We start from the raw sequence: 72,089 nt of genomic DNA, 5'->3' as shown, positions 1-72,089 counted from the left end.
CCACCACTATTATGCTCACTCCGCCATTGTATCACTTGGCCTGACCAATCTGACCCTGTCTTACATGACTAGGAGGTGTTGTAATATGAGATATTAAACAGAGGGTTAAGCCCTTCCCTGTACCGGCACAGGTCTCACACATTTTGGTTATAGTGGCAGGGGTCTCATAATGTCCCAGTTAATGTGAGGGGGCATTTGGATACTTCCACTAAGGGAAATGTGGCTTATCCCAGGGTCTTTATGCGCAAATATCATCCCTGGTGAGCAAGGGGTTCAGTTGTGTGCAAGTTGCAGAGTGCAGAGTGCATCTGCTTTGCTTAGCGAGCGAGGCATGCTCCATGACAGTGTGGGCTCTGTGGCTCTCCCTCTGCATCCTCTCTCTTCGTTTGCCCCCCCACCCAAGAGGTCTGGTATTGCTGTTCTATTGGCTTGAATTGCGGACGAGTTGTTTCCTTTTTGAAGGGTTTTGTACCCTTTCAACTGCCACTGTCAACCTGTGATGTAGGACTAGCTCTGTATTTCCTGCTGGTAGGCTTCACACCCCAGTCGAGTTCCCTTTCCCTCTTGACAGTGCAGTGAATATGATTGGGTCTTTGCAAACTGGGGAAGTAGTTAAAGATGCATTCTGTGTCTTCTTTTATCGGACCCTCACTTTTTTAACAAACACAGGTTCATACACTTGTGGTGGAGTGTCTAAAAAATACACCACTTGACTATGCCGGCCCTCCTGCATGTTCATCTTCAAAGGGTTCAAAAGGAGTCTTTGTGTCTGACCCTTGGTTTGTCTGAACGTGATTCTGTCCATTTGTCAAGACAATGGATTGGCACCTAGGGATCTTAAAAAAATATTGTTTTCTCACAGATCATTGCAATCACTTCAATCTGAACATCTTTGCTTGCTGGACAATCCAATACCACCTTCAAAGCAGAGGCAGCCAAAGATTTGCTATTATAAAGGCAACGTATGTAGAACTAGTTACTCCTCTCTTTTCATAAGACATACTCTTACTTTTTATTGCCTTGTATCTTGCTGTTCTTTTAATTAGGTTCCGTGCCTAGTTGTAGTCTAATCTGTCGATTCTGCACGTGTAAAATTGAAATGGCATGAGCAATGTATTATTTATGTAGATGGGTCATTTTGTAGAAAGGGATCATGTCCAACAACATTCGTCCTGTACTGTTGGGACTTCAAGCCATTTTAATAATTGCATCTCTTATTTTGTACACTCCGTTTTGCAAAAAAAGTGTAAATGCTGCCTGACATTTATGCTATGCACAGAACATTTACAACGAAATTGCTAATGAATCTGCCTTCATTTAGCGTGTGCTAAAACCAGACTTAAGCCACGGGAATCCAATGTTTTTACACGAGCACACAGATCTCACGGAGGCATAAAACCTGGAGGCATGTATGCACAGCAGAAAAGTCGATTCCATGTAGCGCTCCTACTCGCCCACTAAAGGAAAGGCACATCTCCTGCAGAGTGTGAGTAAAGTGTGAGGAGCCGATTCATGGAAATGTGCGCAGAAAACCCGCAAGGGCCGTGCTGATAAGGACACTGCGCAAGCCTGCGCGCAGAATAAAAATGCGCGTCCCGCGTATTTATGGAATTCACTGTGCAAAGTAGCCATATTCGCGAGTCGCGGCAGGAACGCCCCAGAGACACCCACACACAAAGCATAAAGAGTCAAACAGCTACCTTTGTGCTCAGCCCCGAGCGCAAATATACGCACCCTTCAAACAGTGCGTGGGGTATCCCACAAGCAGGCCTGCATCTTGCCGACTCTGCGTAGGGTCCCCCTTAATTGTTGCCAGCACCCCAACAACATGCGTATGAAAAATCGTAACTCGGTGTAAACTTGCCAAATATGCATTCAAACCCCCATAAACCATTCAGGCACCCTTCTACACTGCATACGAGTATCCCTAAATAAGATTGTAACCCCAGACGCATACAAGCACCCCTAAACCCACCTGTACAGTGCAATTCCTATGCACATGTCTACCTATGCTTGCCTTTGGATGGCAGATAGTATGAAGGACTTGAGTGGACAATTCCCTGCCGAGAGGTTGCACGCTAGATTCCATGTATACATCTCATGCCGTGCAATTGTGGGTGTGCGAGGGACATGTTCTTACCCGTTTTTCCGTGTTCCGCACCCCTATTCTGCCCTCTGTGCAGGCCTCGCCTGCCTTCTGCATGGTGTCTCGTGCTAGGCGCTCGACGGCTCACAGAGACCTGCCAAGCCTGTTCAAACTCCACACAAGTCCTGGAAAAGTACCGCGCATACGATTCCATGAATCCACGATCATGGATTTGGGTGCAGTTTGGTGTGTAAGTACCCTATTTTCCATGCAAATCATTCCATGAATCGGGCCCTAAATGGTGAACGTCTTTTTTTTATAACTCACTTTCACACTCACTGTTTAGGACATGGGAAATGACCACCTATGGTTTGTATGCAAGTGATAAATATAGTGATAAATAGAGTGCTGTACAACTACAGCAAAGGACATTTAGTGCAAGAGAGGATTTGGGTAGGGGAAAGGGCATCGTTTCCAGTATCCTGTTATCATTCGTTGGCACATTGTTCTTTGAAGAGCAGGATCTTCAATGTTTCCTGATGTGGAGCTGGTATATAGTCAACCACATGATTTTAGTTATTTTATTCCAGTGTGGGAAAGTTGCCCATCGCATCATAACCTTCAAACATTGCTTCACACACTGCCCACGCTATCCGCAAATAAGACTGTCAAATCTAACATTGTGGGAATTCTAGTGCAGCATTACAATTCTTGCTCTGCCATATTGATTCAGAGTGTCTAGGCACATGCCCAATATGGCCTTGACATTATGAAAAATGACAAAAGTGGTTTTAATATTTTTTTTAAAGCTCATATATGGTGTTGACTATGGAGGTGGCTGGCTCAAACCTAATTAATTCTTTGAAACAAAATTCTATTTAATAAGTGGTCTATTATGAGTAACTATGGCAACTATTTCTATGTCACAGGCATGCATTTAACGGGCAAAGAAATTAATTTGAGATTAAAAAGGAGAATACAATTTAGTCTTGCTAAAGAGGATATCTAATTATTTTCTGTAAAAAAACAAAATATCTTTAACACAAGATGTATGCATATTTTATAATACTGAAAGCACTTGCTGTTATTTTTGTTATAATATGACTAATAAAGCAGGCATAATAAAGCTGGAGAATGTAAGCAATGGCTAGAAATCATAGCTGGGTCGACATTCTGTGGAACGATGCTCAGCACAGATATTTGAGGGACAGCAGTGAGAAGGCATTATGGTGCCAGTGAGAAGGATGCTGGGCCTCGCACTGCCTGTCCTTTCCATTGTCCTTCATCCCTTCTGCCTCTGCCATGAGCTTTTAGTATAATCCATGGCTAAATAATGTCTTTATTTCCCTCTGTTCCCTCTGCCCTTTATGTTGGAACTAACGTGTTTTAAGGAGGTTTTACTGTTGGATGCCACTTAGTGTCTCCCTATCTTCTAAATGTCTTCCACACAGACATTACAATTTCCGAAATTATCTTTTTTTGCCATGCTCCCCTCCAGTTGTGATTTATTTTATTGTTTAACGCTCCTATTTTTGCTCTTACTTTCTCTGACACTTTTAGAATGGCACATTCGTTATCCTTCTTTATTGGTTTTATTTTCCCGAGGAGCATAAAACATTCATACATAGCTTTGCTTTATTTATTTATTTCACATTCTTCTTCTAAATCTAAGCCTCATACAGTGTATTTTGGCACACTAGCATATAATCTCCTGATTTGTGAGATTGTGTTTGTATTGCCATGTACTGTCTTAGTTCCATAGCATGCACACCCTACTCTAGCAACCACTTGTGTAGCTGGTACGTTGTGTTCAACCTTGTGTTTCATTCACTGCGTGAAACCATACAAAAGTCGATACAAATACGTTTCAAAATGAACTTTACAATTAAAAGCAAACAGGCATTGATAAGGTCGATCATTTTAAATGATGTGCAGTTAGTTTATATCCACTGGCATAATATCGCCAGATATTCATACTATTTGCAAGTTATTTGCAAAATATTCCAGGAAGTACAATCTTTTGCAAGGTCGTGACAAGAAATACTCACAAACTCACATCCTATTACAATTACTGCTATCATGCACAATAAATTGCAATCCAAAGATCAGATGGTCACATCATTTTAATTTGAACTTAATTCCATTCAGCAAAGCTATGACTATTACCAAAAAACTAAAACTGGTTGAGTTAGTAATGCCCAGTTACGACAGCAGTCCCCGATTCCAATAGGCTCAAAAAGGAAGCCAAGTTGCTTTATGCTCACCTATGACAGTAAGTTTAGACTCGATGATGCCCACCTAATACAGCAGTGTAAAATTCTCATTTTGTGCAGTAAAACAAATTTAGTCATGCATTGTTAGCACAGCAAAGTGAAAAAAACTTTATGGCCAGAAAACAGGTAAGCTAGAATCCACTATACCGAGGATGCACCACAAGACCAGCTTTCTAGGGGGTAATATGTGTTGTGTTCTATGTGTATGAGTGCAGTGTTGGGGAAGTATCTGTGGGTAATGTGTGTGGGAAGTGCTTGTGCACTGCTGGCAACTGTGTATGTGCAATAGTGTGGGGAGTGTTTGCATATAAAGTGGAGTGTTGTGATGGTACATAGGCATTATTGATCATGGAGGGTGGATGACTGTGCAGCACAGTGAGGTGTGTGTGTGTGCATGTGTGTTTGTATGTGTGCCCAACAAAGTGATTTACTACCCACAGATCTGTCATGCAGCAGCGGCAGATTTAAGGCAGGGTCATGGAGGCAGAGCTTGGAGTGGGCAGAGTTGCCCAATGATGAACTTTAGGGACAAATCCTTCATTTTGTTTTTTAAAGTTGAGATTGTTTACAGTTCTCTGTGTTTGGGGGTCTGACTCTAGATAGATGCAGCTGGGCCTCCTCACCAAGCTTTGCTGTCAATGGTGGTAATAGTGAATGATCAAGCCTGAAGCTAATGTTGGAAATGCTACGGTTCAAGGGAAAGTGCATAACATGGGCAATGGGAAGTGACAGTGCAGGAGTTGATTTCATTGGGTAATTCCTACTGAATGCAGAACCATTTTGTGCATGTCCCTGGTGTTCTCACCCCACATATGTTTAATGTTATTGAACACCAGAAACTTAAAGGAGTTAAACTTTTAATCTCAAAACATAGCAGGTGTTACCTTTTTTGCAGGTGCTGCTTGTGGAACTTGAACGACCCCTTAACGGTAACTCTGCCAACTCCATATCTCTTCTACCTCCACAGAGCCATGCTGCAGGGCAGTGAATGGAAACAGAGAGGAATATGGCAGGATAGCAAGGGTGAAAGGTAGAGAAGAAGCAGGTAACATGAACCCTGAATGGACAGAAGAGTGGAGAATGAAGGAGGGCAGAAGCATGAGGGAGAGATTTAGAGTGAGGGGAGGAAGGAGATGGGGTGATTGAAGGGTGCCAGGTGAGTGCAAAAGGGTGAATGGGTGCAGAGAATGAACGAGGGGAGGAGAATGGGGTAATGAGGCACAAGAGTGGGGGAGATGCAGGGTAAAGAGGATGAAAGGGAGGGGAAATAGGGAGCAGGGGGCTCAGGAATGCAAGGAGAATGGGTAACAATGGAGTACTAAAGAGTCTGGGAGACATGAAGAGTGAGGGGCAGAAGAAAGGGAGGCAAGTGAGTGAGGGATGTAGAGTGTAGGGCTAGCAATGTAAAGGAAAATAATGTGTAATGTGGGTAAACAAGGGAGGGAAACATTGTGTGACGTATGGCAGGTGAGTGATGATTGTGGTGAGACATTGGTGTCAGGGTTATATGCTGAAATAGTGGACAATATGGCAGGGTGGGCAGGCAACTACCGTGAAAAGTGGGAGAAGTCCCTAGGCATTCCTACCCCGGATGATGTGTGGCGTTGATGCTGTGCTCAGATGAAAAGGGTTGCCCTCAACAGCAGATTCAAGGTGATTCACTTTAAATTATTGCATCAATTTTATTTTACCCTGGCTGACTTCCACACATCCTTCCCTGGGAAAGGCAATAGATGCCTGAGATGCGGCTTCTTTCCAGCCACATTTATGCACGTATGATGGCACTGTCCCCAGGCGTATGATTTTTGGTTACAAGTTTTTGAAATAATAAGTGAGATGGTGGGAGAACGTGTTGCACCTTCCCCTATGGTTGCTTTGCTGGGGTGCACGAAGGAGATGACAAGACATTTCACGTGTCTCATTGGTCTATTGGTGCTGGCGAGATGGAGAATTGCTATGGTATGGAGTAGGAGTCATTCTCCACTGAAAGCGGATATTTTGTACCATTGTTAATTGGAGACTGAATACTGTGCATCCTTCTGTGAGGCAGAGGAATATTTTGGGGCCCTATGTAGCATACTTGATGTCTGGAACTGGTCACCCCCCTACTGTCCCAGAGACTTTGCTTGTTGATTAATGTCATTGATACTGCCTACCATACTACTGATGTTATGATTTTATTCCTAAATGCCTGAAGAAGAGCTGCTGTCCTTTTTGTTTTCCTTATGGTTTTATTTGCCTTGTGTTAGCTGTGTGCCATCCTAAAATACATTAGTTAATGCTCATGTCAGTCTGTGATGCACTGATCTGCAAAGCAACTGTAATAGTATTAGATGTTACCTGCCTAGAATAGCTGTGTCATTCTTCTGTTCTTTGGGTGTAGCTGACCTTTGTCTGCCTGATGCATCCAAAAGAGTTCTTGCTAATCTTAGACAGTGTTCCACTGAGCTGAAAAGCAACTGTAATTATATCTTATGCCAAAAGCTATTACTTGCCTAATATAACTGTGTTGTATCATAAATGTAGTTATAGTTACGAGTTTGCCCAAGATGGCATGAGTTTGGTATTAGCTTTTCTGCCTCAACAAAACTCAAAGGGAGAAACTCCTGTTGTGCAGGGGGAGGGGTAAACCTGTTGCAACGAGCACATCCCTCCCTGCTCTCTCCCAGCCCATAACCTCAGACCAAGCCCATTGAATGGCCTTCTTTAGAACTTTATTAAAACGTTCTACAATGCCATTTGTTGGGGATGGTAAATGGCACTTTTCCTGTGCTCAATGGAGTTTCTCCAACAGTAGTCTTCCATTTATTTTGATATAGACTGTGACAATTACCCTGTTGAAACCCTCCCGGTCACTGATCTCTTCTAAAAATGCAGTCATAGGGCCTCATTATGACCCCGGCGTTAAACCATGGTGCTGTTAGCACCATGGTCCATGCCGGGGTCCGCCATGGTGAATGGCAAAATTACCACCCCATTCCAAGGTTGGCGGGGCGGTAATTCCCCATTCACCATGGCCCCTTCTCCATTCCCATTTTTGGCCCATAGGGCTCAATGGGAATGGGGAAGGCGCTAATTACGGCACCGTAAATTACGGTGCCGTAATTAGCTCCTAGGTCCCTTTGCGGGTTGGTTTTTTAACGCCTGCTAAAAGCAGGCGTTAAAGTGCAACCCGTAAAGGGACCTCGTAATCAGGCGTTAAGGGTTTAACGGCGCCGACACATTTTACGGCGCCGTTAACCCCTTAACGCCTGGGTTGTAATGAGGTCCATAGACTTTGTAGTGATACAAGTTCTAATCAACCCCTCCACCCTTCTGGTTAACAAATCTCTGATTACTAAAAAAAAGATTGCCATCCATTGCTCCACACAGGGCCCAACACATCCATTCGTAATTTGTCACATGGCTATTCTGGAAAATAGTCATAACCTTGGGATATTTGGAACCCCAACATACTTTGGGGGTAATTCATAGAATTCAGCGCAGAAGTAGCACACACGGGCAGTGCAGAGAGGGAGCATGCGGCAGGCATGTACACCAAAAAGCATTCTGGTGCGCTGCATATTCATGGATTTCCCAAGCCAGATGCAGCCGTGGCGCAGTGAACATCCCACAGTGCCAGTTACGCCCCCAAGACACCCCTTGCGCAAGGAAAAGCCATAGAAATCACAAATATGGCACGAAGGGCCGCACTAACACTGGACCAGCTTACATATCCCCTACACTGTAATCGTGTGAAACACTACGTGTACCCGCTCGCGGCAGCCAAAATGCGTGAAAACCTCCCCGTGCACCTCCTTCATTACACGTACCCCACTCGCGGCAGCCAAAACGCATGAAAATCAACTTGTGCACCCCCTACAATACGCGTACCCCACCTGCGCTAGGCAAATTGCGTGGAAAACATCCCGACTCATGTCCCCCACCCCACCCCCAATGACGGCAACCTGCCAGTAGGCCCCCACTCATGCCCCCCACCCCAGTCCCATTGATGGCAACCTGGCAGCAGGCCCTGACTCACGTCCCCGCACCCAACATGCTGTCATAATAGAGGCCCATGTCAGAAATGCAAGCCCTAATCCCACCCACCCGACAGCACCCCAGTCGAAACACACAACCATATAGTGTACACACTCCCCAAAATGAGTACCACGCCTTGACATTCAAAAAAGCACACGGATGCCAACAACATGTCCAACAGAGCCACACAGTGGTGACACATGACAGAGGCAATGGACAGTGACACTTGCACAAAACTAATGAGAATAGACCACACCAATAATGAAGATTTGTGAAATGTATTAAAAAGAAAACAAAGCGACAAAATCAAAACCACACATGCTATTGAAGAAATTATGAATGCAATACCAAAAAGAAAGTAAAATCCAAAGAAAAATAAAAATCCAAGACATGAAAACTGAGAAGTGGTCCATCGCCAAAGTCCATAGAAATAAATCCAAAATTGAAAAAGCATAAAAAAACATTACTCCATGAGATGACGTAAAAAAGAAAGTATGTACATGTTCAGAACTATTTACAATGAAAGTCTGAAGGGTTAATGATCCAAAAACAAAATTAAACCTAAAAGAATCCCTATTTAAAACACAACTATATACAAAAAGTGGAGCAAAGTCTGTGTACTCCAAATCATTAAAAAAACAAAATGAAACCTAAACCTAAATAACTATATACAAATGCGGTGGGCTAGTCCGACAGCTAACTTTTTGATGTCCCGGGCCAGGGCATCATCGAACTCCATGTTGATGTTCCGGAGGCGGGCCTGTTCCCTGGCCTTGAGGACTCGCAGGGATGCAGCCATGGCATCCTCCAACTCTGTGCGAGTTGCCTCAGCCCGCCTCAAAGCCCAGTGCATGCAGTTCTCCACCCTGACCATTGTGAACCGTGCCCTCTCTGCCCGCCACCGCTCTGCATCTATTTGCTTGCCCAACCGCTGCCACATGGAATACACTCCCAATACTGGGTCCTCCTGCCCGCCAGCCAATGCCTGCCCCGGGGATGTTGATGATCCAAGCCATGATGCCTCCCACGCTGATACTATGTACAAGAGGGAAGTCCTGCCCTCAGATATTTTTAAGATGCAATAATTTCTCGCAGTAATAATTAAAACCTCCAGAAACATCCAGTAAGATTTCGAACAGATGTGTATTACTGGAAAAGGAATGATCCAACCACTGGAATGTAACTACTCTTGCCTTTTTTAATTTGGCTACACATGTAGATTTTCAAAAGGAAAGTAAACAGGACACTTTAAATAAAGTAAGTAACAGAGTTCTAAAGTGTTCTGTGAAAACACCGAAAAGATGTACAGAAAATACAATAAATGCAGTGAGTATTACAAATGCAACTGATTTAAACCAAACAGTGCACAACGGATCTCTGATATTTAAGGTGTACAAGTTTTTTTTGAAAAAGAGGAGTTTGTTCATCTGGAGGCAGAGTTCTATCTGGGGATCTGGTGGGCTGGTCCACTTATGGATGGAATTTAGACCTTAAAAATAGGGTCTGCTATAGCCTGGCTTTGGAGGGATGACCAAGAAGACATCTTTTTGGACTAATATGAAGTTGATGCCCTGCTTGTTTATGCCCTGCTTGTTGATGCCTGCACGTCCTCCATTTGCTGGGGTCCAGTTAGTGGGCTGGCTGTGATGCTGGAAATACATTGGAGGTACAGGGCCTCCATATCCTTGTCCTTTACTGCTTTTTATCGTGTGTTCTGTCGTGTTTTCCGTGCCGGAGTTCATGTGGGACTCCTGGCGGTGCAGCTCTCCTTCTTTTGGTTTGGTGAACGGACCCGTGGGATACCCTTATGGCACCCATGGGTGGGGGTACAACCCTATGCCCCTAGTGTATGTTTTTGGGCACCTGTGGGTGGCCCACAGAGCAGGGTATGGGCTGGTGGTAGCTCCATGCTGAATTTGACAGGTGCGTGGAGTAGCCTCCATTTTGGGATACCCTGGCCCTGCCATTGGGATCAGTCGATTCCTGATGGAAAACAAGATGGTCCCGGTGGCCTCTTGCTTTCTATTACCCATTACCTTGTTTTCCCAAAGTCCTGGGAAGCCCTGACTCTGGCCCTTCCCCCTGATTGGCTGTTGGATGGAAGTGCCATATATGGTGTTGTTGTGAAGGCCCAGTCAGACTAGCTGGAGCCTTCCCGGTGATGTATGCTGTGGGTACCTCCTGTGGGTGGGGCCTGGGTGAATAGAGTGTGTGACGAATATGCATTCTGTGTTGTGGGTGTCTAGTATCTGGTGGTTAACACAATGACCGAGACAACCCTGCCAGAAACCGGTATGAATGCAGCTTCGAGTGTTGAATGGCTCGGTACTTGTCCCAATACACATTACTTGTTGTGAGTGTCTGGAGAGAAGTGAATGGCCTGAATACCTTGTGTGCCTGATTGGATGCCTGCCTGCATGAATGCCCATAGTCTTGATTGGATGCTTGAGTGTGACCCAGCGGAATGAATGGGAGATCAACAGTATATTTGGGGACCTCTCACTGCTAGGAATCGTGTTCAGAAGCTGGAGTCCACTATGACGAGTAACTGGATTAACTGACGCTTGACCTTGAAGCCCTGCTGGACGAGAAGAATTGCTGTTGCTCTCCTTCACAATCTGAAAGCTGTTGTGCCTCCAAGGACTGACCCAGAGAGGACCTGGTAAGGTGCCCTCTTCCTGAGCTACAAGGGACCATCGTGCACAGCTAATCTTTGCCAACGCTCCCTGGTAGACAGACCTTTGACAAGCTGACGACCCGATACGGGGACTGCTGCAGAACTCCAAGGCGAAGCACTCGGACTGTTGTCCGCCACTGTCGACGACCGCCGTCGCCGACCGGAGCCGCCGTGTTCCCGTTTGCCTAAGAACTTCCATTGATCATCGGACGCTCTCGTCTGCATCGTCATCCGCTTGTCTCCTGCTGAAGAAGGCCCGACCGCCAACGCGCCGAGGAGTATCCACCAGTGGGTTTCCCGCCACCTACAGACCGCAGAGACGCCGACGACTCGACGCCCTTGCTGGGCCACAGTTCTTCATCATCTCTTTGCGGTCCAGAACTATTGTCATCGAGGTGCCCCGCACGCCTCTTCCTTGCAGGACGCCAACGCTCTGTCATCGAAAAGCACCGCTAGGAACGAAGCAGCCACTTCCCTGCCATAGTTCACCCTGTTCACCGTCGGACGTTCCACGACCCGTGACTCCTGCTTTAAAGGGAGGGCACCCAAGAAGGGCCGTCGATTCCCCGACACTGAACGCCAAGTTCCCCGACACCTCTCGACGATCCGTGGCTCCCGCCTGAAAGGGAGGCACTCAAGAAGGATCGGTCGGTGCATCGTCGGAGAACTCTACTCCACCAGGTACATTGGGGGGATAAAACCTTAATAGGAAGAAGTAAGACTATTGAACATTTGGACTGGGCTTGTGCTATATATCTTTATTTACAGGTTGCCCAGGTGGGGGGATCCCCACACAGAACTGTGTCTGGGGTACGGGCCAGTATTCTGCCTACTGTTTCAAACATCTTGCGTTCCTTCCTATCTCTATTGCTGGTTTACTCGTTATTGATCTGTGTGACATTTTAACCGTACAGTTGATGCACTTTAATGAGATTTGATAACATTAGTGGTACCACTCTAGACGTGTATATATTTATCATTATTGACTTCCAAGTACAAAGTGCGTTATTGTGATCGTGTACATACCTTTGAATATTAATTATATAAAGACTGTGTTTTTAGTAATACAGTGTGTGGACATTCCTTTGTAGGGGTTCGGGGACTACACTGTACTTAAGAACCAGCCTGCATCACCTCCTGAGAAGCTAGGCCTTGATTGCTCGACTACGTTACCAATAATAGAGAATCGTGGCTGGGGTCCTCTGTGCCTCTCCTCTACCATATAGAGAGCGGAAGTACAGACACCCCCTACCGGTCTTTACACTGGTGGCAGCAGTGGGATGCTTATGGTTTTAAGACTCAGTGTATAACCGTGCCATTTACAAAATATCTGCACTTTATTCGATTAAGGTTTGGGTGTATACAAAATAACAGCATTAAAAGCAATGGAGTCTATTGCAAATGGTAAATTGACTCGGATGAGCCTAGAGGCTCTCCAGAGTGCTTGTGAAGCCAGGGAATTAGACTTTGTAGATAAGTCTGGGGCTGAGCTGATAGCTGCCATGGTGGACTACCAGACCGATGGCGAAACTCTTGATGAGGGGGGGAATGCGACCAATGAGGACTCTGCCCCTGGGGTTTCTACTGAATCTGTTTCTAGGAATGCCACCATTCCTGCTGCCTCTGTTCCGAACCCCAGCAATACATTGAATATCGCAAGTTGGAAATAGATGCTGAGCTTAAGAAGGAGGAGTTGGTGCAACAAGTGGAGCTCAAGAATAGGGATCTTGAACTCAAGAATAGGGATCTTGAACTCAAAAACAAGGGCCCTCATTACGACCCTGGCGGAAATCGTGGCGCAATATGCACCATGGAGCACGGCGGAAAGCTGCCGATAGCGCCATGGGGGTTGGCGGATTTACCGCCCCATTCCGACCTTGGCGGGGCGGTAAATCCCCATTCCCCATTTTACCCTTCCCCATTCCCATTTTTGCCCCATAGGGTATAATGGGAGTGGGGAAGGTGTTAATTGCGCCACCGTAAAATAGGGTGGCGTAATTAACAACAAGGTCCCGTAGCGCCATGGATTTCTCCGCCCGGAAAAACCAGGCGGAAAACGCTCCATGGCGCTACGGGAACTCGTAGTAGGGCGGACGGGTCCGCCGCGAATAACGCTGGCGTAAACCCACTCCGCCAGGGTCGTAATGAGGCCCAAGGACACTGAATGTCAGAGAATCCAGCTAGAGAAAGCTCGAGTGGAGACTTCAGCGAAACCCAGTGAGAGTGTCAGGTCCCCAGCCACTACATTTATGAAGGATTTGGTTGATGTGTTTTCGGAGGGTTCTGATATCCTCCATTGGATTGAAGCGTTTGAAATGGCTTGTGCAATTCATGATGTTGATAAAAGAGATTGGGCTAAGTGTTTGCTAAGCAGAGTGCCTCAAACTAGATATGACTGTATTCTGAAGCTGCGTGTGGAAGAACGGGGTCAGTATGAGTGTATGAAATCTGCTTTGATTGCCAAGTTTGGCAAGACACCTACAAAAATACCTTAAAAGGTTCAGAGATTTTAAGAAAAGAGAGACTGTGTCTTGGGTTGACTGGGTGAGCGATGTGCACATGAATATGATGGGGTGGATTGACGGTTACAAGGTGAAAACTTTTGTTGAATTGTCCCACCTATTGTTTTTTGAGCATTTTTCTGAAGCCTGTTCACCAGAGCTGCATCAGTATGTTGCTGACCAGAACATGCTGGATCCCTTTAAGCTGGCTAGGTTGGCTGACAAGTGGGTCTCCCTCCGGGTGTCCCCTAAGGACTCCAGTGGGAAGGACAAGGACAAAGAAAAGGGGGCCTCTCAGAAAGCTGAGGAGTCCCAAAAGCAGTCACAGTCGAATAAACCTAAACCCTCCTCTCCTAAGACCCAAAAGCTAGTGGGGATAAGTCATCTGTGGGTGGGAATAAGAGTAGTGGTCCACCTGCTGCAAAGCAGGCTCCCGGTGGTTCCAGTACCGTACCCCGCTACCCGGCACTTGTTGGGACTGTGGGGCTCTGGATCACAAAAGGGGTGACTCCAAGTGTAAATGTAAGGCACTCGGAGTACAGGCTGTCAGCCTGACCTACCCTTACCCCATGTCTGAGGTGGAGGCCACTGTCCTCCCCTCCTCTACCGGGATCACATTTGGTGCTCCCATAGAGATTTCCTTAGTGTCCCTTGGGGCATGGGACCAGTACGCAGAAGTACTGGCGACTATCCCACAGAACACCCGTAGATTTTTGAGAAGTGCCCTCCTGAATGGCCAGCCTTTACTGGTTTGAGAGACACTGGGGCAAGCATGACAGTGGTGGACAGGACCCTGCTCAAGCCAGAGGACTATGTAGATGGTCCTCTGAGAACCACCAGGTTAGCTGGTGGGCCTCCCAAATTATCGCCTGTAGCCCGAGTCACACTCGTAATTGGAGACAAGACAGCAAAGCTTTCTGTCCTGGTTCAGGACAACGTCCCTGCTAACATTCTGTTAGGTAACGATCTAGTCAAGTTGGGATTGATCGCGGATGGTCTTCCCGTGACTGCTGCTGCGGTCACTAGGTCACAGGTGACACCGGGTCTGGCTGTGAGTCAGGTACCCGAGCCGAAGGCACGGCCTAAGGCACAACGGAAGAAGAGCAAGAAGGCCTCCTCTGTGGAGGGAGCTCCTTCTCTTCCTGCTGTTCCTACAGCACCCATTGGGATCCATGCTCCGGATGGGCAGGGTCCAGTGGTAAACCCTGTCTCAACTCCTGTGGGAGAAGAGCCAGAAGACTCTCCTGTGGGAGATGTTCTCACCCCGGAGGATCATCCCGATCTTCAATGCTTGTTAGCTGAAGGGGGACCCTCCCGGGCAGACTTCTGTAAAGGACAGAGAGAGTGTCCCTCTCTCGAGGGTCTGAGGAAACAGGCCCTGTCCCAGGCACAAGGCGAAGTGCCTAGGACTTTCCGGATTTATTGGGAGGGTGAGCTCTTTGTTAGTGAGCCCACTAAGCCTGAACCTGGTGCCCTCAAGAGGTTGGTGGTACCCCAGGTTTACAGGCCCTTCCTACTGCAGCTGGCACATGAGGTGCCCTTGGCTGGTCATCTTGGTACCAGGAAGACTAAGCAGAGGCTCTCTACCCATTTCTACTGGCCTCAGATGGGAGTAGAAGTGGAATCACACTGCAGGACCTGCCCAACTTTTCAGTTTTCTGGCAAACTGGAGGCAGTGTCATTGCCCCACTGCAACCATTGCCAGTGGTTGGCACACTGTTTGAGAGGGTGGGCATCAACATTGTCGGTCCCTTTGATCCTCCCATGTTAGGTGGACATCGGTTCATCCTGGTTTTGGTAGATCATGCCACCAGGTACCCTGAGGCTATACCCCTTCAGACTGTTACTGCCAAGGTGGTTGCCCGGGCCCTCCTGGGCATTTTCACCCGAGTTGGATTCTCCAAGGAGGTTGTCTCTGACCGAGGATCCAACTTCATGTCTAGTTACATGAAAACCATGTGGTAAGAGTGCGGGGTAAGCTACAAGTTCTCCACTTCTTACCACCCCCAGACCAATGGTCTGGTTGAGAGGTTTAATAAAACTCTCAAGGGCATGCTAGGTGCTTTGGAAGAGCCCCTAAGGAGGAAATGGGATCTCCTCCTGCCATGCCTGCTGTTTGCTTACAGGGAGGTACCTCAAGAGGGTGTTGGTTTCAGCCCCTTTGAGTTGCTCTTTGGACATCCCGTGAGGGGGCCCCTCGCCTTGATCAGAGAAGGCTTGCAAGCCGCCCCTCCCGGTCCAGCCAAGCAAGTGGGGGACTATGTGTTAGGCCTCAGACGGAGGATGACACAGATGATGGGTCAAGCAACGGTGAATCTCAAGGCCAGCCAGGAATTGAACAAATACTGGCATGACCTTAAAGCATCGCAAGTGGAGTGGACTCCGGGACAGGAGGTCCTCATGATGGAGCCTACCAAGCCTCGGGCATTGGCAAATAAATGGACTGGACCCTTCCGGATAGTCTCCAAGATGGGCGAGGTCAATTATCTGGTTGACATGGGAATCCCAGGGGTAGCCCCTCAGGTATTCCATGTTAATAGGCTCAAGCCGTTCCACAGGCGAGCAGAAGTCTCATGTCTCTTGCTGGCTTCAGAGCAAGGAGAGGATGAGAGTGAGCCCCTTCCTGATTTGCTGCATAGCAACCCTCAGGATGGCTCAGTGGAGGGAGTACAGCTCTCTCCAGATTTGACAACCGAGCAGCAGAGGGCCAGCAGGACTTTGCTCCAGCAGTATGCCTCTCTGTTTTTGCTAACGCCAGGTTTTACACCATGGTGTAAGCACGAGATTGACACTGGTGACGGTGTGCCTGTCAAGAGCAGGAGCTACTGAATGTCAGATACGGTTAAGAACCACATCCAGGCTGAGGTCGCCAAGATGTTGGATCTGGGTGTTTTTGAACCCTGAACCAGTCCCTGGTCCAGTCCAGTGGTCCTTGTCCCCAAGGCAAGTTCCCAGGCCGGTACCAAGGATTGGAGGTTCTGTGTGGACTACCGAGGAGTCAATGCCGTCACCAAAACTGACGAGCACCCATTGCCCAGGGCTGATGAGCTCGTGGAAACCATAGGTGCTGCCATATTTGTGAGCACCTTTGACCTCACCTCAGGCTATTGGCAAATAGCTCTGAGGGACCATGCAAAGGAAAAGACGGCGTTCTCTACACCAGAGGGACTCTACCAGTTTAGGGTCATGCCTTTTGGGTTGAAGAGTGCCCCTGCCACCTTCCAGAGATTGGTCAATCATGCTCTCAGTGGGCTGGAAGCCTTTTGTGTTGCTTATTTAGACGACATTGCCGTCTACAGTTCCACTTGGGAAGAGCACTTGACACATCTGGGTTGAGTGTTGCAGGCCTTAAAGAGGGCTAACCTCACTATCAAGGCCACCACGTGCCAGATAGCTCAGGGGAAAGTCACGTATCTTGGTCATGAGGTAGGAGGGGGCCAAATCCAACCTCTCCCCAGTAAGGTACAGGATGTACAGGACTGGGAGACTCCCACTACTCAAACCCAGGTGAGAGCCTTTTTGGGTCTCACGGGGTACTATCGCAATTTCATGGCGGACTATGGAACCATAGCTGCACCACTGACAGTTCTGACTTCACCCAAGCAGCCTAGGAAGGTCAATTGGACTGAACACTGTCAGAGGGCCTTTAAAGGCTTGAAAGAAAGTCTGTGTCGGGCACCCGTGTTGTGTGCGCCTGACTACAGCCGACCCTTTATCGTCCAGACAGATGCCTGCGACACCGGAATTGGAGCTGTCTTGTCCCAGTTAGATGACAAAGGGAGAGAACATCCTATCATATTCATCAGTTGACAACTCAGGGGTAGAGAACTTAGGTGGGCTACTGTTGAAAAGGAGTGTTTTAGTATAGTTTGGGGCCTTAGGCGTTTTAGGCCCTACCTTACGGGGTCTACCTTCAAGGTCCAAATGGATCATAAGACCCTAAAGTGGCTTATGCAGATGAAGGGTGAGAACCCGAAACTGCTCAGGTGGTCCTTAGCCTGCAAGGGCTAGACTTCACCATAGAGCACAGACCAGGGAAGAGTCACGATAATGCAGATGGCCTTTCCAGAAGGTATGTTGACCGTCTGGATGAGGGTGTCTATCCCGTGGGAGATTAGGCACCCTCCACCTCAGTCTGGGGGGCGCGACTGTGATGCTGGAAATGCATCGGAGGGACAAGGCCTCTGTATCCTTGTCCTTTACTGCTTTTTATCGTGTGTTCTGTCGTGTTTTCCATGCAGGAGTTCATGTGGGACTCCTGGCGGTGCAGCTCTCCTTCTTTTGGTTTGGTGAACGGACCCATGGGTGGGGGTACAACCCTGTGCCCCTAGTGTATATTTTTGGGCACCTGTGGGTGGCCCACAGAGCAGGGTATGGGCTGGTGGCAGCTCCATGCTGAATTTGACAGGTGCGCAGATTATCCTCCATTTTGGGATACCCCGGCCCTGCCATTGGGATCAGTGGATTCCTGATGGAAAACAAGATGGCCCCGGTGGCCTCTTGCTTTCTGTTACCCATTACCTTGTTTTCCCAAAGTCCTGGGAAGCCCTGACTCTGTCCCTTCCCCCTGACTGGCTGTTGGATGGAAGTGCCATACATGGTGTTGTTGTGAAGGCCCAGTCAGACTAGCAGGGACCTTCCCAGTGATGCATGTTGTGGGTACCTCCTGTGGGTGGGGCCTGGGTAAATAGAGTGTGTGACGAATATGCATTCTGTGTTGTGGATGTCTAGTATCTGGTGGTTGACACAATGACCGAGACAACCCTGCCCGAAACCGGTATGAATGCAGCTTGGAGTGTTGAATGGCTCGGTACTTGTCCCAATACACATAACTTGTTGTGAGTGTCTGGAGAGAAGTGAATGGCCTGAATACCTCGTGTGACTGATTGGCTCCCTGACTGCATGAATGCCCGTAGTCGTGATTGGATGCTTGAGTGTGACCCAGCGGAATGAATGGGAGATCAACAGTATATCCGGGGACCTCTCACTGCTAGGAACCGTGTTCAGAAGCTGAAGTCCTCTACGACGAGTAACTGCATTAACTGACGCTTGACCTTGAAGCCCTGCTGGACGAGAAGAATTGCTGTTGCTCTCCTTCACAAACAGAAAGCTGTTGTGCCTCCAAGGACTGACCCAGAGAGGACCTGGTAAGGCACCCTCTTCCCGAGCTACGAGGGACTATCGTGCACAGCTGATCTTTGCCAATGCTCCCTGGTAGACAGACCTATGACAGGCTGCCGACCCGATAAGGGGACTGCTGCGGAACTCCAAGGAGAAGCACTCGGACTGTTGTCCGCCACTGTCGATGACCGCTGTCACCGACCAGAGCCGCCGTGCTCCCGTTTGCCTAAGAACTTCCATTGATCATCGAACGCTCTTGTCTGCATCGTCATCCGCTTGTCTCCCGCTGGAGAAGGCCTGACCGTCGACGCGCCGAGGAGTATCCACCGGTGGGTTTCCCGCCACCAACAGACCGCAGAGACGCCGACGACTCGACACCCTTGCTGTGCCACAATTCTTCATCATCTCTTTGCGGTCCAGAACTATTGTCATCGAGGTGCCCCGCATGCCTCTTCCTTGCAGGACACCAACGCTCTGTCGTCGACAAGCACCGCTAGGAACGAAGCGGCCACTTCCCTGCCATAGTTCACCCTGTTCACCGTCAGACGTTCGACGACCCGTGACTCCTGGCTTAACGGGAGAGCACCCAAGAAGGGCCGTCGATTCCCCAACACCGAACGCCAAGTTCCCCGACACCTCTCGACGATCCGTGGCTCCCGCCTGAAAGGAAGGCACTCAAGAAGGATTGGTTGGTGCATCGTCAGAGAACTCTAATCCACCAGGTACATTGGGGGGGGTAAAACCTTAATAGGAAGAAGTAAGACTATTGAACATTTGGACTGGGCTTGTGCTATATATCTTTATTTACAGGTTGCCCAGGTGGGGGGATCTCCACACAGAACTGTGTCTGGGGTACAGGGCCAGTATTCTGCCTACTGTTTCAACCATCTTGTGTTCCTTCCTATCTCTATTGCTGGTTTACTCGTTATTGATCTGTGTGACATTTTAACCGTACAGTTGATGCACTTTAATGAGATTTGATAACATAAGTGGCACCACTCTAGACGTGTATATATTTATCATTATTGACTTCCAAGTACAAAGTGCATTATTGTGATCGTGTACATACCTTTGAATATTAATTATATAAAGACTTTGTTTTAAGTAATACAGTGTGTGGACATTCCTTTGTGGGGGTTCGGGGACTACACTGTACTTAAGAACCAGCCTGCATCACCTCCTGAGAAGCTAGGCCTTGATTGCTTGACTACGTTACCAATAATAGAAAATCTTGGCTTGGGTCCTCTGTGCCTCTCCTCTACCATATAGAGAGCGGAAGTACAGACACCCCCTACCAGTCTTTACAGTGGCCACCCCTGCTGGACCTCCAACCCCCAACTGTGTCAGGGATGTGTCCTCTACCAACCTTGCCGCTGGCTCAGGTGCAACTCCACAGGGGGCCCAGGTAATACTTGGGCGGGAAGACGGCACGGAGGACGACTGGTGCATAGGGGGTTCAGTTGAGGAAGGGGTCGCAAGAACCTCCAGCACACGGAGGAACCCACTGCCGAAAACCTGTCCTATGAGTTTGACGCGCCCAAACAGGTATTAAAAATGACATTGTCCTGACGAGAACCCTACACGTCCTCCCAAATACCACGTGCATGCAAAGCCAAACCAGCTAGGACAGGCTCAATCCGGTCACGGATTGCCACGTCCGCAGGGAGAGGAAGGCCAGTTGTTGTTCACGCATTCCCTCCCTGAAAACGGGTCTGGACAAAGGCATCTCTGCTGGTGCCAGATGATGCAGTCACAGGATCAGGGACAGGATTACACACAGGCACCTCCGCGACGGCCTGTGCTGCCTCCTGTCCCTGCCCCTGGACTGCACCACTAGCACCTGTGGAAACCCCCTTCCAGGCACCATGTGTGGGGCTGTCACGTCCTCCTCCTCAACCAAACCCCCACCAACGTGGATGACTCTGTGCTGTCTTCCTCATAGGCCCCTGTGGGGGCTCAGCTGCCCCTTCTGCTGCCGAGGAGTCCACCTCCAACCTCCGCCTCTTGGACCTTCCCTCAGCAGCTGAGGCCATGGATGCGGAACCAGACTCCTCACTCCCAGAAGATATCAGTATCTGGGAGGGGAGCTGGGCCTTGCGTCTCAGTTGGCGGTGGCATCCCTGCCGCTGTGCTCCACAGCACTGTCTCCGCCCTCTTCATCAGTCGACGCTGCATACAGGGAGAGATCGAACACAGGCATCAGGGCACTGCACAATGGTCTGATGCACACATGACAGTTGCACATGAGCGGCAGTGTCAAACTTCACAGATGGCATCACCCTCCCCAACACTCATATCATTTGAACCCACACACATGCACAAATAAACTGGTATCATGCAACAGGCATCAGCATCCATACACATGTAACTGCATGAACAACCAAAGGTTGGCATGACATCACAAGCAACATGGGGAGTGCTGATCACATGCACACACGCCACCAGACAGACATGCATCTGTACATTGACACCACCTGTCACAGTGCAATCATCGGCAACTAAGTATCATCTGCCAATCAGGTACCCACATGTTCTGGTCACATGCGTCCATGGTGTCTCACAGTCACACATATGTCAAACACACACACACACACATGTACACTGTGCACGTACATGAAGGTGGAACCAGCATCCATGTGTCTCACCCCAACCATGGAATAGTACATACACAGAAATGCAAACACGTGTACATCTCAACATGCAGTTGGGCCTCATGCATTGGAACACATACACCATTGATGTGCATCACACATGACTGGACTCACATGCAGCATGGGCATGTCCCTGCACACACACACAACCACACGTGGGCCATGTCAGACATGTGTCCAAACTGCACACTCCTGCCAAAACTCAACATGCACTGTGTGGAATGGGATAGCCCAGACCCTCGCCGCTCAACTCCAGACAGGTCTGCCTCTCTAGGACCTGGTGGTGAAGCACTGGGTCGATGCGTTCCAGGACCCTCATCTGGTCGATGGAAAGTTGAATCCGCTGCACACAAGGGGCGCTGGGCCTTCATTAGGGTCCTGGATCTGAAGTCTCCCCAGCGCTTCTGGACGTGTTTGAAGTCGCAGGTTGCCACCCCCTCTGTGTTGATGGCAACCACAATGTCCAACTAGGTCCTCTTCCGTCTATCCTTGTTGGCGCACGGTCATCTGAAGAGGGCATCATAATGCCCCAGTACTTGCTCCAACAGGATGCCAACTTCTGTGGCTGAGAAGCTGACAGACCTCTGCCTCTCTGGCTGCGGGTTGCCAGTGGTCTCAGATGGAGTTTTCCCCGACATGGCAACCCCCGAGGCAGGTGTGGGTGGGAAACTGGGTCCTGGGGCTGGGCTGTGGAGCATTGGAACAGCAGTCGGGAGTCTTCTGTTCCAGCAGGGGTGGTCGCAGCAACTGGACCCCTGAAGATGGCTGATGTGCAGGCATCAAATAGCAGGGCACGTGGCCTGCAGGAAGGCAGGCAGCAGCAGATGGCTCGTGGGAGGCTCCTCGGGGATCTGGGAGGCAGGAAAATGGCCTTCTGGGCAGGAGCATGGTCTTCCATGTGTTGTCACGTGGCCAGCTTGATGCAGAGTGAATCCGCACGTGAACATCAGCCCTTTTGCGTGAAAATCGAGGAAAAGCTCTTAGAGTGTGAGCACGTAAGTGACGTGGAATGCGTAGGCATTGCTGTGCGCAGGGGTAAAAGGTCTGTGTAGGACAATATTTTCTTGTACGTGCTTTTTGTGGAGGGCGGGCGTGTGATTCTTGTACTTCTTCTCTGTTGATACGCAATTACTTCACAACGGTTGCAGTGCGTACTCCTTGTTTACTGAGGCAGAGCTCAATTCTTCTTTTGGCGGGCGTGTCTTTTTTCCATTCATTTTCCAGGCAGACGGTGAGTCGCGCATGTATTTTTCAACCTTGGTTGCTCCCATGTGTCGCGTGCCCATTCAGAGGTCATTGTAGCCTGCGTGTACCACGCGTACATATTTTTTTGTGTTTCACAGCATACTGCGGGTAGTTCAATCCACGCACATGGGCTACCGAGGGGTCACGTGCATGTTTGTTTTTGTTTTTGGGGTGCCTGAGCATTGCATGACCCGTCATTTTTCCCCAGGGGTCGCAGACAGCCTTGCAAGAGAACAGGGGTACCTATTCCATCTAGTACCCTGCCCCCTTCACCCCAATTGCCCAGGACAATTGTTTTCTGCACCTCCCATTCGCACAAGTACATCAGTGCCATGGTTGGAAGGCGGCCAAGTAGTAAGGGAGGCAAAAGTGGCTGACATCCAAGAGGTGTCCGCGGTAGAGGACGTGGCCAGGATGAGCAGGATGGCCAAGGTGGCAGTGGTGGGCAACGTGGGCAGGGTGGCCCAAGAGAGCAGTGTGTCCAGGACCATTCAAGAACACCCATGCCCCCCCCAATGGGTCAGTGAGATGCAGCTGACACCATCCCAGCTCAAGCCCTGCTAGCCCAGCTGGGATTGGTCATCAAACTGGCACGGGATGACTCACAGGCTGACTTCCGTGTCACGAAGGCCAAGCCACATGTGGCGGTGAAAGTTGTTGTCACCAGGCCATGTGGATCTGGGGCAGCTCACTCCGCCTTGGCTCTGAGTCACCCAGCCGGGACAGTGTTGGTTCCGGACCCTCTCACCAAGGCAGTTGTGCTCATTGGTCCTGGAACAGCACCCAGCAGCCCAGGCATGCAGTGAGACCTTTGGTCATCGTGCCATTGCCTGCTTCCAGTGGCCAGTCCACCTGCACTTCAACCCCTACAGACCAGAGCGGCGTAAGCCACTCAGGGTCCGCACCACCTCTCAAAAGGAAGTAGTGTGCTCTTGCGGAACAGGCTGAGAGGCCAGACTCGGCTCGGCCCTCTGGCACGTCAAGGAAGCAGAGTTTCAATAATGTGGAACTAGACGTACTTGTGGGCTATGTGTCGGAACATGGCTGCGACATGCTAGTGACGGCACGGTGCAAGATTACGGCTGCTCAGCGTAGGGCCCACTGGCAGTGCATTGCGGACCACATTAGTTCCCTTGGATTTGTGAAGTGCACAGCTGATGATTGCTCAAAGCGTTGGAATGACCTCAAACGCCGAGCAAAAAACAAGATGGCTTCCAATTATGCCTCTACTCTGTTGACTGGCAGTGGGCCACCACCAGAGGAGGATGAACTCACAGAACTTGAGGCAATCACTGGAGGGTTCATCGCAGAGGATCAGAACTAAGGCTTGGGAGACCTACCAGATCTTGAGACAATGTCCGGTGAGTGCTCATGCATGTGTGTCCAGACCATGTGTATGTTGCTTGGGTGATGTGTTGTGATTGAGTGCCAGGTCAGGCTGTGTAGTCATACCTGTTATTTATGACCCATGTAGTGCCTCCAAGCCATCCCCCGCCCTTGGTTTTGGGGTTCACTGTATCTCTACTGACCACTGCATACACTTTGCACATGATGACTGCCCTTAAACTGCCATCATGCCGCAACATTGTTATTACAGTTTTTTCTCTTTATTCTGTCTGATTGATGGAATCATTTGCATGAAAAATGTAGATTTGTGGCCGTTCTGCCCCCAAATCACCATACTTCAGACAGGGATTTTCCCCCAGAAAGGCCCACAAATGTGAACTTTTTACGTAAATGATTTCATCAATCCAGCTGATTGACTGCTGTGCACCTACACATGCACTGCACCTGATCACTTATGAGCACTGTTTGAATGTTCAACATTACAATTGACTTGTGTCATGTCCAAGTGACCTACCATTGATGTATCCATGTGCCTGCCAACACTGTACTTGAACACAATGGCGTTGTTGCAGTGTGTGACACATGTGTGTTTTGTCACACTCTTTTGCATGTTCTGTTTGATGAAATGTGTTTGACATGGATGAGGACAGTAGTGATTAACTCCCATCTGGGTGTCCTTGTCAGTTTGGGCATGGCTATGCTATGTGCCATCTGTGTGCTGGCATGTGACATGTATGTGAATGGTCCATGCCACTCACAGGCTAATGTGTCATGCAGGTGCTATGCACCATGCAGCACATGTGTTGCTTTTCCATTTTGGAGTCATCAGTGTCTGCTTTCTGGGTCCCCTTCAACGTCATTGCCACTGCATGCATGGCTGAGTTTGTGTCATGTGTGACATGTTTGTTGAATGTATTGGATGTTTACATTGTGATGCGTATGTGTGTCGGCTATGCTAGTCATGCGTATCATCATTAGTTTTCTTTTCATTTTGTGCATGTGATGAGGTACTAGATGCTGTGGAGGAGGGGGAGATGGTGCAGGAGTTCTCAGAGCCCCAACCAAGCACCACTGAAGGACGTGGCATGGTGGCGCACGAGAATCCATTGGTCCTACAGACCATCATGTCCACAGGTGTCTCTGGGTACACCTCCGATGATCTCTATGGCTCAGGTGCTGAATCAGACATTGGGCCTCATTACGACCCTGGCGCTAATGGGTTAACGGCGCAGTAAAAAGCTGCGGCGCCGTTAACCCATTAGCGCCTTACTATGAGTTCCTTTCGCGGGACTCAACCTGAACGGCTGGTCTAGACCAGCTGTTAAAGTAGGGACCTGCAAAGGGACCTTGGTGCTAAGTATGGTACCGCAATTTGCGGTACTATACTTAGTGCCTTCCCCAGTCCCATTGAGCCCTATGGGGCAAAAAATGGAATGGGGAAGGGCCAATGTTCAATGGGGAATTACCACGCCGCCAACCTTGGAATGGGGTGGTAATTCCCCATTGAACATTGGCGGACTCGTTACGATACCGGCACCAACCATGGTGCTAATAGCGCCATGGTTTAGCGCCAGTATCGTAATGAGGGCCATTGATACAAATGTCCCATCGCACGTGAGTGTTTCTGGCAGGGATGCTGTTCTGTCCAACACACCTGCACTGGGGGTAGACCCCTCAATGGCCCATTCAGTGTTGGAATGTCCACCTGTGGCGGGTATGGATGCAGGGTCACACTCCCCAATATTTGCTCCTGTTCCTGGGCCAGCCGATCAAAGGAGGAATGCAGTCCTGCAGCCTCAGGCAGTGCCAGCACAACAAGGTGCACATCACCTTGGGGTCATAATGTTGGATGATGGCTCAGGCTGTGGATAGGGAGGCTACTTTCATTCTCCCCACGAAAGGCAGGTGGACTCCAGCAGCAGGCAACACGGTCCACGTGCCGCTCACACAGGCAGGACATGTTGGCCGCCAACAGGGACTGACGAGCTGAACTGGAGGCTCTGCACACAGCCATATCTGGAGAGGCACGGGCCCACAGGGATGCCCTGAGGGAATATAACACCTCCCTCAGAGCTACTCTGGGTGCACTTGAGGTGTCACAGGGTAGACCGTCAGAACAGCAGATGGAGCAGCTAACACGCACAATCTCAGCTGAGCTCCAGGCCACCCATGAGGAGATCCGTGCCTCACGTGAGGCCTTGCAGGCAGAACTCTGTGCTACCCGTGAGGTGCTGCATGGGGACCTCTGGACCATCATCCTGCAGAACCAAACCTTATGAACCTGCATACTTGCTGCCATGGAGGAGCATGCCAGGGCTTTGCGTGGGCTGCCTCCATACCACGCAAACCTTCTCATGTAGCACCAGAGGGTAAGGACATCAACCGCAGTTCTCTCACTATCGGGCAGCCATGCAGGTCATTAGCCCTTGGAGGGTATTTTTTTTTTCTCAACATCCACGCATGTGGGTGTTGGGGTGCACTCTTCACCTCCTCCCTCCTGGGTGGTCCACTCCCACTGGTCGACCCATGGCCATTTCTTTTTGTTCATTTTTGTTTTTCCTCTTTTTTTGTCTATTGTGCATTCCTGTTACAGTGTGCCACCTGTAGGCATCCACTGTGTGTTCCATCTGGGCCCATGCATGCTTGTTTTGTGTGTGAGGCTTGGTGTCCAGACACATATGTCACTCCTGCTTCCCCTTTCCATGGGCTTGCAAGGGTGGCGCCATGTGACTGTAATTTACACAGAGGCATTGGGCTTCCATCAGTTGTGTGGCCAGTCTATAGTCCAAACTGTGTGTACACCCCTAGTGGGGATTACTGATGATTTCTCCACTTCATGATTGATTTGTATATATTCTATTCAATATTGCTCATTATGCATATTTGCATGTAGCTTCTTCATGTCTTACCTTGCCTCTCTCCATTGCAGAAGCAGTTCATGTTGTATGCAGTACCCTGCCACATTTACCTACCAGCAACACACTGTAGATGGGAGGGGTTGATGTGCTGCCTTTGTCATGTTGTCACACTTGCACTATTGTGATTGGTTACTGTCAGACGTTGCCACTGTTGGGTCTTGTATTTATGTTTTGTCATGCTGTTAGATATATGTTCATGTGTGCTGTTTCTTTTTCATAGGTGAGAGGGGATTGTCTGTGGCCTGTTTCCATTTGTGACGTTGCACTTTGTGACAGTTGTGTCATGTGTTGTGCATTCATTTGGTTGCTTTCGCATTGCATGCCATGCCATGGTGTCTTGGGCGGGTGAGATGGGGTTTGGGAGTGGTTGGGTGGCATACCAGTATTTGGGTGTGCTGTTTTGCAAAGGGGTAGTCCTTCAGGCAGCCTGAATGTGTGACTTTTTGCTTACACAGATTGGGTCTGCTTAAGTAGCTAGGGATGCACACAATGTAGCACTTCCAGGGAAACAATCTCAGGGTGGTATGGTTGTGACAGTTGACTGTCCCTTTGTCATCATCAATTGTCAGCTGGTATGTGCCAGGCCTGTGTGCACTCCACAGGGGTGGGATTTTAGGTGAAAAATGTTGCCACAAGTTGGGCACAGGCTGCCTCGCCACATACCCTTTCCCCTCTTATGCACAGCAGGCGTGCATGTGGTTGGGGATGTGGGGGCACCAGCATATCCACCGGCACGCCTGTCGGGTTGGAACGGTGTGCAGGACACATGCTGCCACTATAATCCTGCACACTACTGGGGGCGCATATAGCAGCTGGCTGCCAGAGCGGTCAAGGAAGTGGAAAGGTGACTTCATCACTGCAAATGTGCACTCCACTACCCCCGGGTTGCAATATGGGCTGCATTTTATCTTACCTTGGGTGGTGTGGTGGGGTTCCGTATTGGCATCATCATGTAGGTGCTCAGAGGGTAGGCACTGTCCCCTGGGGAGATGACAATGGTTGTCATTAGTTGGGTTTTGCCATTTCTCTGTGTGTGACATGCATGCATGTGCAAAGGCATTTGTACTCACCAATGAGCCATGTGTCAACATGCCTCCCAAATTCCAGGTCCCGGTTTAGGGGTGATATTCTGAATATGAAACTATCATGGCTGGTCCCCGGATAGTTGGCATATACAGAGGTGATGATTCCCTTGGCATCACATACAACCTGTATCGGTTGCGATAGATGTGCTCAGTGGCCCTAGGAGGACGTAGAGCCACATGGGTGCAAATCAATGGCACCAAGGAAATTTGGGGGAGTGTGCCACCCCATATAAGTCCTGGACCACAGCCTGCCTTTCTGCGGGTGTTCTGGGCATATATATGTGCCTGCAGACTGAGTGGTGTGCAGTCATGATCGCCAACACCTGGTGTAGGCAACGTGACTGTGTGGCCTCTGAGTCACCCCCAACTATGGCACTTGTCTGCTGAAATGACCCAGTGGCCAAGAAATGCAGTACATTGAGCACCTTTTACAAGGGTCATCCTCCCACTCAGTGACTGGGTCTAGGATGATATGGGGTGGAAACCTGTACCTGCCATAGACATGGTCATCAGGCATCCCAAAAAGGCTGGTCCTGGGTAAATCAATGCAGGGCCTGGCTATACTCCTCCTCCTGCAGTGTCCCACGACCACTGCTGTGAGGAACGGTATATTCATCGCAGTGGCATGAGCTTGTTTGTTGTTTGCGCGCACATTTATGCTGCGCGGGGGTGCTTATGCCAGCTTCCGCCTGGCATACGTGTTTCCGGATTAGCGCGGCTTTTGTAGCACGCTGGTTTTCCCCTGTTCGATTCCATGAATACGTGTTGTTAGCGTGCATGTGGGCGTTGCGAGGAATAAACAGCGGTACTTCCCCCATAACTCCCAGATGTTCACATGTTGTTCCCTATTCCACGTGTTCTGCCCCCTTTTTAGGTGTGTGCGCTGCCCTGTGTGTGCCTTCACTGGCCGTCTTGCGCTCAGCTTTCCGGATGCCGCAATGACGTGTGCACCACACACGGATTCAGCGCAGATCTCAGGTAAGCCACGCGCAGCGCCTTCCATGAATCAACAAACGGCTGCTTGCGCAGCATTTCGCATGAGTGCGCTGTGATTGTCACTCCTGCGCCCATGTTTTCAGTGCACATTAATTCCATGAATGACCCTGCAGGTCACACTTTTTACAAAGGATACACTCTCTAACAGTCTTTTCAATCTGAAGATCGCAGCCTGGCCACCAGTAATCACTCCTTATTCTCTGTTTGGTCTCAACAATTCTTTGATGACCTTCATGACCCAGGTTTATCATTTTTTGAAAAGCATCAGATGGGGGAATAATTTTGTCACCACGCATTAACATCTCCCCTTGAACAGTCATATCATCTATTATATTCCAAGACGGTAAAAGGCCCAACTCTTCCAAAACAACTCTTCCTATGAGGATTATCTTCTCCCAATTCTTGTCTGAGTCTACTCAGGATAATGTCCAGTTTCATGGCTTCCTCCCATTCCTTTTGTGCTACGGGTACTGGAGATATGGCAAAAACAAATTTGGAGTCCTTTTCTTTCTCATTTAGTTCTGTCACATTTGTGAGTTTAGACAAAAAGTCAGCTGCAAAGTTGTTTACACCTGGTATGTATCTTACTGTGCAATTATATTCTTGCAGTTGGGTCACCCATCTTCTGATGCATCCTGATGCATCCTGATACTCTGTCTAAACCTTTTGACATTATTATCTCAACCAAAGGTTTGTGATTGGTGGAAATTCGAAAATCATGCCCCAGATAACATTTTTGAATTTGACTGCCACCTATTTAATAGCCATAGCGTCCTTCTCTATGGTGGCATGAGACTTCTCTGCTCCTTTCAATAACTTAGAAGCAAACACTATGAGAAATTCTTTACCATCGTCCTCTTGAATAACTGTTACACTCACCTGGTATCCACGGGGACGCCACCCAGCCGGACTGCTCACTGGAATACTCCTCAGTGATTCCCAGATGTGGTCTGCGGGGAAGGTTCTGCCTTTAAATACAGGAGGGCAGTTTTCAAGACTGGTTGATGTTGATCGAGGTAAATATCTTACCTCCACCCCATATAATTTCAGCCCCTCTGGGCCCTCTCCTCACCTGGTAGAATTAGGCGTGCTCTCCATCCTGCCTTTTTGGCAGGGGCGTGTTGTCTTCCGTGGGCGTATGCGGTCTAGTTACTTCACTGACGCTGGCCCGTGATGTCTTTCAGGTAGGTCTTATTGCTGTTCTTTCGTATTGTTGTTATTCATGCATGCCTTTCTGTATTTAATAATGTCTTTTTCTACCTTAGATATGCTGAGCTTCAGCGTGGAGATCTGGCCTGGTTGAGCCTCGCTGGTATCTGATGGCGTGTAATAAGCGCTACAATGCGGTAAGTAAGCGCTATGCGCAGCGCTGCAATGTCTTGCCTTTGCTAACCTTGCTTTTCTCGTAGGTTGCGGTATTCTTCCAGCCCGTGTGGAATTTCCGGAGTGATGCCAGCTGAGAAGCGACCAGCCAGGTAAGCCTTTTGAGCATCTCGTAATTTGCAATGTCTTTAATGCCTTCCTTAATGTTGTCTCTACCTTGCTCTTTCAGGTCGTTCGGTCCGGGAGGCATGCAGATTTGAGGAAGCTGTTCACAGGAGCTGCGAGAAGATAAAGATGAAGATTGCAGATAAGATGCTGCTGATAATGGTATTTGTTTTGCCTCCCTGCAGGTTCAGTTTCTCCGGGGCTCGTGGGTATAGCTGGACACGGTGAACATCATGTTGCAAACTGCAAATTAACGCGAAGCGTGTTGTCTTGCTCGGGTGTGGTTTAAATAGCCCCAAGAAAATCGTCCAGGTAAAGTAGTCCCTAGCCACCACACCCAAAACACTATACCGCATAGCTTTGTTCCTAGGAACCAAGCTATGTGGATGCCTCCATGTTGGCTGACAGTCTCAATAAAGTAGTTTCAGAACACATGTTTTTCATGGTGTATGAGCCTGGCGCCATAGGTGACAGGACTGGCCCCAGGAGGGCTTTTGAAGAGGATGCCAGGCCCTAGAGACCCGAGTCCTGACCCCACCTGGCCAATGGGCTTGCCAGAGGGGGTTTGGGGCGAGGGTCGTGACACTAACTACTGTGCCCATACCTACATTGCTGGCATCCGTCTTTCTGATAGTCTTTCTGTTGCTCCTAAAACTTTTCAGTGCAGGAGCTCTAGCCAACGCTTATTTGATAGATTCAAACTATTCTTCACATGCTTGGCTCCACAAAGAAACGCTCTTCCCTTTGGTGAGTTCACAAAGAGATGCTGCGTGTTTAGCAAAATCACAGATGAATTTTGAGTAGCAGTCCGCCATTCTTAAGAATGTTCAAACTTCCTCACGAGAGACTGGTCTGGGCAGGTTTTCAATAGCATCCGCAAGTTGTCTTTCCGTGTGTATAGCTTCGGCCGAAATGGTATGACCCATATATTCTATTTATTGTCTATTGATCTTGCACTTTTCTTGACTTAGCGTCATGCCTGCTGAGTGCAGTTTCTTGAATACATAGGTTAGTCTTTCTTTTGGAAGTTTTAAACTATCCGCATAGACCAATATGCCGTCTTGGAAACACATAATTCCTTTGTCTCCATTAAACAGTTCATGCATGACCTTCTGAAATACTGAAGCAGCAGAGACCAACCCAACTGGCATTCTTTTGTACTGAAATAATCCTTGCGGTGTAATGAAGGCTGTCAAACATTTTGATTCTTCATGTAACTTGACTTGATGATATTTGGATGCAAGGTCCAGAGTAGAGAAGAATTTTGCTGGACCGATGGTGGATATCATTTCCTGTATGTTGGCAAGTGGGTGTCTTTCTGGAATTATACATTTATTGAGATCGCTCATGTCAACACTGATCCCGAGTTTTCCATTTTTCTTCCTCAGGACCACAAGAGGTGACACCCATTACAGCTGCATCCAAGCTTTCTGTAATGCCTTGAATTTCCAAATTCTTTAGTTCTAGCTTCACTTCATCTCTCATCAACAGAGGGATGCTGTGCAGTGTTTGCACTACAGGCTGGTGATCCTTTTTCATTTTAATCTTATGTACAAAGCCACGTAGACAGCCTATTTCATCTAGAAAAATGTGCTTCACTACTTTCTCTTCCATTTGTATACTTCCTTCAGAGAGTACTGATTCCTCCGCATTGGGGTCTAATATCACCTTGAGTTTCCTTTGATGTGTCCAGCTTAACAACAGGGTACTCTTTTTTGTTACAAAATAACTTTTCCTCTCTGTCTTTGAACCTCAGAATTTCCTGAAACCACCCAATCATTCTATTCTTATTCCCCCATAGGCCTTGGGGTTGATATCAACTTCATTGAGAAATCCATTTTTCAATTTTCTCCATTCGCTTTGTGGTAGCAGTGTATATTTTGGCACCTGAGTCAATCATCATGGATACTTGTTTGTCGTCTATAAATATTGAGACTTTGAGGCTGTCAATCTCCTCTTCATTTTCATCCACCACCATGCATATACATCCCCCCCTTCACCACTATGGTCACTAACGATCCAATTGGTGGACGTCCTTTTTGATTTACAACTCCTTGAAAGATGACACTTTCCTTTGCACATCCGGACGATAATTTCAAAACAGGTCAATACGCATTGTCAACCCATTGATTCACACTGTCACATGTGAAGTATCTGCAAGGGCTGTTCCTCCTTGGACTGCTTCTTCTCCATGTATGAAAAAACGATCTCCCCCTTCTGTCATACTTCCATGTAGATCTTTGTTTTTCGTCTTTTTTTTTCCTGACAGCATTATCATTGAATGAAGAAATGGTATCATTCACTCTGGGTATGTATGGTTATAGGTTGTGGTGTGACTTCTGTCTTTATATTCATATCCTTCATTCTATTCTCTAATATTTTGACACAATTCTCTGTGTGCTCCACTCCTTTTGCAACTCTCAGAACTGCGTTCAATGAGGGATTATCTTCTGACCACATTCTTTCTCTGACCTTGGTGCTGTTGCACTCCAGCATACATTGTCCCCTTAATAGTTTGTCTAGTTGTTCATTTAAACTGCATGTTCTGGCTAATTTCCTTAAATTGTGATATATTGCTCCACACTATCCCCTTCTTCGTGTGTTCTTTTCCTGAACGTGTAGCATTCTAATACCATACTGAGTTGCTTCTCATAATGTTTACCACTCCTTTTAACATTTCTTTCATATTCATTAAGACCAGCATCTTCATTCTCTGGTAGATCAGGCAAGTCTTCCAACTTCTCTTAACCAGCAGAGCCTAGACAGTGTAGTAACAGAGATGTTCTCCTTTCAACACTGCAGTTTGGCCCACAGACTAGACTATGCTCGCATAGTGCTCGAAAGATTGTATCCATCTCTTCCATAGTATGGACGGTTACCCTACTTCAGGTCGAAAAAAGTCAGGTGGGGGTACACTGTTGAATGCTATGATGAGGTGTCAATATTGTCCACAGCAACCATGCCTGAGTAATGTTGCAGGGAATGCAAGGCTGGTTTAGTAATGGAACAAATGAATTACGTGCAACTTTAGTATTCTCTTCTGCTTGGTGGAATAGGTGGTGAAAGTGCACACCGTTGTGGTCATAGGAGCTTTTAGAAAGACGTTTGAAACATGTTTACAGTTATGTAGCAATTGAGAAAAAAAAACATATTTATTTTCTTTTTTATTTGCCTGACCTGGAAATGACAGGTCACATGTAAAGATGGCATGGTGTCCGTAAAGTTGCCTGTCCTTAAAAAGTTGTGAGATCTCGTTCTCATTGCAGTTATGCTGTGATAGGTTGCTGCCTCCCCTCTGGTTATTTTGTTACTTCCTATATGGGAGGGGATGCAAGTGCTTGTGGATCAGGGGTTATGCTGATGCAAGGGCTGCGCCACTTGTGATGCAGATGCCAGCTGTAGAGGGACAGCTGACTTTGTAATGTGGGTGCCGTGGAGGAACAGCTGACTCAAATGTGCAGCCAGTCAATGCTGCAGATGGAGAAGGGCTTCGGTTACGGTGAGCGCGATCGGAATATATTTTGAGGTGTATTAAGATCCTCGTTGCCACATATAATATATGTACATAGAGGTAAAAGTATATTATTACTGGGGATTTAATAATATGGGTTATTAAGGTCGAATGAAAATAAGATGTCTCTATTGAGCCCCACCAGCTATGTCTCCTTCTCCACCTACTTCAATGGCTGCTCTCCCTCATGCGTCCCTCATCAGCTCGAGAACCACTGTGACGTGGGAATGCTCGCCTGGCAGGGCAAGCATGCCACGTGGCAGAGCAGGTCCCATACTACAATTTTAAACCAGACAGCTCTTGACTCCCAAGAGAGCACATGATCTCAAGGGGATGTCAGAACATGGCAGTGCCTGGACCTTGAGTGGGGGTGGAAAACGGAACTTTCTTGAACCTAAGAGTCAAAGGGCCTCATTACGACCCTGGCGGAAATCGAAAAACGATGGCGGAAATGCAATACCGCCATCGAATAGCGCTCGGTGCGATCATGACCCGTCACCGCAAAGTACGATGCCATTAGCGACACCGTAGTGAACGCCAACGCTAACTGCACCAAGTACGCGCGCGCGTGCCATGCCAAACCGTAATTACCACCATGGCGCAACGGTACGCGAATTCTGACCGTAGCGGACATGCACCTAACGCCATCAAGCACGGCGGAAAGTACCATTCCGCCATGGTGAGAAGTACGGCATCGCGAACCAACCGTAAACGGCCCTACTGAGTGCCTGTACACCGCTCCCTGGCCACATTGTACAACTCCCCGTAGGTGCAATGAAGTCACACAATGCAACCAGTGAAATGTACTAGTCATCCATGCCTGCCAACGAACAAATGAATCTCAAGAGGGGCCAATGGGAGCTGCAGGGCACAGATGGCACGAATACAGAAGCTACACAAATGGACATGACCTCAGTCTCCCACCAAGAAACGAACGCAAACACAGGCACCTGTGACCAGCCATATTCCGATAATCACATCATTCCACCAATCCAACTGGCTGACCGGCATCTGTCACACAAAAGCTAATCCCCCGCCCCTGAGCATGACATCATCAAAACAGTCATATTGGCAGCCCTTATCCCTGACCTCACTGGGCTTCGTAGGCAAACGCGCCCAGCACAGTACCACGCAACTATACTCCGAAGCTGGAACCCAATGCAGATCTCCTCACAATACATCGCTCCCCAAATAGGAATATGCCACATCACTTGCAAAGAAGAACGCTACACGGTTCATATCAGAATAGAAATTTAATGCACAACAAATTCACCAAGCCCATACAGCCATTAGGCCATGAACTCCAAAATACATTTCACCATTGTGGGCTGCATCCGCAATAAATGACCAGCTACTTCTTGTGTGACGCCCTGTTCCTTCTTGGTACACAGGGGCTACATTCTCGTACGAAAAGGCAACATGGAAGCGCCTAGAACCGCAGGGCCGTCCCAATAGGGAGGCACTAGTCCAGCTGAAAGGCCGAAATGTTGCTCCTAGCCACTAGTACTGCGTAAGGGCATGTGGCCCATTGGCGATCGTCCCATAAGATCGTAATGCTGCTCCACTGATTAACACGAAGCAGCAGGTGTCGGGAGTAAAATCCATCTGCAGGAGTGGCATACACATGGCAGTGGCAAAAGGGGAGGAGATACCTGTCACCCAAATGAAATGAAAAAGAATAGTATGGCCATCAGAACTACATTTGAATTACTCACTTCAATGATCACACTAAATTTACAGCCATATGCATGCTAGCCCACTCCAAAGGATCATCACCACCCAAAAACCACTTGCGAATCATAACTATCTATATCGAGGTGAAAACACTATCACAAACGAGTGTACCTGTGCATGCGTCTGTTAAAACAGAATCCATCAGATGGGATTGGTAACGTGCATAGACACAAGTGTCTGAAGGCGCGTCGAGACAGGGAGGGCTCAACAAGGCCAGATAGACGATGGTCCCACTATGGCAGCCCTGCACCACATAGCGCAGGGGAGGCGGATAGATTCCAAGAAGCCCTGTACATGGCAAACTCTGTATCAAATCATCTGTCCATGCATCCATACATCATTCCCTCATCCCGTAATGAAAACGCCTGTTTCCATACTCACATAACATGTGACATTTCCATTGAGTCTGTGAGTTATGCAGCCTGCAAAATCCACTGTGCCCCAGCCCGTAATTCCAGTGTTGTGAAGTAACATGTATTTGGGAACGTCCGGCCTTATCGCCCACTTCGCTATTGCGCATCCCAAACTATTCATATCAATCATTGCATCCTCGCCATGGCCCCTGTCCCAAGGACATTGAACAATAGAACGTTATATTTGCAGTCAGACTTGTGGGCATCTCCTCGCCGCTAGCTGAAAACCGAAAGCGCCGCCCTTCGAATTCCTCATTTGCAACATCACGTCGAAAAGGCATCTGTGGCCGCTTGAAATCACAAATTAATCCATCTAGTGCGGCTGTGTGTGAAAATGGCAACTGCCTTCACTCACAAATGGGACGCCCCACCCGTCGGTGAACCTCGGTACAGTGTTGCATGAGGGTCCACCGTTACTCGAGTACTACGTTCCACTGACCCTTCACAAGTCTGTTCGCGACTGCAAAGATAGTATGTGAAACAATGGGACCATAGCCGAATGAACATATCAACCAATGTTACACTGCCATCGGGTACAAATACATGATTGTAATAGCAAGATGCCATTCGTCGAATTGCAGCGTTGTGTGCGGGACGTGCTCGCCCAAAGGGGAGAGCAGCTTGCACAGGTGGAATGAATCACCACAGGTGGAGGCCATACAGCCTGAAAACACATAAATTGCACACCCAGTCTCCTCCCACAACCACACCCACTCCAAATGCTACCGGCAGGACTAGCTATGTTGGCCCTGGGGGACCTGATAGCACTGCAAGTACTCCAACTTCAAGAAGAAGACGAACACCAACTACAACCGGGCGCACGGAGGAGACGCAGGAGGAGGAGGAGGGCAAGGCAAAGCCAGCAAGGGCCGCCAGCACAGCCAATACCACCACGCAGGCAGCCCGCAATCCCACGCCTCCAAGCACATCCGTTCAACCTCACTGATGAGCAGATCCACACCCTCTACCGTTTGGACCGGGACACCATAACCGCCATTGTGGACATGACACAGGCTGACCTTGTCAGCATGATAGATAGCCCAACCGCCATCCCACCCCTACTGAAGGTGGTGTCTGTACTCCACTTCCTGGCCACAGGCACCTACCAGCACACAGTCGGACAGTTGCATGGCATATCACAGCCACTGTTCTCACGGACACTATTGCAAGTGCTCGATGCCCTCCTGCAGCACGCAGACGACTACATCTCTCTACCACGCTCGGAGCAGGAAATTACCAACACAAAAGTGGGATTCCATGCACTTGCCGGCATACCGGGTTGCATTGGTGCCATCGACTGCACCCATGTGGAATTGGTCGTCCCACATGCCATGGAGGCCCAGTACCGCAACCGAAAACAATTTCATTCTCTGAATGTACAAATGGTGTGTGACTCCAACAGGATCATTACACATTGTTGTGCCCGATTCCCTGGATCAACCCATGATTCTATGGTCTTGAGGAACTCTACAATACCACGCTACATGGAGCGACACGCAGGGAACAGATCCTGGCTACTCGGTGAGTCTCATTTCATGCATGATGATGTGGGGTATGTGATGCGGCAATGACCTGGCAGGAAGGGGGGGGGTGCGTACGTAGCAATGGCATTCCTCAAAATTCCTTTATTGTCCACATACAGGTGATGCCGGGTATCCACTGAAGAGATGGCTCCTCACACCAGTCCGGAACCCACGGGACCAGCATGAGGAGGACTACAACCATGCCCACTCACGTACCCGTGTAGTCATAGAACAGGCATTCGGCCTACTGAAGACTCGTTTCCGCTGCCTCAGCAGGTCTGGCGGGGCACTCCTGTACCGCCATGTGAAGGTTGCAAAGATGGTCATGGCATGTGTCATGCTCCACAACATGTGCGTACGTAGAAATGTGCCCATGCCCCCTGACGCAGAACTGCAAGCACCTGAAGATGGTCATGATGAGGGTGGGGATGTGGCAGCACCTCAAGGAGTCCGCGAGGCACAGGAGGGCCGTGACATTCGTCAGCATCTCATAGATGCATGCTTCTAGCACTCACGCCTGGTGGCTGATACATGGACACGGGACTCGTGGCACTGTGTGTGTCTGGAACATGCACAATATGGACTGTACGCCTATAATGGCCTCGTACACAAAGATCAATGTCCACACATCTCATTGGATGATCGTGCATTGTTTATGGCATATGTGATATCATGTTAAACACCCTATCGACCCGCCACCCAAGTGAGCCCAACACACCCCCTCCACCCTCCTACCTCCCCCCCGAACACCAGTGTCCAAAGATGCTCATTGTCAGTGGGCAGTCGCTATTGCAAGCCCCCTCTCCGGGTATCAGGGGCACCCCTGCCTGTGGAGCGCAGGTTCCTCCCAGATCTACGTTGGGGGCTGCCCTGGACGGAACTTGCAACGGATGATGTCTCTGCCTGCTCACGTCCATGCATGTCCCTAAGGGTTTGTGAGAGCTCAGTGAGCACACGGCGCACTGCGGCAAGTTCGGCACATACGTCTTTGGACGTCGCATGCAGTTCCCCCCTCAGGCTCTCGGTGCTTCTCTCCATTTGTACTCTCAGGCTCTCGGTGCTACTCTCCATTTGTACTCTCAGGCTCTCGGTGCTACTCTCCATTTGTGCCCTTAGTGTCTCTGTACTTCTCTCCATTTCTGCCCTAAGTGTCTCAGTTGATGTTTCTATGTCTGCCTTAGTGCCCCCACATTCATCGGCATGGTCCTTGAGGAGCGTGGCCAGTTGCTGCTGTTGCACGATTACCTGGTCGAGGTACTGTTGCCTCTGCTGGGCCATGGCCATTTGCGGTGGTGTCACAGAGTGGCTGATCACCTCATGTTGCCTTGCCACAGGGCTTGTGGGGGATGGCCAGTCGTCGTCTTGTGGGTGCCCCTGCGTGGTATCCTCATGGTGTACGGGATGGAACAGACAGGGGGATTGAGACAGGTCATGGATGGATCTAACTTCGACATCCCCGTTTTCTGTGTCAGAGCATGCTGCCATTAATGCAGTGTCACCTATGGTGCTGCTGCCACCAGAAGCAGTGCCTTCTGTGGCATCCATTGGGGGGACCTGTGGTGGTGCTGTTGTGGGCATGCTGGCTGCTGGGGTGCCTGTTGGAGTTCCCTCCTCTGTGCTGCCACTTGATTTGTGCTGCTTCCGTGTCTTGATGCGTGCAGCTGAGGTGGAGGGTCTTTGGCCGTTGGTCTTGGCCCTCTTTGCAGGTGTGCTGGTAGGGGTGTCCTGGAGCTCGTCGTTTGGATCGGACCCTGTGGTGGAGTAAAGGAGGGCGAGCGTTATTAATGGGTCTGTGGGAATTGGAATGGCAATGTATCACATGCATTGGGGTGGTACCTGAGGGTGATTTGGGTCGGGGCCTTGGAGGTGGTTTCATTTGTGTGTGGAGTGAGGGTGCAGTTGTTTTGCAGCCTGCAGTTAGGGTGTGCCTGCTGCACGTGTAGAGGGTGTTTTTAGGGTTTTTAATTATTTATGTATTTGATGTGAGTTTTAAAGTGTGCTATCAGGCCTATGTATGTGGACGTTCTCCTGGACATGTGTTACTGTTGCACTATGTGGACACGTGGTACTTCACATGATTGGACATTGTGGTTTTGGCATTGTTTTATTTGGGACACCTACCTGATTCTTCGGATGTCTGCACTCCTTTCTCCATCCCTCCGACTCCCTCTATGCTCTCCATTCCAATGGTGGAGGCACAGATTTCTTCCCAGGGGGTCAACTTGATGGGTGATTCCGATCCTCCCCCGGTAGCTGTGGCAATGTTGCGGTTGGCAGAAAGTATGCTACGGACGCGTATCCGCAGGTCGTCCCATCGCTTTCTGCATTGCTGTGGGTTGCGGGGTGCGGTCCCCACCGCACTTACCCGCTGTGCCACCAGGGCCCATATGGCCTTCTTGTTCGCAAGTGCCGTCCTGGTCATTTGCGTGGAGAAGACGGCGGCAGCATTCTCCTGGAGGGTCTCTGTGAGCACGGTGAGTTCCTCATGGGAGAAGTGGACCTGCCGCTTGCGGTCGCACGCTTTCTTCGCTACTTTTCCCATTTTTCTTGGTTTCACTAGGGTGGATGACGGGTTGGGATGTGTCTCAGGGTAGTATTTTTAATGGTTGTGTGGAATTTGTGGTTTTATAGGTGTACGGCGTGATGTTTCCCGTTCCGGGACCATGCTTTTACTTCCGTTTCCGTATATTTCCGGTCACCGTACTTTCCGGTTGGCGCTCACTGCGGTGTCCGCTAAGATGGGTGGCGGTATTGCACCTAGGGCGCCGTACGGTGGCGGTGTGGGCCGTTTTGGGGTCATTTCCGCCATCGCGGACTTTGCACTTCCGCCATGGCGTGGTGCTCGTGCCCGATGGGTCGGAATGAGCCGCACTTTGCTCCGTCGTGCAATGGCGGAAACGCTATTTACGCTATGGCGGTCCGGTCGGTTGATTTCCGCCAGGGTCGTAATGAGGGCCAAACACTCATTAAATCACTTTAATCTGACTGTTTATGTGAAAGAGATCGATTGTGGTTGCGTATATTTGCAGCAGCATGAGGTCAAGCTAAGTGATGGGAACACATTGTTGGTATTCAACCTCTATAATAGAGTCAGAAAGGATAACGGTATTAAAGCTATCTCGCTAATCGACTCTGAAATTAGGTCATGGAAATTGAGCCATATTGCTGACATAATATTTATCATGATGGGTGACCAGAATCTTCAATTTGAACCCCAGCACATGACAGATGGACTATCGGAAATTGAGGACCAAGTGTGGGACATACCAGATTTGGTTGCAGACTCTGAACAATAGAATAAGCATGTCCTATAGATGGCACATACATCGCTTAGTTTGGACCTAAGAGCTTGTAATGGCAGGTGCCGAGGGGTCTCACCAGCCCAGCCAACTTTTGTGATTGTGAGGTAACTTAGGGATTACGTCACAATTAATCACCTTTGCCCGGCCTGCATGTTAATCATCACATCATGTAAGCCCTGAGGAGAATGGGCTGAGGCACTACTGTTTGGCTTTTTGGCTAGTGGGCGATCATACTAAACAATCGCCCCCATCATATACTGCACATGGTAACATTATGCTTAAGGCAGACTCCTGCAAGTGATTATTGGCACACGACGAATGCGGGAGTGGGAGCTCGCGTCCACCTCTTCCACCCTAAGAACGCGGGCCTAGAAAAAACACGAGCATTATGACGACATCGACGGTACAGACGGCACAGATGCGGGGCAACGATGTTGGCAGACCCAAGTAAGTCGATATTTTTCTTGCACATCTGAGTCTAAGGAACAAACTGCACCACATACGTCTGCCTTAACTTCAGAAGGATCTGAGAGCTTTGGATTTAGCATGCACTGACATAGACGCGGAGCAAAGACGACACAATATTGCAACACCCACACGAAATACAACAAGAGTTTCACTGGATTTTATACTGTTCAGACGCTGTTAGAGACCCACAAAATGGTGCAAGATAACTTATCTTGTGTCTCCAGCATCTCTAGCGATCATGATGTCATCGGTGAGCTAGGTCAGCTGCAGCCAGTTCCCCTGCGGGTTTGAACGCGATGAGCATACAATGCCATCAACGGTGGGAACAAAACAAGTCATGTGCCTTTGATCCGGGAAATGGGAACGCCGAAGCCTGATTCTTAGCAGTTGACTGATGTGCCACAAACGGATTATGACAACGTGAAGCGATCGAGTGGTTCATGTAACCACTTGACAGATTCTAACACTCAATCTAAGGCACTCAACCATACTCTGCAAGTGAGCACACTGGAGATCGCTTGACAGGAGGGAGCTGACCCAACCGTCATTAATGGTGTCATAGCGCCTATTAAGCCAGCTCTCCTGTGAGTGTACTAGACAAGGTCTTCAACTTGGAGTCAAATGACGATGTCTTTTGCTTTCCGAGTCCAGCAGGTGACGCCTTAGCTGAGGATGTCCACTTCACTGGGCAAATTGCTGCTGGGAATGGCGGCCCTAAATCACTTGGGTATCTGAGGATAGACACAAGACAGGCTGAAAGGCGAGACTCATTAGAAGTTGTAAATAAGGTCCTCCAAAATCTGGTCCTAATCAATAAGGCGTGAACCACAAAACAGCAGCAGGTGCCCACTTTAGGACTAGACAGTCACGAAAAAGGGTCCTTAAAGAGGAACAATACCCAACCATCGGACCCAAACGAGGACATATGGGCAAGTGTGAACCACAAATGAATGAAAATGGCAGAGAAAGTCCTGAAAGGTGACTCAGTGCATGACATATCCTGTTCTCCGCTAAACTCTCAAAAAAGATTGACCAAGAAATCGAGAGTGTTGACAGAAGTTGATCATCAGACAAAGAAAAGGTTACAACTGCCTCATATTGATGAATCTGACTTTGACGACACCACTGATTCATCATTTATGGAACGTCTATTCCCTAAGATCAGGAGGGATAAGGAACCTTCCCACAGGAGCACTCGGACTCCCAAGGAACAAACCACCAGAGCTGAATCATATCCAGCTGCCGGTGAGCATTTGCCACCAATTGAGCTACAATCTGTTTTAATTTCATCATTGGCAATTTTGCTTGCACCATTTATGAAATTATACGAAAACATAAACAAAAACACAAAAGACTTGACAACTCTGGTGGCACTAATGAACTCTAAATTGCTGCATCTTGAACAAATATGTGGTCAGTCTAGTAATAAACAACATGAAGCGATTAAAAGGCTAGACGAATCCTATATATTGTTAAGCGAACAAAGGCAGAACGATACCACACAGACCTAAAATTGTTTGCGGAAGTTGCCAGAGAGGCTCTAGCCCTATTCAAACACGAAAGTACAGATGCAAGAAAGGCTGCATAACTTTAACAATCAGATGTTGTAAGAACGCTAACAAATGACTCGACCGTTATACATGAGGCACAAGCTAATACCTCAGTAAAAACCACCTGCCTAGACCATATTAGAAGCAAACCTCAAGGAGCCTGTAACGGATGCGGAACCCATTATTCCAGGTGTACCTGCATGAGCAAGGTTTTGTGACAGTGGAACCCTTTCTTAGCAGTAGGGCTGTAATGACGACTATACCGGAGGAACATCTGCCACCAATCAGTAATGCCGGACTAACACCTGGCAACTCACCTTCTCACAACATAGCAGAGATCTCCTTCAATACAGCATTTGAACAGGCCAGAAGTAGTGAGAATCAGGCACATTCAAACGACCAAGTAGCAGGGGCCTCAACCATCCACCAACAAGTTGAAGATAACATAAGCAAGGACATAACAGCTGTCGCTTCAACAACTAACACAGTACGTGTTTTCTCAATCTTTAATGGTGGCCCCCAAAATCCTAAAAACATGGTGAAAGTAAAACAACAAAATCAGCCACCACTCAAAAAAACTAAACACCTCCCAGGAAGAAATAGCAACAAATTAACAGGCACAAGAAAATTTCTCCGCAATATAAAAGTTGTCCACGTGTTGGCTGATGACAACAACAAGTCTAACTTAGTAAACCAGCAGGCTATTAAGAAAAAGAACAGAACTGACGACCCCTCAAAAAAGGTTGCACAAGAGGAGACATTGTGTCCTGCCAATCTCTCACACGACATCGCTGTAGAGCTTTTAAATATGTCAACTTATGACGGTACAAAAATTGAAGAATTGGAAGGGTCCATTATGCCAACTGGGACAATTATAAGTAGCGATCTCCAGACGAGCCCTGCCGTCCAAATAAACGGCAAAACAAATGTCCTGAATGAGGGTAATGTGGCACCAATTGTGGCGACAGGGAATCAGAAGTTGAGTCTAAACGCGACAGGCCTAGCGGGGATCGCAGCAGGACCTAAGGCAGGATGAACATATGGCGGGCCGATTGGGAGCAGAATAGTTCACAGAGAGTGGCATTTAAGATGATGGTCGATGTGCCATCTGAAGCACAGGCCTTTAATACCACACAACGTTACATTGAGTTGTTTCCAGACCCGAATGCAAGAAGACTGTTCATGATGTTTCAATTGAATGCTTTCAAGACTAAAGAGCGTCTTCGGGCATGGGCAAGTAACGCAAACTTAAATCGAATCTGTGGATTTTGTGAAAATGAAAGGGAAACCCTCAAACGTTTCTGTTAGCTGAGATTGAAAAATGGTTGAGTTTGGACCTATTAGCAAATAAATGAAAGCGACATTTACAGTCTTGGGGGAAAGACGGGATTAGTAACAAGCAGAGAAAGGGACTGGCTGTATCTCTATATTGTACTGTGTAATATTCTAAACGTTTGTTTATAAAACAATAAAATAAAAAAAATTAAAAATAAATAAAAACATAATCATGACATAATCGATATGAGAAGCTCAATTTTTCCAAACAAATTTTGGTTGGTCCGGTGAGTCTCCTCAGCACCTGCCATGATAGTGATCACCGGCCTGTTATATTTACATTATCGTCTGAGAAGCCTCTATCGACTATTGCTATCTTAACTGGGAATGTTGCCCCTATTGAAATCATGGGTCAAGCTAGGAGTCTGTGAAATGGGCACATTTAGATTTCAGTTATGTCCTTCCCCACCTTTATAGAGATCTGTCAGGGCAAATAAAAATGGTCCCAGTAAGCTTGCCTCTTATGATGCCCGTGAGTCATTTACTCAAATATCCTCCGCAATCAAAAAGTATGTAACGGTCCCACATAGGTCTGCCAAGAAAGTGGTGATTGTAGGAGAGCCAAAAATGCCTTAATAAAGATCGTCAAACAGACTGCATCTGTTGGAGGGTGTGCCCTTGCACATAATTTAAATGCCTTTAAGAAGTTGATTATACAGGTTGTCTAAATGGGAAGCCATCAAATTGGCTGCCCATAGCAAGAACGCAATTACACTCTGAAGGTGTATTATCTCATGTTGCGAGCCATCCGATAACATAATGCATGGTAGTATTAGTGCTGCTTCCTGGGAAAAGCACTTTGGGGAATTCTACAGAGAAATGAGACCTACCTTTTTGGCTGATCATAGGGAACAATCTTCTCTGCCCTCTCCCCCTCTAGTATTCAATCTTTGTGAAATTAAGGATGAAATTCTCAAACAGAGCCCGAACAAGAACCCTGGGCCCCGACAAGATACTAGGGGACTTGTTCAAAGCTGATGCCCAGATCTGACTGGGCCCCATACCTCCTGAATTTATTCAGTGCAATAACTGTGGTAAATTCAGCACCAAAATCTTGGATTTGTGCTGATATAGTTCCTATAGATAACAAAAAGAAGGCAATAAGCTGTCTGGGAACTACAGAACTATTTATTTATTGGATTTGACGTGGAAGATATTTGCAAAAGTTTCAGTGGGACATATGAAAGAATGGAGTGCATCCCTGAATATCATCGAACATAGGCAGACAGGTTTTAAGGATGGAATTACTACTATAGATCAATGCTTTAGTTTTAATCAATACTAGATAAGTATTAAGAGCTAAAGAAAGCAAGTATCTATACAGTATTGGTTGATTTTCGAACCACTGATGATACCATGATACCATACAATGTTGTAAGCTACCGTAGCACATTCTAAGCTATGGTTAACTTTGCGGGCCTATGGCATACCGAGTGCTCTGTTATGTGCCATACTTAATCGTTATGAGAATAATTATGTAGCCATCAAGTGGGGTCTAGGAGGGGAAACTATCATCCTGACTGGTGTTCAAAAAGGCGTCCACTAAGGATGTGTCTTGGCGCCAACCCAAAAAAACAATAAAGATGACCTTAAATAATGCATTTATTGAGCAAGTATACCAGTTTGACTACCTTAGTGTGTGTTTTGCTACCTGTTAGGGAGCATTCTCATTTTATGGCTAATTTCCCTTACCTATAGAGTCCCCCAACAGCTTTGCTGGATTTGAAGGTTTTTTTTTTCTTTTCTCCTGCTAAGAGTGAATCTCTTTTTCCCACTCTTAGGCATTTTTACTATGTGTGTTCTACGCTATTTTTGTGTTTAATGCCTATGGAGTTTCTCTCCCCTCCATAGGAACCATCTTTATGCATATGTGTTACACAGAACCCTCGTGCAGTGACACAGGGGTATTGTAGCAACCCCAAACATAGACTTCATACCCTGGGACTGACTACTGTCTCCCAGGGCATGTAAAGTCCCAATTGACTTTACTAGTCAATTTTTATGAACTAAACCAGTACAACCCATCTTACTATGGAGGTACTGGAAAGGGTTAATAGTTTTTACCTTATTTTCATTTTCCAGAGGGTACCGTACAGTCCTTCTCTCAAAGGTTTCTGGCTAGTGGCAGTGGTTACTAGCAAAAATATTCAACCGCAAATATTTTCCTATGGGATTTTGCCATTGTTCGAGGCTACCACTTTTTCTGAAAGCCTCTAACATACCGCCTGTGTATTTTAATATTAACTTCACTCTGGTAGGTTTGTATTGCCAGAACTTTAATATAACTTCTTTCTCGTGTCTTTCTCTAAACTCCTAACCCAGGTCGGGGATCCTTTGTTTGACCGTTTGGCGGGCTTCTGCTGAGAAGCCCTCCTCTCGGCGCCACTGAGTCTGGGGTGGGTCCATTGTGTGGGAGGGGGAGTAGGACCCATGGACAGGGTTGCCTAAGCAACCCATGTCGCACTCTATCCTGATAGGATGGAGGGTCTCCCGCCAAGATGACCACTCCACTGTGTGAGTGACAGCTAGGCTGTATGAATGGGGATCTTTTTACATAAAAGCAGGGTCCTGAGGACTGGAAGAGCAAAACATCGCCACTGGAACTAAGAAGCTGAAGAGGAGAGAAGCCAAAGACATCTGCAATGACTAAACCACCGGTGAAGCCCTGCTGCAGCATCTCACCACTTTTCTCTACACGACGAGAGAAGATCTTAACCTGCAGAGCCTTCTTCCCTTGAGCTGGTGGGGCCAACCAGTTTGCCAATTGTCTTCCCGGACCTGCCTTGGTCGAATCTCCCGTACCTTGTACTCGGAGGCCTGATAGCCAAGCACCAGTCCACCCGGACTGCGATTTAAAGGAGCCTACCTTTTATTTGTCGGGAAGCACTGCGGCTGGTTTCATCCCTGCGTAGTGCAGTGACTCTAATCTTCCTCCACAACGAGAACCTCTCTTCCTCTGCTGGATCACCCAAACTGCAAGAACTATCAGGAACATCCACCACCGCAGGAGCCACTTCTTCATTTTAAAGGTACATTGTTCCGCCAGGCGCCCTTTCTTCGCGGTAGCACTAAAGGTGTTTTTAATCCTTTACCTACCTGTTGGGTTGCCCGCCCCTCTCTCTTAACATTGTCTTTCAACTTCTGCATCTACCTTTTCAAAATCGTTAACCAAAATCTTGACTGCAGCTACAAGAACATTTTGCTCCTAGGCCCTTGCCCTGTACCACTGACTCTGGCACAGGCCTACTGACTCTGGCTACATTTGTTAGACCTGCCTTCTTTAGATTGATTCTCAACTAGAACTGGGTTGATGCACCGACTTCTAACTACCCATTTCTTCCCCTTTCTAAACCTTGTGAAATGCCATTTTTCTCAGTTTTCATTTAAGTATTGTCTATATTGATGCACTGTCTTGCTTAAGCTGGTTCACAAACATATGGGAAGTGTTGTTAGGGTGTGTGAGAAGCTATTTCTATATAACTTGTACTTTCCGTCCCTTGTGAGAAATTGATAGAGCTTTTCTTGTGTGTAGTTTTCACTGTGCCGTTTTGCTCAGTTTCCACTCTGGTTCACTTGGTCTACAATTTAACTAGGGAGTGTGTATATTTTTCCTCTGACTTATTTAACTTGATTTAAGAACTGTGATAGATGTGTTTATCTAGAAGTGTATAAAATACATATATATCTACTTTTTAATACAAAGCTTTGGTCAGTGTTTCCTTGTGCCATAGTACTGTAGGCCTATTGTGTAATCCCTGAATACTGCTCATCTCCCTCTTGAGATAAGACTGACTGACTGCTCAGCCACAGCTACCAACTTAATCTTTGTGGTACAGACTGACACCAAAGGGGATTTATTGCTCTCACCTGTAGTCCTAATCTTGTGTAGTGCTCCCTAAGGGAACTGCACAGGATTCTGCCTAACACTACCTCATGTAAATGACCTCCAGGTGTCAAAAGCTGAAGTCACACTAATGAGATACAGTGGGGCCATCACTAAATTTTCATTTGAATATGTTGATGTCACAATAGAACTTTGATGCAGGTGTACAAGGCTCAAAACAGGCAAGCTGCCCTATATGTCGCTTAACTCTCGGGTGGTACCAAATGTGTCAAGCTGGGGACTATTAAGCATAGTTTCTTAAAGAACATCCTAGGACTCCCCAGCAGAACATCCAATGTTCTTCTTCGTGAAGAAACAGGATTGCCTCTTATTGGGGATGTTGCTGCCTTATTGTCCATTCTGAATGGGTTAAGACGTTGGAGAAATAGCAACCTTTCCCAGTTCGGAGAAGCTGTAAATGGCATATCGGGACATCCAGGAGCCCAGTCTGTCAAATGGTTTCTCCATGTCAAAGCCTGATTGCGCCAGCTAGGCCACTTTGACCTTTGGTAGTCCCCATCTGATATGCCTGCAAATGTCAAGCAAACAGTTAAGACAGGCTATTGGCAGCTAATTGATTGATGGAGAATAACGTGTAACTCTCCTGCCATAACAGCTTATCGGAATGCAAGGAGCAAGGTTATGAATCCTATCTAGACAATACAGGCCTAGACTGGTAGCTACATTGTAAATGAAATTAAGGTACTGCATTTTGTCTGTGGCGGTACTATACAATTCATGAAATTTAGACGAAACTAGCAAATGGCCATATTGCCTGGATAGGGTTCAATCAATTGAGCATTTTCTCCTGGTATGGCCTTTGCATATTGTCTACAGAAGAATGTATTTGAAACCTACATTTGTAATCCATGGTCTCATATCATCCAGAGAAAATGTTTTAATCAGCAGAATGACCGCTGATCCTCCAACTGTGTTTGCTGTTCCGAAATATGTTCAAAGAGCTTGTCTCAAGGGACTGGCATTCTTGAAAGCATTTCCACGAGGAATTCCTTCTGTTTGTGATCGGAAATGCTTTGTATTCCCCAGTTGTGCTAGTCCATCCTTTTTAGATTTGTTTTAATTAATGGGTGTTGATGTTGAATGTATAGTTATTGAAATCTCAAAGACTGATATGCACTTGCCCTTTAGGAATGGTTGATAATGGAATCATACGTATTCTTGATCACCAGAGTATTATTCAGCCTTGTTTTTTTTTTTTTTTATCATTGTATTCATTGTGAATTGTGCAAGTACTTTTTTTGCCATGTGATTTATGACTGTTATGGCTTGTAGCTGCCGAAATAAAGTTTTGATTTACGGACTTTAATCTGCCTGATTTTGAAAAGCAGGTGCATGTTAAGTATCTGAAAAAACCTGCATTTCAAAGGTGCTAAAACTCCGGAAAGCAACAGGAGAACATGTGAACCACAGAGGTACTGAAACACGCATGAGAGGTACTGACATTCTGAAAATAGTTGAACCACACTTGTGCACAGTAATTGAAAGCACTTGAACATGGTAGGCGGTGGGAACCAGGGAAATCCTAAATTTGAGTGGTGGTGAAGGTCTGAGAGCATTTGACACTCAAGGGCGCTATGAATGGGAAAGCAATACAAACGAAGTGGGGCTATTAAACTAAAAGGTGTTGAAACTGTGAGGTTCAGAAACCTTGAGATAACTTTCACTTGAGTAATGTCCATAACCAGAGACTCCTTGAATCTGAGATATGCTGAAATCCTAAGCACACTTGAACCTGAAGGGTATGAAAATTTAGAGAGCAATTGAACCTGTTGAAACAAAAACAAAAACGTAGCATGAGCACTTGGAAACGATTGAATATTAGGAGTCAGTACGATCAGAAAGAATGTAGCAATAAAAAAAAGGTAATAAATAAATCCTTTGTTGAAAAAACTAAGAATGTGTAAACCAAGTGTAAAGTTTGGAATTGGACAACAAGCATCATGTATTTATTTAAAAAATATATAAAATTGTGAAAATTGAGTATGCTGAAAACAAGGTGAACACTTAGGGCCTGATTCGTGGAAGAGTGCATTAATCCTGCAAGGGCACCCTCCAACAACGATACTGCGCGAGCCTGTGTGCATAAATAAATCTGCGCACTGCGCGTATTCATGGATCCAAACAAGCATTTCTAGCAGACACGCAAAGGGAATCAAGCTGCGTGAGGAACTCCCACAACATGCCCCCACGCAAACCAATAACTTAGCTGAAGACCAACCTTTCCACGAAGCTCTGTGTCCACCTCTGACATAGCATAGAGCACCCCAGCTACTCTGTGTGAGGTATCACGTAAGTAATGGCTGCACCCCAGCTACACTGCATGAGGTTCCATGTAAGTAACGGCTGCACCTCTGCTACCCCCAACACACAGTGCTGGCACACACCCTGACTGTGCATCAGCCCCCTCAGGTGCAGACATCACCCACCTGCCCCCTCACTTCAGACACTATCTGAGGTAGCCCTCACACCACCCACCAGCCCCCTTCACCTCCACCTCCACCACTACCTCAGACAGCCCCATCCAGTAAAGCCCACCAGCCCCCCTCACCTCTGCTACTACCCCTGGCAGCCCCCTCCCGTACACTGAAGGCAAGTCCCTGAATGCTCACACCAGAGAGAATACAACCCGCTTGGGAAGAAAGGCCCAAGTCGAACTTGTAAGGATAACAAGTTTTAAATCTCACCCGTGGATGAGAGCAACAGCCAATAACTCTGCTGATAAGAACGTTCTGCCGAAAATTAGTACAAGCAGAATCTAATAAAGCAAAACATCTTCATACATGATGCAATACATAGGGTAAACTCCTGCGTGGCTGGTTGGTGTGCACCTATGCAGGATCCGCCTGCCCCATAAGGGATGCCAGGCCATTGGTTCCAGGCCAATTTGTCCATCTTCCATGACATGGGTGCTGCAGTGATCATCTTCTTCTCACGTCAAAGGTCAGAAAAAAAATTAATTATACTCCTACCATACAAATACTTTATCACTCATAGTGTGACCTTGGCAGGCCTTAAGACGGGTATAAAGGAGGTTCTGGAGCACTATAACCTTCACACAAACATTTCACTCACTCCCTTCCGTGCCACCCGGCTTCAAGTTCTCCACCCTCGTTTTGAACTATAATGTGTTACTGCCAGCACCTTGCAATAAAAATCACACAATCGTCGCTTCATGGTGTGCCCTGTCCGTCCTGTTTGAACATCTCAGGACTTGCTACTTTCAGGTTGGTGGTCAAATGGCACCTCGTGCCATGGAATTCAGAAGTCTTAAGTTTTAGTCAGTTATATGGGCTCTAACTCGTTGTTAACTGGGAATGGGCTGGGTCATGCTTTGGCCAGTGTGAGATAACATACACACCAGGCACTGGTCTGTGATCACAGCCTTGTAGGGCAAATGCCTTTTGAATGACATTGCAACACTGTTAGAACAATGAACATACATTGTTGCAGTTGGGGATGTGGGCTGTCCTCATGGGAGCTCCGGCATGGCTGAGGATTTCACTTGTCTCGTGATTTGGGCCTATGGCCTGGTCCTCTGACTACAACACCTTCAGAATTTAGAATTTTGAAGCATGAGTGGCGACAGGGTCCCCTTATGGTGCCTGTATTTCTCACGTTCTGTGCCGTCTGGGGTACGTGCCTTCTCTAGTTCTGCAGCACAGCTACGGAACAAACTACCTTCACATTGAAAAAAACATCCAACCATTTGGCCTTTAGGAAGGCTCTTAAACCTAATCTTTTTTTTAATTTTAGTGGCTCATGGTGGATGGCTTAATTTCGGGTCTTGTCTCTTTCCTCTCCAGCGCCATGATGGCTTCGGGCAACCATGCGCTATATAAGAAATCTTAACATAACATATCATATATTATCCAAATGGGACAATACATATAACTATTAATAAATTGAGTGAAGTTACATATATTAGCAGTAACATGAACACTTACAATTCTAATGGAAATTAATTTAACAAATTTAATAAGCACAACACGACAGTGAGGGAAACAGTGAAAAGGTTGTTTACAGCAAGTAGGAGATTGTCTACCACTGTGAAACATTATAATGTTATTTCCGATAACACCGGTAAAGCTTCCATCCTTGAAAGCAGGAAGAGAATAATGAAAAGAGAAGTACGACAAAAGTATGACACATATCAAGGGCTGGGTTTGGATTTGATTGCGGATATTCATCATCTCAAGTTCACCAACTCATGGTATTCTAACATGAGTGGTGTGGGGAGAAATACTGTGAATGGAAGCTGTTATGTGTGTTCATTCATTCCACATGTGTCAGGGGCTCCCAAGGTGTTAGCAACATAAGCAGTCCCAATTATAGAGGCACAATGCCTAGTTCATCTTGTGCTATGCAGAATAAAAAAAAACAGTCCAGGAACACAGTGTGCAACTGTAAATGGTGGGTCCAGATCATGCATAGCGCAGCAGTGATTCAAAAGACATCAAGTGTTTGGAGCTGCCAAATCTGATGGTGAAAGAACATAAGGATGTCAATAATAACTGGCAGGACATCACTTTACATTGTTTGACAGAAGGAATGGTAACATATAGCAAGGAAAGGATGGCACAAGTGGGCAATTACTGTGCTCAAATCTGGACAGAGCAAATCACACAGTTGACGTGGATTGCAACAATGGAAAAGTCAGTGCCAGTGCACAAGGAAGAAGAATATAGAATCTTGTTTCTGCAGCGAGGGTGCAGATTTGTTGGCTCAAACTAACATTGCAATAAGACTCTCCTGATCACAGACATGAAGAAAGGAACAGTGGTGATGATGGATTACTACTGGGTCTGTGGCCAAAAAGCTTACTTGTACCTCCCACCATCATGGAGGGGCTATTGTTTCATAGCCACATTGCACTCAGCGCTATTAGTAATCCCCGAAGAACACCTCAAAAATGAAGATAAGGGCCTGTTGCCCACACAAGATCTACATATCCTGCCAGGAAAAGGATAGGTCCAACAACCACAGAAGATGAAAAGATCAAATTACATATCTACATAGCTTGCTGAAATACCAGAAGAATACAGGCTCTTTAGCTTAGCTGAATCCTTTTTTGCATCTTTACTTTTGCCAGGAGTGCAAGCCACAGCAAATGCCAAATTGTTGCAGATCGTGAGATGGTAACTGGTCCAGCTCCCGAACAACACAGATAATGGGTTCAACGTGATCAAGGATGAGTTATTGAGACTTATGATGATGCAAAACCACTATGTGTTGGACATGTTAACAGCAATGGAAGGTGGGGTTTGCAAAAAGTTTGGTGATTGCTGCTGCACTTTCATGCCTCCAGAGGATGCGGAGAGCGCATCATTATGCCACATCTTCACAGCTGTCCATGGCCTGGGTGTTCACATGAAGAAGGCAGGAGGAGTACAGGGCAGTGATGGGTTTACTTTGGCATTGAGTTGGGCTGCGTCATGGCTCGGAGCGATCATGAAGATGTTAATGCCCAACATTGTGTTCATCCTTGTTATTTTCTGCACCTGTTAGCTGGCCCTTCGATGTGGTGCCAATGTGGCACCTATTAGCGCAAGAATGATGGTAACAATTGGGGTCCCAAAAGCACCTTGCAAGACATACAATCTGATGTCCCACAGGGTGGCCTTAAATGTGAAATGCTCCCCATTCCATATGGAGATGAAGTTGATCACCTATACCACACTCTCTTTTCACTGCCCCCTGATCTAGAAAATTACACAGACATTTGGGTGGTTCAAGGAGGAGATGGGGATGCATTTATGTGATTTTCTCACCTGAAGAGTAAGCATGCAGGGGGGAAGAGTTTGCGTAGGGATTGGGTGCCAGTAAAGAGAATTTAGCCCTATCTGGAAGCTGATAGGATAGAACTGGATTGCAGAGGTATAACAGAGTTCAATATTTTTGAAGTAATTATAGGGGGTTATGTTGGAATGGGGCAGCCCTTCCCTACCCACTCAGGAGCCTTCCTTAGAGTGAGGTGAGATGCATTTGAAGCACTACGATGGGCCAGGGGGTAGGGTGGATGGTGAGAGGACAACCTCCCAGTTTAACAGGACCCTACTCTAATATAACCAAATATAGTCTATCCATATAGTACAGCATACAGGCGAAAGCAGCATTGCTATTTTGCGCGTAGATATTAGTAACCATAGGTAGAAGGAAAGGCCTGCATGGTAAATGCAGCATTGCATGCACTTGGCAACATTAACTGAGGTTTTCAAAAAACAGGTGATTTAATACAGAGAATCAAAAAAACAATGGTCAACAGGACAAGAGATATAGCAACTATACAAGTAGTTGAAAAACTAAACAAACATACATAATTGTAAAAGACATTTAATGTAAGACAGACATAAAACAATGCAATCCCATATAGTCTAATGGGATCGTACAATCTGATTTATAAAAAAAACATGTTGTTTTAAACAACTGAAAATAGTAGCAGTGTTGACATAAAACACTGGGGGAAAAAAGTAAACTCACATGTGTTCCAGCCATGAAAATCTGATATAGTGTGCTTGAAGTTGGATGGCCTTCATCAGGACAAACAAAAGAGTATGGTGGTGGAGCAATGAACGTATGGTCCTGTCTTACTTGGCCATGTTCAATTAGTTCAACACAGTCTAGTGGGAATCCACTTCAAAGTTTATGGTGGGTTCCGATCAAGATGCACCGATGGAAATTTGAAGCTTGATCTTGTTAATACGGTATTGCTATGCATAGGAGATCCTGTGAATCCGTGATTCTACCCGCATATGTGGACTGCAGTGGGCTGTGTATACTGTATGTTAAAAAGTGGGGATGTCTAATCCTTGTACTAAAGAGTTATGCCATATTAACACATCCGTGTTGACATTTTTCCCCTGCATGTAATGTCAACACTGCTACTATTTTCTGTTGTTTAAATCAACTTGTTTTTTATGATTAAGATCGTACGATCCCCCTTAGACTGTATGGGATTGTGTTGTTCTATATCTGTCTTACACTAAATGTCTTTGACCATTATGTCTGTTTAGTTTTCCAACTACTTGTATAGTTGCTATATCTCTTGTCCTGTTGAACATTGATTTGTTTGATTTTCTCTATCAAATCACTAGTTTTTTGAAAACCCCAATTCTTGTTGCTAAACTTTATAAGAGTGGCATTGTCACGACCCATGACCCAGAACCGCACTGGCATGGTCACATGCCAGGTAGAGTTAGGACTCGGGGTTCTTTTGAGGCCCCAAGGGCCTTACATTATCACCAGGGAATCTCCTGGAGTCAGTCTTGGTGCCTTTGGTGCCAGGCTCATATTTGGAACGGGACTTGAGGGGACTACTTTTTGTGTGGAAGCCTGCAGCCAACATGGAGACACCCACACAGTCTAGTCCCTAAGGACCAGACTGTGTGGTGCAGTGTTTTAGGGTGTGGTAGCCCGGACTACTTTACCTGGACTACTTTACAGGGTTAGGCTATATAAACCACACCCAAGCTAAAGAACGTGTTTCACGTTATTCTGCAGCCAGCAACGTGACGCTCATCGTGTTCAGAGACCAGCACCCAGATTTCCTGGAATCGCTGACCTGCAGAGGAGACAAAAGAACATCATTAGCAGTCCCAGCTTACCTGCAGCTTTCAATCCTTCAATCACGGCTGCTCGCGGTCTTCCATTCCGTTGGCAGTATCTTCAGGACATCACGCACGCACCGGAACGAAGCACCTGGAGGGGAGAGAGAAAAAGGGACAATGTTAAACAGTTACTCATGTAAATCAGAGCAGTAACCATAACCTCCTAACCTGGCTGGGCATATCTTAGCCGGTTCCGCTCCGAAAATCACTGCACGCCCAGAAAGACCATCGTGACCTGAAAAGGAATAAAGAATACAGGTTAGCCCAAAAGGACATTAGCGCGCCGCATTTCGCGCTGAACCTACCTTTCTTCATACGCTCCATGTACATAAATCCCAGCAGGAGCCTGACCCAAGCAGCGTACCCAGCGAACCTCTGCACTCCTAAGGGGGAAACAATCAGGGAAAGACATTAATAGCACGAAAGAAAAGCAAAGGCCTTCAGAAACTGCTATAATCAAACTTATCTCCTTTAAGACACTTGAATGGGTTGGCACCAGTGAAGTTAACTTGGTTGCTTCAATCCGCGAAAACTACGTGCCCCTGTGCAGAAAGCAGGACAGAGAGCACGCCAGACATCATAACGAGGTGAGGAGGGGGCCATCAGGTCGAGTCGAAGGGGCTGGTGGGAGGAAATGAAATCTGTGCCTAAGTCCAGTCCTCCTGTGTTTTCAGGCCCACCTGCCATAGAAGACATCATCCCGAATTGAGCACATCCGGGGGGAATCCAGAAACCAGGGCATACAGGTGTCTCTGTGGATACTAGGTGAGCGTAACAGGCATCAGCTTTATGACTCTTGCAATATATGGGTGTGGTGACCTAGTTAGTGTGGGCAAATAACCTTTGAACTCGTCACCTAGCACTGCTGCTGTCTTTTGTGCATTTGAAGCCCTTCTTGCAAGGGATATGGGAGTATACATACACCAGCCAATTACCACATCATGAGGTGACAAATGGTTGTCTTTGCTTAGCTGTGTGCGTGAACTAAAGAGGGCCAGGAGCAAGCAGTGCACCCAGTTTTTCTTTAATGTGGTACACAGTTTGGATAACTTGCTTTTAAGGAGCCCGTTTATACTCTCCACAACGCCATTGATGCCAAGTAGTGCTGTAACATGGGGAAATAATGCATTGAAGAACTGTGTGCCATTGTCTGATCTTAAAACCATGCACACACCCCTATTGTGGGAAAGCCTCCCATAGTAGAAATCTAGCAGCACACTTGCCATCCGGATGTGCACACGGCCTTGCTTCCACCCATCTTGAGAAAGGAAAAACCACTACAATAAGGTACCTCGATCCATCACAATGCTCACCCCTATCATCGTAATCTATGTGTAATTCATGGAATTGCCCAGTAGGGTGGGGCAAGATGCCCCGTAATGTCCGTAGTGTCATCACTGTACTGAAACTTTGACATGTGGAGCAATGTATGACCATTTCTGTAATGTTTTCCTGGATGGTTGGTATAAACCAGTGTTCTTGTTTATCTGCTGCTATCTGTTGCTCTGAACTGTGGGATGGGTAGTGTTATTGTTCAAAGGCTACTGCTAGCAGCTACTGGGCCGTCACTGTCTTCCCAGAGCTTTCCTGGCTCCATAACAGATCTATCGGAGATTGCTTACAATCTCTCCATGACCACAACTCTTTCTCTCTTTCAGGTGCCCTTCCTTGTAGTTTGATAATCTAGGAGATGGGCAATGCTGTGTAAGGTGCTGGATATTCTCTTGCTGGTGGGGTGCTTACAGCATACTCAGCGGGTATTTCATTTGGCAGATACACCGCCATTTTGGCTGAGCATCGGCAGCTGCGTTCTCCATTGATATTTCATCTGTCCTGTTAGTGTGGGTGCTGCACTTGACGACCACCACAACAGATGGCTGGGATAATACTTCTTTCAGTATTTCTAGCAGTGCTGTATGCTGCACTGGGGATCCATCCGCCCTCTGAAACACCCTCCTCCAATGAGATAGACCGGCGTGTACCGTTGTTGTGACTTTTGCCGCATCTGAATATATTGTGACAGAGAACCCTTTAGACGCTCTTGCGCTTGCCACCTGCTGGCAGTACTTTACTTATTGTTTATTATTCTTATCCCATGTACTGCACTTTACACCCCCTCCCCCTCCCCATGCGCTTGCACAATCTGAATGACACCTGGCCTTGTAGGATCATTGTCTGTCTTCCCCATGTTGCCCCTCCCTTGCCTCGTTGCACCTTGAAACACTTGGTATAGGCGGATCATAAATGTCATATCATATCAAATCATCACAATACTTTGATGATCAATAGAGTTCCACTCCCTGTGCAGAATAATGCATGGGCAGCCTTTTCTTGACCACTGTCTTATACTCTCCTTCCTCAAGCCACACCACCGCTGCCCATATCTGTCTTTGCCCAACCTCCTGATCAATTGTGGAAGACACGTCAACAAAAAGTACCTCACCCTCTGTCAATGCACAGCCCCTTGTTTTGGGAATGTCGCCCTCCTCCCCCACATATGTGACAATGTCATGCGTTGTTAAGTAGGTGTATACATCAAAAAGTTGCCAGGTTCACTGTTTTGCATCTAACCACATCAATATGGGGTTTAGAAATGATGTTCTCATATGCCGAAGATGTTTGGGTAGTCAGAGTAGATTTTGTCCTTTCTTGAATGGCAAACAAAGAATGTTTCACGTACAACATGACTGAACACCCCATTATAATTGTAGAACTGTTTCTCTATTGCGAACGCAGCAGCTGCTAAAGCTTCACATGCAAACTGCCCTTGAATCACTGTATACAAAGTGCTGCTATAATAGGCCAATGGCATATGGCCCATAGTGCTCTTCTGAGACAATATCACTGTCATGAGCTGGCCATCTGAATGTGAAAACAAGTAAAATTCCTGCGTGTAATCTAGGGTGGCCAGTATGGGTGCCGAACTAACTACTTATTTAAAATTGTCAAGTTGTTTGAACATATCTGCCATCCACTGTAGCATATGGTCCTTTGTTTTTGTGCTTCCCTAAAAGCCTGTGAAAGTGCCCTGCAGTAGTTGCACAGGCCCGGAAACATCTGCATTTCTTTAACTGAGGTGGGTCTGGGGGTTGCGCATACTGACGTTGCCCTGTCTGGTAGTACTCTTTTACCGTTCACTGATATGAACTACCCCAGATAGAGCACTTCCTGATGACAATATTGCAATTTTGCCTTGTCGACCTTGCAGACCTTACAGGTCAGCAATTGTAGGAGTGCAATAGAGGACCTTCGGCAGTGCTGTTCACTGTCACTACACACTAGCATATCCACACACTAGATAATCGTGCTAGGTACCTGAATATTTGCTAGATCGGCATGCAGTATTCTCTTAAAAATGTTCAGGCTCTCGCAGTACCCCTGAAGTAACCTAGTATGCTTGAACCACATCTGGCCCTGCATAAATGCTATGAGGTACCTCGACAAGGATGAAGTGGAATAAAGAACAATTCATTTTTCAAGTCCACTACAGAGAAATATGTGGATTCTTTGAGGATGCTACAAAGAATGTTTGCAGGATTCGAAAATTCTTTCTACACCACGTCATTTAGGGGGCATGAGTCCTGAATCATTCTCCAATTACCCCTTGTTGATTTTTTGACAGTTTATATCACTGTGAATAATGAAATGCTCTCCCTCAGACTGGTCTTCCGCTGGCGCCTCAAAAGATCCTTAATTATTCCTTTGGTCAACTAATCCATGAAGATAATTAAAAGTCTGTGTCATGTCTCCCCAGAGTGGGTAGAGGGAAAGCAAAGATCCACCTTGATATGCACAAAGGTAAAAGTAACTCTCTTGGCACCAAATTAAGTAGTACGTAAAATTGTTTATTCGGCACAATTGAAAGACTGCCTATGGTGATTCAAAATTGTTATTTTATCACAATTACTCAATTATCTTCTTATGATGACATGTGTTTCGGCTGGATATGCCGTTATCAAATCAGGGCGAGCACATATTCCTTACAACATATGCGTCCAAACTTCGTTGCAAAATAATCTTCTGGTTGACTTCCTGGGATAGATCTGCAGCGTCAATTCAAACATATGCTGATTATATGTTTGATTTTGCCCCTGGGAACACCCTTAGTTCTGATATCCTTGACCCTATTGTGAATATCCTGCTCCTTGGGGCCCTTGGCCCTGTTTCTGCAGCCCATTATTATAACCTACTGCAGATCTGCTCCTGCATTGCCTTGCAAAATGCACCCACCTCAAACAATTGCAACATTGGGATGGTCCAAACCCACCCCACTGGGTCCAAAACCTCCTACTTGCTCCTCGAAATCTTCCTCTTCCTTGCTGCGGCCTTCATTGTTGCCACTTTGGGCCAGAGTACCTTTGTCCCCCATTCCATGGTCCTTGTCCTCCTTTGGCCCAGAGTGCTGCAACATTGTCACTCACACCTTGTTGAATTCTCTCTATCCCCTCTACTTGTACAGGAGTAGACACAGGCACCTGAACAGCAACCTTTGCCAATTTATTTTCTATCAATTTTTCTTCCTCCACCTGACGCCTCTCAGCTGTTTCCCTCTCGCATTCCTTAATCTTTTTGCAATGCTCTGTATTTCTAACCACCCTTTTGCCTCAATACCCACAATTTTATCTAAGGCCTTCTGCAATTCCTTCGGCAATCCCCTCTGAACAATAATATAGAAGAACGATATTGAACGGTCACACAGTCCTCCCGTCTCAGCTCTCCACATCACTTGCAATTTAGAAATTAATTTAGCTGGATACTCATCATCCACCATTGTACACCGCATCAGACACTGCATATTGAGGTTATCTGGAGAAGCCCTTCATAACACGTCCCACACTTGTGCTCTAATTCCATTAAACAGTGCTCCATCATGCTGATCATCCCCCAGTGTTATACCTGGATATCCATCCTTAACTCATATGTCCCCAGCCTGGTCCCCAATTATAGTAACTATCAAGCTCTTAAGATCCTCTATTGCCAGAGGCACCCCTGGTGTTTGCTTTTTGAATTTGTATATCCACGTGCTTGCCCCTGCTGTGAGCTGCGGGAGGGCCCTAATTAAATTATTCTTATCCATCTGGGTCCACAGCACTTCTCATACCCTTCTTCCCGCTTCCTCTCTTTCGTACTGTCACCATTTGGCCTGACCTATTCCTCAACCTGCCCCTCCCCCACATGCCTACTTCTTGAGGAGTATTCTCATCCGCTTCTCCACCCTGTTCCTCTTTGAATGAGTCACTATTGTCTTCCCTCTCAACATCACCCACCACTGTACCTGATCCTAAATGTGTCCCCTTACCCCAGCCTCTTTACTTTTTGACACATACATTGTGTATTCCTCCCTGTTCCATTCTAAGCAAAAGGTATCCTGCTCTCCATTCTCCTGATCTGTCTTCTGGTGCCCCTACTACCCTCACCTCTCTTGAGAATGTGTGTATCTTGTTCAATTCTGTCAACAACCCTTATAACCTGTTTTCAAACTCTCTTGACCTTACACCCACGGATGCTGATACTTCAGGCAGATTTGTGTATGCGGGTGTGGGAGCAGTAGCCTGTTGGTGTTAGCGGTGCTGAAGGGGACCTTACCATAGCAGAAGGGGGCCCTATCGCAATGGTTACATAGATTAAATTGGTGTACCCTTCTGTGGGATATGCTGTAAAAGGATATAATCCCTCGCACTCAACTGGCACACCACCCTCTGCTTCTCCGTTCCTGCACTTCCCATATTTCTGTCTCTAAGCCTCTACTCCCCTTGATCTTATGCATATTCAACATACAGCAGAGATCTAGAATTTCTTTTATCATCTGTAGCTGCTTCACCTTATATTTAGCTACTAAAAATGTGAACATGTGTTCCAAGATGCTCCTGTTGTGTGAGCCCTGCCCTGGCCATGGGCAGGGCATCCTCCGCCCCCTGTCTCCGTAATCCACTGCTTATGATATTTCTCCAACCTGTCACGATACAGTGGCCTAGTCTTATACATGTGTGCTATTGGTGTTCCACCCCCCATCCTAGTGATATCTGTCTCTTACTGACCCAGCAAAATCCTGCTAATGGGCTGCACGCGCTGCAGCTTGCTTCTAACAGGAAAAGAAAATCAACCCCAACCCTTTTCTATCCCCCTTCCTTGCACACATACAAAACTCCACGGAACCCTGCAATACCACACCACACCGTCACTCACACAATTACTGCCCCTTCGAGGGCCAGTTCTTTATCCAATATATACACTAATAACTTAATGCTCGAATATACACACTAATAACTGATCCTTGTCTAACGCTAATGTGACCCGAAACTTGCTTTTGGCATTTGTTACTAGCGGATACTGTATGTGCGCACCCATTTGCACTCTCAATATTAGTCACCATTGAATGTGTTTCTAGGATATTCTCCTGCATTTGATACCAGTATTAACCCCTTAAGTGCCAGCGACGAGCCGGCTCGTCAATGGAAACCCCTCCAGGATGCCACCGACGAGCCGGCTCGTCGGTGGTACTTAAGGGTTTAATGAAGGAGAAAATGTTGGAATAATTTGCTCGGTGAAATACTGAAATTAATAAAAAGGCCTTGGCACTGGGGGTGGAAACCCATGGCGGTTAAGCGGTTTACTGTGCTTACTTACCCACCTCACCAGCCCCTGCATAATCAAGGCAAGTGTCTATTGAATGTGTTTTTTACTCTAGTTCCTACAATCCGTATAATTTGTACATTCCCTCACCGGATAGCCTACTTTAAATAACTGAACATAATTATCTTCTCGACTCTGTTCTCAACCATTTATGTAATTGGTACCAGACTAAACTCAAGGTGATTAGTCCATCGCTCCACGTTACTGGCACCCAGCTAAATAACCATCCTGAAACTACCTGTACAAGTATCAAGCAGTCACCAACCTTGACTCGCCTAGCCAAACCTATGACCATGAGCAAAGCCTCCTCAATATAATGGCCCTGGCCTCAATGACATCATGCCCTGCCAAGGACAGAAATCAGAGACTGAGATCCACACTAGCCCGTCTCTACGATCCTAAAACCTTTAATATCAGTAGATGCCGATATGTAACACATCCTATCCTTCATATTTGTCCACTAAATGTGCACAGCACAAAAGATCCACTAATCCCGCATGATTACCTAGATACTGTGACAAAAAATCCTTGCACAGAACAACCACCCACTACAACGCACCCATTCTTCACCAATATCAAAAGGACCTTCCCCCTATCAGGGTCCCTCATCAACGCCAGGTCTCGAATAGCTCATGCCTCTGATATTGCCGACAACCTAGGTAACAAAAACCTAGACTTTCTGGCCATTACTGAAACCTGGCTGCATGAGGCTGCAGGACCTGCCCTCATGATAGCTGTACCAAAGGGCTACCAAATAGTTCGAGCAGATAGATCTAACGGCAGAGGTGGGGGACTAGCCATCATCTCCAATACAAATCTGCCCCTCAGATTAGCTACACCTCCATCTTGTCAATCTTGTGAGATACGCACAGCTAAATTCCCCCTCTCCAAGAACCACACACTTACCATCCACCTGGTATATAGACCACCAGGACCTATAGGCTCCTCCAAGGATGACATAACTGGTCTCCGAGCCAACAACACTAAAAATCAAGCGCTAATCCTCTTACTGGGAGATTTTAATTTGGGATTCAGTGACATTAGTGACAAACACGCCCAATCAATCGCTGCCCTTCTGAAGGATCATGGACTAACACAAAAAGTTGTGGCACCCACCCATTCCAAAGGACATATCCTATTTTGGATTGCTGACTTCAAATGCAATATCAACATCACTAATACTATCCCGCAATTTTGGACCAACCACTTCTTAGTAACCTTCACGGCCACTTTAGACCTCATCCCTCACAATGCCATGATTATGGCACCGCCGCTCCAAACATGAAGTAAAAAAGACATCACAGTGGACAAAATACTCCCACTGATCCTCCCTGTCATTAATAATACAGATAGCAACTCAGACCCTACCATTCTAGTAGAGGTCTTCAATGAGGTTATGACTAAGGCACTGGACGCCAAGTTACTGATTAAACTACGAAAAGGCAAACAGAAATTACATATCAACACTTAGTTCTCACCCAAACTTAAAGAGCTTAGACTGCAAAAAAGAAAGCTTCAGTCAATCTGGAGTCACTCGCCAACCAAAGAGAACAAGGACAAACTTACCAATCTATCTAAACTCTATAAGAACGAAATCATTAGTGCAAAAAAGAACACCTTTAATGACAGAATATCCAAGGCAACATCAGATACTAAGGAACTATTCTCCATTCTCTGGGAAATGGAATCACCTGTACCCTAGGTTGACAACACGCCCACGGATAAACCCTGGTGTACCAGCATACAAAACACACTCTCACTAATCACTTCTGAGCAGCAACCTCCCCCTACTGCCACAACAGACAGTCACATCTTACTCTTAAGCTTTAAGAGAATTTCCATTATTGAGACTGAAAAAAAAAATCATACTTTCACTAAAACCTTCCAATTGCAAAGGAGATATCTGGCCAGCCCAATTTATAAAAGATGCTACTAGAGACTAATCTACCTTCATCTCTAAGCTTATCAATGCATCCTTCAAGCAGAACCTTGTCCCTAATAACCTCAAAGTATCTTGGGTACTCCCACTGCTCAAAAAACAGACCTTGTATCCCTCTATCCCTAGTAATTATAGACCTATCACTGCGGTCCCCTTTCTACTCAAAATTATTGATAGAGTAGCTTATTTACAAATACAGGACTACTTAGAAGCCAATCACGTACTCGTTTCATGTCAGTCCGGATTCCGCCCTCTCCATGGCACAGAAACAGCCTTAAATAGCATTAAGACCCGAATTGAAGTATTGAAGGACAATGGGAAGATGGCTCTGCTACTCCTCCTTGACCTGTCTGCAGCCTTCAACCTGGTGGATAATGCCGTCTTATGCAACCACCTCAGTTCGGCTGCACATTTTTCAAGTGATGCCATAACCTGGATCCAGTCCTTCGTAGCCAACCGTACAATGAGAGTCTTCTCCCCTTCTGCAGCTGCTGATCCCATACAAGTCTCCTGCGGTGTACCTCAGGGTTCATGTGTGTCTTCCACCCTGTATAACATTTTTACCAAGCCCCTGTTCGACAAGTTGGACAGACTGGGTGTCACCTACACTAACTATGCAGATGACACCCAGATCCTCATACCCCTCTCGGTCAACTTCCTGGAGAACACGGCCTTGGTAAATAAGATATACCTCCTCTTTCATTCATGGATGGCCTGCCATGGCCTCTGCCTGAATGACGACAAAACAGAGCTTATGATCTTAGGATCAGACACAGCTTATAAAAAACTCAACCCTAGCTAGGCTTCCTTCAATATTGATAACAATATTATTAAAGTGATGCCCGTAGTCAAACTTTAGGTTTCTACCTTGACGCGACACTTACCCTCAAAAGGCAAGTTAACTCATTAGCATCTTCAACAGCTTTAACTTGTAAACTGATCGGAGCTTGCAGACTGTTTCTCCCCAAAACAAGTTGCATCGCAATGGCCAATGCACTTATTTTATCCAAATTGGATTACTGTAATGCCCTATATGCAGGTTCCAATAAATATATCAAACTGCAAAGGCTCCAAAATAATGCTCTTAGAGCAGCTTTAAACATCCCCAAGAGAGAGCACATATCTAGTTTCAGAAGAAAAAGAACAGAAGAACAGAAGAAACGTTCGATGGCTCAAGATTAGTGACAGGATTCTCCTTAAAACACTCTCTCTCACGTCCAAATGCCTCAATAACATAGCTCCACCTTATCTGGCTGAAAGAATTACTAGCAGAATTAACACTCATCCCATGAGATCTGCCAACATCAACACCCTCAAAGTTCCCAGATTTAAACGGTCTACAGCTGGCGGCTCTAGCTTCCCAATCATAGCTGCCCAACCCTGGAACACACTTCCCCTTTATCTGAGATCTGACCAACCTTACTCTAGTTTCAGACATAAAACCTTAATATGGATCCGGACAAATGACTCCTAAACCCCTCCATAATCACCTTTCCTCCCTCTAACTGGATTTTGACCACCTGCTTCTCTACGTATACTATGCCTATACTGTACCTGTCACCTCATGTTGATTCCAATGAATGTCTTTATGCATCTATGCGACTACCAACCCAAAATGTATTACTTACTTGCTTTTTATTTGTAACTAAGCTAAGTATACCTGTAATGTTCGCGCCCAGCTACCTTTGAGTTTGGCAGCGCTATATCAAATAAACGAACAAACAAACAAACAATAAAACACAACTATAATGCAATAAAACAACAAGCTAAATTAACAACCACTACTTATTACAGGCCTATTATGAGAGCACTAGTTTTATTTCAATATTCCTCCTTTAAATAATATAGTGTCTTGTGGTACCACCTTCCTTTCCCTTCTGAGGAGGGGCTCCCTGCCTTACCTTTGCCTTACCTTATAATGCCTTACCGAAATACTCTCCTCCTAGTACAAATTTTAACAACAAATAACCCTGACCTCACCCACATCACACCAACGACCTCACTCTCCATGTGCTCACACCTTTCACACTTCCCCATGCACATGGTCCCTACTTATCGCTTACAAGAGTCTAGTACATGTGCGTGCTCCCCTGAACTCCTCTGGCATGGGGTTCCAACACCGGCCTGCACTCTCCTCGGAGCCAGCCCCTGCGTCAAAGAGCAGAGAGGACTTTTCTTAAAATGGCTCCTGCTAAACCACTCGGTACACATGTATACTGAGTGTAAGTTTTTCAGCCTTGCAGCTATTTGTGGGGATCCCTGTTTGATTGTTATTCAGTCGGCTGCAGATAGATTCTAGATACTGAGGCTGACCAGTATCCTTAAAATATGGATGAAAAGAAGAAAATGTGGAATCCGGTAATTTGCACCAAAAATGTACTTTTATTTTTCTTTTCGGCACATATCTTGATTTGCTTTCAGCTCATAATGGCCCTGGATACATGTGGGCTATATTCCAAATTAATAGAAATTATATTAACTCCCTTGACACGTGTTTCCCCATCTAAGGATTCCATGGGTTCATTAGTAGGGTTATGTCATGATTCTGACTTTGGACCTAAAAGTAACTATTTTTGGTTTTAAATGGTACTTTGTTTTGTCTGTCTACAACATTAATGCATTTTGTGAAAATTAGACTCTAGAAAAATTCCACTTGATAATTTGGTAAATACTTACAGTACATTGCATTTATACTTTCCAGATTTGGATTTTATTGCAGACTTTTTAGTTCAAATCTTTCTCTCTTCAGTTCAGTTTGTCTATTTCGGAATGGTCTGATTCTAGGGTTAAATGTATGCGGGCAGGCTTTAGTTTCACAATTTTTTAACCACTGTCAGATATTTGCATTTTACTGTTTAGATATAGACAGGGCTTTAAGTGGGGTAAGAAATCGAGGGGGGGCCCTCATTTGGGGGCGTGGCTTGTGGGGGGCGTGGCCTAAAACGTACGCAAATCGTAAGGTATGCACACACATATATATGCATGTTATATATCTGTGTGCGTACCTTACTATGGTTTGTGTACTTTGCAAGCCATCTTTTCTAAACATAGAAATATTTATTTCTATGTTGAGAAAAGATGGCTTGCAAAGTACACAAACCATAGTAAGGTATGCACACAGATATATAGCATGCATATATATGTGTGTGTGCATACCTTACGGTTTGCCTACTTTTCAGGCCATTTTTTTTTAAACATTTCGGTTTTTATAAACGATGGCTTTGAAAGTACACAATTCAAGCCATCTTTTATAAAACTTTGACTACGGACAAAATTGTCCGTCGGCAAAGCTTTATAAAAGATGGCTTGAATTGTGTACTTTTCAAGCCATCTTTCATAAACCTCGAAAAATGTCGAGGAATCCCCAGGTTCGCCGAGGGTTAAAGACGCCTCGGCGACCTGGGGAAACAAAGGGACAGTAACTGCCTCTGGTGACCCCTCGCGCGAGAGGTCACCAGAGGCAGTTACTATGACTTACAGAAGTGGCAGCCAGGCACAGCATCTCTGTGGTTGGCTGCCACTTCTGTCAGATGCCTGACTTCATGGCAGGCGCATCTCCCGTCGCGGCTATCGCCGCGACGGGATAATGCATCCCGCCAATGTTGCGTGCAGTGGAAGGGGGGGCCCCGGCAGGGCCCCGGCTCAGTCCCACTTTTTGGAGACTGCCGGGGCCCGGCCCCGGCAGGCCCCGGCCCACTTAAAGCCCTGGATATAGACTAGTTAAGTTATAACTGTTCCCAAAGCCCCCTGCTTACCTTGCCGGAGTTACTAAATTTGTTTGTTGGTTGTCCTTTTTGCTTCGGGAAAGGTTGCGGCATGATAACCATAAATACTCTTAAAAATGGCCACTTATTTATAGCTGCGTGATGACACCATCTTGGATTGGGCTTCTATTTGCTACATCGTGTTTTTACTATCAACGGTTACTTAACTTACTTTCTTTGTTTAACAGTCTTAAATTGGAAATGTAAATTACATTTTAGTTTGACTAGAGTCTAAAAATGAATCCTATTGAGGAAATTGGCTAGTAATATTGCAAATTCACAAGGATGGAAGTAGAGGCTGAACTAGCTAGTACAGTGCAATGTAACTAGATACAAAAGTACATTTCAGTAGATTGTTTATCTCTGTATCATCATTGAAGCCTCAATGGCATGTGTCCGGCGGGCATATCCATAATGCCTCTCTAGATCTCAATATTTTGTCTATGTTGCCTCCTCGTCGTGGCATGCTTATTTTTTCAATGGCAAAGAATTGAACATCTTCCTTTGGTTCTCCATTGTGTTATTGTTGATGATGGTATCCAAGTGAATATCTTTTATCTTCTTTATCGATCGATCTAGTGTGTTCAAGAATCCTCTTTTTTAATGGCCTTATAGTGCTTCCTATATAAAATTTTCACCATGTGCACTGGATGCCATATATCACATACTTTGAATTGCAGTTTCTCAACTCAGACTGGTTGCTGTAGGTGGCCGCAGCTCTTTCTGGAGAAGCAGCCTGGAAGCCTCCACAAATACAGGGGATGCTGGAATCACTTCAGGGTCACCAATTGAAGGTAAGTCCATGAATGCTCACCCCAAAGAGAATACAATCCGCTAGGGAAGAAAGGCCCAACTTGATCTTGTAAGGATAACACATCTTTTATCTACCATGCAGATAAGAGCAACAGCAAAGAACGCTGCTGCTAAGAACGTTCTGCCGAAAAAGTAGTACAAGCAGAATTTTATAAAGCAAAACATCATTATATATGACGCAGTACATAGGGTAAAATCCCAAGCAGCTGGTTGGTGTGTGCCTATACAGGATCCGCCTGCCCCATAAGTGATGCCAGGCCATTGTTTCCAGCTTTTATCCGTCCGTCTTCCGTCACGTGGGTTCTTGCAGTGATCATCTTCTTCTCACGTTGAAGGTCAGCAAACATATTCATTATACTCTGACCATACAACTACTTTATCACCCATACTATGAACTTAGCAGGTCTTCAAAAGTAGCACAAAGGAGGTTCTGGGGCATTCTAACCCTCACACAAACATTTCACTAATTCCCTTCTGTGCCATCCAGCTCCAAGTTTTCCACCCTCGCTTTCAATGATAATTTATCCCTCCCTGCACCTCGCAATACAAATCACACGAATGTCCCTTCACAATGTGCCCTGTCCGCCCTCTTTGATCATTTCAGGACTTGTTACTTTGGTGTTGGTGGTCAATGGGCACCCGGTACCATAGAATTTGAGGTCTTAGGTTTTAGTCAGTTATATCGGACATCTGCCACTACCCCAGGCAGCCCCCTCCAGTCAACACATCATCCACCATCCCCACTCACCTCCATGTAGGGAAGTGTGATGGAAGTCAGGTGTTTGTAATTATCAGTAAGTTCCAGACTCTGCCTGATTTGTGTGTTGGGAAATGTGAGATATGGGATATGTGAGGTATACAGCTCGGGTCTTAGTCCATTTTCTCTCACAATTAGCTGTATCTGAGAAAGTGTTTGTATCAGGAACAGGAAAGGGGGGGTTGGGTTCCTAGGTATCCTAGCTGGTAGGATGGGGAAAAGTTGTTATAAGGAAGGGGATACTGCATCTCACCCTCCGGTGTCCCACTTCTACTCCCCGAGGACCCCCCATCCAGGTGATCCTCCTGCACTGGTCCACCCATAGGAACTGGATCCAAAAGAGAAGTCCACGTCCTGGCCAACTGGATGACAGTTCCCCAGGGACTGACGGGTGAGACACTTTCAGGTTTCTCACAGTATCTACTTTCTGCAAATCCCTATGCGTACATTCTCTTGTAGGCATTAAAAGAGAATAGCTTAAATTATTCCCTTGCAATTGCCACCAGCTGGCCACACTTTTTACTTATTGATTTTATTTATTCTATTTATTTTTTACTGTCGATCCATTGTACTGCACTGCCCTCTTCCCCCCACAATTTTCCCATCCCCCCTTCCCCTGCACTTGCGCGATCTCAATGTCAACAGGCCTAGTAAGATTGTTGTCTATGTCTTCCCTCTGTTCCCCCTCCCTTGCCTCGTCGTGCCTTGAAACACTTATGTATAGGCACGTTATAAATGCCATATCATATCATATTCAACACATCCATTCTTATATCAGGAGAAGCGCTTCTTTTGTATCCATAATAAGAAGCGTTCACTAAAAGAAAATGAAGGAAAATGTCTTTCCAGCACTATTTAAGCCTTTATATTGAATAGTAATATGGTGATGTAAATGTTCTGGGCTTTTAAAAAGGCATGCACAAAAAAGGACAAGACCAAGAAAAATAAAATTGCCATAGTGAACCTCTGTTATTTTCTTTTTACTGTAGAAGCAACATGCTTTGTTTTAGGCAAGCATTTTTGAAAGGATGTTGAACTGACTTGTATGTATCTGTAGAAAAAACAGTGTGTTTTCATTCTTCTTGCTGCTGATTGGCTCTCATCATTGACCTTGTTCGTATTTTTCTCACGTCTTCTTCACCTTTGAGCTTAGTGTTGTTGGACATGAGGGGTCTCTCCTTTATAGGGGTTGAGGCCACTAAGATGCAACTAAACACACCTTCCTTTAACTTTCACTGTAAGGTGTGTACCTGCCTCCACTACGAATGGTCCCATGAAGCGAGGATTGTACCACTGTCATGTAATGTTCCTGCACAGGGTCTTGTCCCCAGGAAACAAAACCAATGGTCTCATTATGATTTCTGAATCAATTTGTTCATTTGCATTATCAGTCTTCTTTGAGCCCCCGTGCTGCACTCGTACCTGCCGCGAAACAAATGTTGTTTGCTTGTGGCTCATAAGCTGATGAGAATGTGTGTGTTATACCCAACAGGATAGTGATGTGCTAAAACAACTCATGTACAAAGTGTGATCATTTTTCAGACTGGAGTAATATGCAACTCCCAAGCATGGAAATACCTCAGGTAGGAGGAACTTCACAGCACATGTGGCATATGGTTTGTCAGCATTGACCTGTTTCAATCGTTTTGGGAAAAGGGGCATATGACCACTAGCATGTACCTGCAAACATTACAAATTTGGAGCATAACTACATAGTCGATATGCAAATGCTGAAATGGTCCACTAGGATGGGGAATTACTACTCTCACTGTTGGAAGACTATGCTCAGCAATCAACTTCTGGCATATTAAACAGTTTACAGTAAAATCAGCAATCTGTTCTTGCACATTTGGGACAAACCATTCCTCCAAAATCAGTGCTGCAAGAAACTCTTTTGATGTGTGGGCTGGCTAGTTCAATTGGTCTAGTGCTACTGTCAACAGTCCGAGGGGCATGACTGGGTTTCCGGTACTGTCCTGCCTCCACATTGCATCTGTGGGGGCAAATAACACCCCCTTTGTTTCCATAACTCTTGCTCTTCTGGTGGTGCCTTACACTGTAGTCCGGTAATCAGTGCTTTGGGTAGCGTATTAAAACCCTCCTTAATCACCATGTTGTCTGCACGTGTGTATTTGTTCGGTGCAGGCGCAATTTCAGAGACTTTTTGCTTCAAGTGTGGTGGCCTTTTTGCAGCGAGAAATCAAATCTGTGCACTTCACCACAGCGATGGCCGATGAGAGTTGGAGTGCATATATAAGCCTGTACAATAGTGGCGCATGCTGAACTGGTGTGCTGTTTACATGCAGGAAGCCCCTCCTCTTCCAACGTGACAGCGTGTACTGTTTAAGTGATGTGGACGGAGTCAGAATAGACCATTACCGCCTCTTCTTCATGCACTTCAAGTGCTAAAATGAGCGCTACCAATTCTGCC

Source organism: Ambystoma mexicanum, chromosome 2p (assembly GCF_040938575.1).
Source record: "Ambystoma mexicanum isolate Mex_15411 chromosome 2p, UKY_AmexF1_1, whole genome shotgun sequence".
Lineage (NCBI taxonomy): Eukaryota > Metazoa > Chordata > Amphibia > Caudata > Ambystomatidae > Ambystoma > Ambystoma mexicanum.
The sequence above is the reverse complement of the archived record's forward strand: the minus strand, read 5'-3'. Positions refer to the sequence as shown.